This window comes from Hibiscus syriacus, unplaced genomic scaffold (assembly GCF_006381635.1).
Source record: "Hibiscus syriacus cultivar Baekdansim isolate YM2019G1 unplaced genomic scaffold, ASM638163v2 tig00110403_pilon, whole genome shotgun sequence".
In the NCBI taxonomy this organism is placed as follows: domain Eukaryota; kingdom Viridiplantae; phylum Streptophyta; class Magnoliopsida; order Malvales; family Malvaceae; genus Hibiscus; species Hibiscus syriacus.
In genome coordinates this window covers 236,951-294,353 of record NW_024062723.1, presented here as the reverse complement: position 1 = coordinate 294,353, position 57,403 = coordinate 236,951, and the positions used below count along the sequence as shown (strand labels likewise).

Genomic DNA, 57,403 nt, shown 5'->3' with positions numbered 1-57,403 from the left:
TTGTTTATCCCTGTTTTGGAAAGTAAACATTGGCTTCTCGTCGAGCTTCAGCTCCCATCCCTTAAGGCAATAGTATATGGCAGCATGATAAATTACATATCATTGGCTGATTTAAGAGATATTATTAAGGGATAGAGCTCTCATATGGATAAATTCTTGGATGCGATAAATTATTGGACTCGTTCTGAAAACAAGAAGCCAAAGAAGCTCAATATTACAGTTAGCAGAGACGAGACCGCACCACAAAAAACGAAGGAAGCCAGAGGGGATTGTGGTCCTCTCGTATGCATGTGCTTGGAGCGTTTGACGACAGGAAGTACACATTTTCTACCTCCCACCAATAGAGATAGAGGTGCAGTAGGCTTGTGGTTTCGGCATTTTATGGCTAGAGCGATATATGCGAGACGTTACCTACATGCATCCGCGTTATGAAAGTGTCCATAAACAATTGGTAAGTTTATAGGCTTTTGGTTTGAAAATGTTTGGTTAAGTACCTAGAATTCAATAATTTGCTGTTTGTAGGTTTTATATGTGTAGAAAGTGTTGTTTGAGCAAATGTTTGGCTTCTACAGGTTAATCTCAGAAGTGAGCTGCGTGAAAATGATATATGGCTGCAAAAGTTGATTCAATAATAGATGAGGAAATAAGAATTATTGCTTATTTTTTTATTGTTTAATTGATTTGTAAAAGATGATTTGTAAAAGTTGATTTGTTTAATTGATGTGAACATAATTCTTATTTGTTCTTGTTTAATTGATTGAAATGTAATGGTTGATTTTGTTGATTTCAATCTGCATTATGTTGAAGGAAAAAATGACTATCGCAATGCGAAATGAAAATCGCAACGAGAGAATCGCAATTCGAAATTAAAATCGCAATGACAAAATCGCAACGTGAAACTAAAATCGCAACGCGAAACAAAATTCGCGTTGCGATTTTTATTTCGCATTGTGATTCCCTCGTTGCGATTTTCATTTCGCATTGCGATTCTCTCGTTGCGATTTTCATTTCGCATTGCAATAGTCATTTCCACGTTGCGATTTTCACGTTGCGATTTTCATTTCGCATTACGATTCTCTCATTGTGATAGTAATTTCCGCGTTGCGATAGACATTAAGATGATTGCGAACGTCATTTTCGTGTTGCGATAGTCAAATAAATGCCTAATAAGTGATAACAACTGAACAGATCATAGCAATTTTCAAACTCAAGTTACTAATACATGCCTAACTGAAAATGTTAAAAGTTCACACATAAAATCCATATAATACAACGTTTGCATTTAAAAATCACCTAAGTTAACAGTCCCAAAAGGTAAAGCCGGTTGTGATTGGGATTTTAAAGATGATTGCGATTTTGATTGCCTTTTGCTTGACACCATATGAGCTTTGGATTTTGATGAGGATCCATATTTTGGTAGAGGAAAAGATGATTGTGATGACACTGGTGATCCACATGTCAACCTTGTATGACCACTTTCCTTGCACCGACTACATGTCGATCTCTTCTTCTCTTCACCCTTAGACGGTATACGATCGTGACTTTTTGGTTGGCCAGGTAGCCTTCTGTCCATGGCTACTGGCAAAACTGTTTGTAAGTCATCTAGTATGTCCCACTCAGAAGGATGTGGAATAGGGTAGATAATCTCGCCATAAGTCTGTCGATATACTTCTGTAGTGTAGCAATCCATAGCGTATGCGCTTGAATCATCTTGGTTTAGATAAAGAGAAACTTTTATAACATGGCCACACGGATAACCAGATGTTTGCCATTTCATACAACTACACGTCCTTGCATTTAGATCGACAAGCCCATTTAAGTTATTATCCAGTACTTCAAACAAAGTGTTTGAACATGGTTCAACTCTCTATGACGTTGACTTCACAACACGTTTCGTTATCTTTTTTTCTGTCCATGGTGTAACACGATGTTCCAATGTTCCTGTAAATTTAAATAAATAATACTTAGTAAAATATATGATAAGTTACGAATTTAAAGAAATAATACTTGCATGGTTTCTTTTTTTGTAGTACCACTGTTGAATAGAGGCTCGAAAAAACTCCATTAACATAGTAATGGGTAATTTTCGGGAATGACGACTTAGAGTGTTGATTGATTCTGCACTATTAGACGTCATGAAACCATATCTTGCTCCAAGTTGATGTACTCTTGACCATCTTTCAAATCCGACATCTTCTAGTGTTTGAGCACACTGAGGCAAAACACGTCTTAAACAGTTTATATGCTTATTAAAATCCACTTCCCGATAAACTTTTACAGCTTTCCAGTATGTCCATTTGTGATTTTTTATACCAGCAGACCTTGATTTTAGATTTCTATACAAATGAACACCACAAAGTCCATGAAAAGCATATGGAAAACACCTTCTAACAGTGTTGTCAATTGAGTTTGCCCTATCGGATATGATTGTCAGATTGCTAATAGGACCTATGCAACCCCTAAGAAGCCACATAAACCATGTCCATGAATCAGAGGTTTCAGATTTGCCAACCCCGTAAGCTATTGGCAGTATCCCATTGTTAGCATCCATGGCTACTGCTAATAAGTTTACTCCAAGGTATCGACCTTTTAAATGTGCTCCGTCAACTATAATAACTGGGCGCAGGCAATTAATAAACGAACGAATCTACAAAATCATATACACAAGAAATATAATCATTTAAATGTGAAATGCATGTAACAAACAAAAATGAGTCAACAAAATTATATTGATTTACTAACCACAGCACCAATGGCGATAAACAACAACTCAAAGCTTCCATCTCTATCTGTTTTGATATGAGTTACCGACCTAGGATTTTTCAGCTTTAAATTGTGACAATAAGCCGGCAGTTGGCCAAACGATGCTTCTGGCGACCCCCTCAACAATTTCAAGGCATAACATTTGGCTCTCCAAGCTTGAGAATATGAGATACTAATCTTGAACAGAGCATTCATGTCAGTCATAATTTCATGTCCCCGATATACCCTACCATTCAAAAACATTAACTCAGCCAGAAAACCACCCAACACTTTTTTGTTTGCCTGTCTATGGTGAGGAAAAACTTGGGTAACATGTATGTTTATCAATAAAAGTCCTAACTTGAAACCTTTCGCAATCTTTTATCCTCTTTGCAATCATACACCACATACAGTTTTTGTCAATCATACACCTTGTTTCGAAACGATCTTTGCTTGATTTGTTAACTTTTAGTTGATAGCCATCTTCCACACATTTCGTATACAAAGCTATCTTCAAGTTTTCCTTTGTATCAAAACAATCATCTTTCTTGATACGAATAATTTTTGTGTAACAATCAACTGCTATCTTTACCAACTCTTCTTCCGGTATCTGAAGTAATTCTGGCATATTCCAGTTATACTCACGCGGCATTTTCTTCGGGGACTTTTCTTTGGGGATTTCTTCTTCTTCTTTTTCTTCTTCAGTGTTATATGAATTACAGAATGGATGTTCAACATGTTCATTTATAGTCGTAACTTCCTCCTCATTATCATCAACAACATCTTCCTCGGCAACGGCTGTTTCATCATCAAAATTCGGGTATTGACCAATATCAAAATCATTACACGCAGGGTCTGTTTCTTCTTCTGAAAAATCATCAAAATCCGAGTATTGACCAAGATCAAAGTCCGGGTATTGACCAAGATCAAATTTTGAATACTGACTGGAACTCATAATTTTTTCTGTTGGCTCATCATCGTCTAACTGGTCAATACGAAAACCAGAATTTGGTGCTGAAAGTTGATTGGGATTTGGATTAGGGAAAGGTTGTGGGTTTTGAGATTGTGTTTGGTATTGGAAATGTGGTGAAACAATATTTGCTTGGTGATGAAATTGTGGTGGAACCATTAAATTTTGAGCACCATAAACCGGGGTTGAAAAACTTAGGTTATTACTACCCGCTACTGACCCAACTTCACTACTTCTAGGTTCAACAACATACAATGTAACATCATCACTTGAAACACTAATGTAAGCAATGAATCGTTCAACATCTTCATTGTCGGTTAACAAATAAACTTTACCATTTCTCTGATAAGATAGCCTAAATCCACTTAAGGGCTCTAAATTCAATTTATTTGCAACACGTAACATTAGAGTTTCATAAGTTAACTTTTTTAATGACAGTTTTAGTTGAAGATTCATGGGTAAAGGCATATATTGTAAAACACCATGAACATTCTCTCATGACCCTCCAAAACACAAATCTATCCAAACATGATCAACATTAGATGATTTCATTATTGTAAATTAATTTACTAAACAAACGAGCTGCGAAACTAAAACCTGTTGCCGGATGGGGAAGGATGTCGTTGGATATAGGAACGGATGTCGCCGGAGAGAGTGATAGATGGAGATGGAATAAGTTGCGATTTAGGGATTTAGGTTATGAGTTGCTGCTGCTGCGTAGTTATATACTCAAAACATTTGTGTTGCGAAATTAAAACCTGTTGCGAATTCAGAAATCGAGTTGCGAATTTGAAATTCAGTATTGCGATAGTCAGAATCTCGTTGCGATTTACAGATTCGCATTGCGATTTACGTATTCGCATTGCGATTTACGTATTCGCATTGCGATTTACGGATATGCATTGCGATTTACGTATTCTCGTTGCAATTTCTGCGTTGCGATTTACGTATTCTCGTTGCGATTTACGGATACGCGTTGCGATTTTACGTATTGTCGTTGCGATTTACGGATACGCGTTGCGATTTTACGGATACTCGTTGCGATAGTCAGAATCACGTTGCGATTTATATGTTCGCGTTGCGATTTTCATATTCGCGTTGCGATTCTGGAAAATCGCAATGCGAATTTGTACTATCGCATTGCGATTCTTCATAATCGCGTTGCGATTCTGGGAACTGATTTGCGATTCTGGGAACTGATTTGCGATTCTGGAGATCGCGTTGCGATTTTTATTTCGTGTTGCGAATTTGTTGGTCATTTTGGCAAATCCAAAAAAGTTGGTTAAAAGCGTATATTATAAGGTATTTTTGGTCACTGAGGTTATTTTCTCTAGTTTTAATCCTGTTCATTTATTGTTATTATTGGAAGTTGATAGAGATGATTCATAATGTGAACCATTTGCCTTAAAGTTCAAACCTTTGAGCACCTTGGTTCCATTAACTATTCACCCAATCACTCGTATTTTCACAATGGTCAACCATCATATGAGCTTAGAAGATAACTATGTTAATGTTTTGACTTAAAAAGTTCTCTTTATCGTTGAGATTGATGGTACGATAATTATATTCATAAAAAAACTTATCTCTTCTGTGACGACTGTCAATTTAAAACTTTCAAGATTTATAGGAAAAATGCATTAAGATGCCGTATCAGTTTCTAATAGTAATTAGCGAAAATGATCGTAATGAAACTAGATTAAAAATTCAGTGATTATAGTTTTTAAATGATATAGGGTGATTACACGGTAGTAGATATTTAGAAATTTATTTATTAATTGATAACTTATATACACATTGTTATATTATCGGAACGATTATCGGTAAATAAATAAATACGATTGAAAAAGAAAAAATAAAAAACACTAAGATTTTACGTAAAAACCCAAAAGGGAAAAACCACACATAGATGAGAAGATAGAAGGGGAAATACGAGAGAATTTTGGTAAAAAAAAAAACTTGATTGCTAACCCTTTCCCTTATTATCTATTTATAAAGTTCTCTACTTTTAATCAAATTAAGATTCTTACTTTCTCAAATTTAGATATTAAATAATTTGTACCACTTTAAATTAGAGTAAAACTCTAACACACTTTATGATTATAATATAATTTTTAAAAACTTGATGATCAAAGTGAAAATATCCAAGTTCTTGTAGGATATGATTAAAAAATATTATCTTTATAAATATAAAAATATTAAATTTAATTATAAATTATAAAGAAAACGTTTTTAACAATGAGTCCGTTTCTCCAGAAAAGAGCAAAATTGGGAAAAATGATGTTTAAGGAATGGGGGATGACGGCACACAAAATCCTGCTTCGATTTCCCAAGCAGACACCACCAAACAAAACAAAAGATAAACATTATAAAACAGCACTTGAAGAATTTGTTTAAATTACAAAATGTTTATTATTCAGCTTTGATCTCATCATTTCCCAATCTCTCTCTCTCTCTTTTTGTATTTTAAAAGAAACCCATCCTTCCCCACATAGCGTAATTGACAATGCTGAAGTTGGGATTCTTAAGATGGTCAGCTTGTCGATTTTCTCCTTTTATTATCGACCATTCTTCTTCGTCTTCAGGTTTCTGTTTCTCTCAAGAGCAGACCATCAGTTTTGCTCTACGATCACAAATGGGGTCTTTTAGAACGTTGTCTCAGTCGTCTTCAAGGCTTTTGTTTCGTCAGCTGTTCGAGAAAGAATCCTATACTTACACTTACCTCCTTGCTGATTCCTTTCACCCTGATAAACCGGCACTTGTAAGTGTTTTCCCATGAAAAGCAAAATCTGGGTTTTCTTAGTATTTGATATGATGATATGGGTGTGCAGTTGATTGACCCTGTGGACAAGACGGTTGATAGAGATTTAAGTTTGATTAGAGAATTGGGGTTGAAGCTTTTATATGCCATGAACACTCATGTACATGCTGATCATATCACTGGAACTGGCCTCATCAAGGTTTTTCCCTTTTCTCACTTTGAGAGAAATAAATACTATAATCAATGATTCCACTATTGTTGCTTTGATTGTTTCCTATCATTAAAAATATATATTTTTTTCCTGAACTTCAAACTTGAGACTGTTTTGAATTGAATATTTCAGGTTCTGAGTAATTCAGGGGATGTATTTGGCTCTTTGATTGATGTATTTGAATGTGATTGTTTCTTTTAGGGCAAGGTGCCTGATGTCAAATCTGTTATTTCGAAAGCGAGTGGTGCCAAGGCTGATGTTTTTATTGAACCTGGTGACAAAATCACTTTTGGTGATCTCTTTCTTGATGTATGCCTCTGAATGCAAACATGCTTGTTCCGTCTTTTGAATAATTACGGATAATATAGCTTTGATGTTTGTGTGGTTTACATATTGCGGGCTAGTTATGAATTCTTAAAAAAAGTAGAGTTAAAGTGTTAGCGTACTGGGTAGATACCATTAGCAGCTTCCTAATGGCTTCCTTATTTGATTGCTAATTCGGTTTTGTTGTTTTGGTTAGACCCTAAAATTCTAATGCCGTGTAATGGGCACTACCGAATAATGGCCAGCAGGTCTACTGCAGTTCTATTTTCTGTTTAAGTTCTTGGTCATTGCATCGATAGCTGTTAGAGAAATTTCTCGTCCTTACTTCATTTCATGTGTTTTGCAACTATTCTGTTTCTACGGCATTTGATCTACTTTTCTTAGTATAGTTTGAGAACTAGGAATCTTGATGTATCTTATGTTAACCAATCAAATTCAGGATTATTTTGAAAGTATCATGCAGAGCAAAACCTTTCTCGAGATTGAAGTCCGCTCTTTATGTTTTTTCCTTAGACAAGTAATCTAACCTTTCTTGAGAAACTTATGATCCAACTAAATTAGATAATCCATTAACAAGAAAATCATGATTCTTTATGAACTTGAGTACATTGTACTCAGCTTAGCTGGTTGGCTGACTTAATAACTTGAAATGCCTAAAACAACTTTAAGTGTAACTTTAATTTTCTCTCATAGTTACTGAATCTTTAGCGAATGGCCAGTTTGCAACTGGCTTTTAATAGTTTACATGCTCGAAAACTGAATTTTGAAACAAGATTGGAGAAAGTGCTTTCTTGTGATGAAATTTGATTTATTTCAGGTTCATGTTTTTTAGGTAAATATCAAATGCAACTTGGCATACATTTCTCGTTAATATTCTTGATGAAGATTCTTCAGGATTTTGAGACAAAAACTTGCTTTCCTGCAGTTTCTGATTTTCGGGTGTTCACAGTACTTGTTTTAAGAACAACGAGTGGTTATTGTAGAAAGTATTAATGTCACAATGCATGAAGTTGTGCCCCACTGATTTAACATTAATACACTGTAAATTATCTTCTATTATATGTATTATTGCAGGTTCGTGCCACTCCCGGTCATACCGCGGGTTGTGTTACCTATGTCACGGGAGATGGACCTGATCAACCTCAGCCAAGGATGGCTTTCACAGGAGATGCCCTGTTGATAAGGGGATGTGGGAGGACAGATTTTCAGGTATAACGTCTTTAAAATGTTATCACACCTATATGCTAAAAAAAAGGAATGAGTTGAGCTTAATGTTGTTAATATCCAACAAACAGTTATTAAAGTTACTAGAAGCAGTATAAATTAGATTATTTAGCATGAAAACCAATCTTGACTTTCTTATGCATTTTAAGAACTTTTTTTATGTTCCTATGTATTGTTTGGACTACTAATGTACATTTTTATCCACTGATATCCATCTCACATAGGGATTCTTGAACCAATAATTGACTGATACTTGTCTAGTCTTCTGCATATCTATGCTTGCCTTGTTAGTAGTGTGGCTGGACATGGTAGTAGTCCTTTTTCATTCACAAGCTTCATGGTAAACGAATCAGTGATTCAGTTATTGTTGATATGACATTCTGACTAATCGGTTACTTTGGTAACTATAATATAGAACTGTATCAGGGGCATCCTTTTTGCTATTGATTTTCAGTCTGAGTACCGTAATGTACTGATTTTACATGCAACAGCAAGTCAGCAATAGGGCAATCTATTTTTCATTTGTTCGACATTGTCGTCCATATTTGGTTGTCTTCCAGGATATTTGATATGCTTATGTTTTTAAAATAACTTTCTTTAACGCTCCCAAGGTTCTATAGCAATTGACTACTGCCAATTAACTCTTTTTCGTAGAGTGGAAATTCAGGGCAACTCTACAAGTCGGTGCATTCGCAGGTTAGGACGGGATTTTTTTACGGGCCCTTTCTTTGAGTTCTCAAAAATTTCTTGTAATTGTGAGAATTTGAATAAAAAATATGGACATATTTGCTTCGTGGTTCCAGATTTTTACATTGCCGAAGGAGACATTGCTATATCCGGGCCACGACTACAAAGGATTCACAGTAAGATTATAACTTGATCCCTCTGATTTCGTTTGTATTACATAAAACGATTCTTGATTATATAAAGCTCATTGATGATAGGTAACCACGGTGGGAGACGAGATGCTATATAATCCGCGCTTATCGAAAGATGAGGTATCCTTTCTGGAACAATCCATCATAATGTGATCATATAAGATTAGTTTCAATTTCTCCTATGAGCGTGTTCGAATGACATTATTTGTTGAATACCCTTTTTGCAGGAAACCTTCATAAGCATCATGCAAAGTAAGTTACCTAACTTGGCATCTACGGGTGGTTCCGGATCGCCTTTTCTAATTTCTCATCCGTTTTTGTGGGTGCAACAGATCTTAACTTGGCATACCCTAAGATGATTGATGTTGCATTGCCAGCAAATTTGGTTTGTGGGTTGCAAGATTTGGAATCTAAAGCCAACTAGGACTTTGCACGACCATCCATAGGTGCACAGATTTTATTTCTAGCATGATTATGGATCACGATATCAGTGGATATACATATATTGTTGTGAGCATGCAACAGCGTCATCTTTCTCACTGCATTTAAACTTTTGTTCTTTATGCATACCCTATAAGTTTACTGAACTATATAATTGAATGAACAAAACCGGAACCGAACAGACCGGGACGAACAAACCAAACCTGGTTTCATGTTAAAAGAACCAGAAAGCAACAGCAAGGTCAGGCAAAAATTTGGTTTTCATGGACCTCGTGTTTGTTTTTTTGACAAAATATGCTGTCAAGTTCTGATGGTTCAAACTTTAAATCACAGACAAGGTTGCAAGTCTGATAGGGATGTTCATCCATGTCCTTCACCATGGACCTATCATATTTTGCAGTATTGATTTGATTCATAGATAAATTTTGAATTATTAAAATTTATTCGATGCAGTGGCGGAACTATATGCTTTTCAGGGCGGGAAAATGACGACTAGTAATCAATCAGCCAACTCACAAACTCCTCCAAATTCACTTTTCACCCAATATCGAAAAAAAAATCATTACCTATTCCTAGATTTCAACGAGATTAATCTAAAAAAACTCCAATAACATGGTAAATTAATTAATAGAGCAAATTTAAAGGAAATATTAAATCTTTATTGAAATTTTCTGATGACGGCAAATATCTCCGACCGTAAATCCGTACATTGAGCAACTTCACGACTATAAGTGGATAAAGATTCTTTAAGACCACATGGATCAAACGGCGGTGAGCAATTTCCCAAAAATCAAAATATTATATTTAAATTTATTAATATATACCAAACATAAATTTATAAATATCAAACATAATATCAAAATAATGTATATATATATAATAAATCAAAGAAAATTTTTTATGCATATTAAATCAAAGAATTAAAATTTACAAATACTAAATCAACATATAATCAAATTACTAAATCAAATCTATATTTCATAACATTAAACAGTAAATATATTTCAAAAATTAAAATAATACATTTAAATCAATCAAGGGATTAAAACCTATAATACTTTTGAATAATTAATTAAAATATTTATATTACATATTACAACATATTTTTTTTAGTAAAACATGACATTCTTGGCGCAACCATATTTTTATATATATTCATAACATTTTCAACTTTTAACTTATTTTCTTATCGTGAGAATGTCTAAAAACTCTATCAGCTTAAACTATGGAAATCTTTTAGGCAAATCCTAAAATGTTAATAGTATCTATAACATTTACCGATTATAATTCATTTTCTTACGCTGTATAACATTTTAGTACAATATCTTATGTTACTCCGATTGATAACTTTTTCGATTTTGATTTATAATATTTTGTGCTATACTTTTAACTTATTACATTTTTTACCGGTCATACCGTTTATTAACCTTATTTTAGGCGCGTTATAGTAGAATTTTCCGTTATAGGCAACTTGTTTTGTACGAGGCATCTCCAGTTAGTTCTGAATAATTACATGGCCGATATTGTTGCCTCATCGGACTGGGGAAACAAGAGAAGAAACTCAAGCTAAGATAGAGGGATTGCACAATGACATACTATAAGTCATATCGGATATCTAATGAATACAAAAATAAAAACTTTATCGCCGTGCGGTTGCAGACAACGATATAGAAGAATTAATAGTATCAAATTAAAAGTAATTTGTACAAATTAAAAATGATTTATACAAATTAAAAGTGATTTGTACAAATTAATTAATTATTTATTTATTTATTTTAAATAAAAAAATTTCTCTTTTAATCATTAAAAAATGTCAACGTTGGAAAGTCATTATATAAATATATAATTATTATTTACGAGATATATCTAGAGAATACTTTAAAATAATATTAAAATAATATATATTTAAAAATATTCATAAAATAATCTAGATATTTATAATATTTGATATTACATTTAAAACTATCTATAAAATATTTTCATCACTTATCAAATTAATAGCTAAAATGTTGACATGTATCATCAATATAATAAACACTAAAATTTATAAATATGAGATGAGATTTATAATTATTATTAGAGTAGTGAAGAGTGTATTGATACTGAACTTTTAATTGTAGATACTCTTTGTCAAAATTTTATGTCATTAATATATATGTGTATCTACTCTAAAAAAATATTTTTAGATTCGTTGTTGATTCGACACCACTTGTTTATCAATAATGAGAATAAAACGTATTTTATGTTGGGTTTTAAACTTGATTATTATCTCTCAATTATTTAATCCGAACTTCAAAATAAACTAATCGAATTTATATTACGTTCTAATCGAACAGATTAGCAGTGGGAATAAAAGATTACCAGTAAATAGGATTACTAGAAATGTTACATTACTGTGTTTGGTTGGTTTGGCAGGAATGTAAGATTACCGTGTTTGGTTGAAGGAATAAAATATTACTGGAATGTACTTTTGGATGGATTACTGCAACTAATTCAATTTAGAATTTGCATTACCCAGTGATGTGATCAACAAATAACATTAAAGCATAACAACATCAAAAGAAGGATCTAATTTAGTTTCCCTTCAAATCTTCCCATGATGTATATGCATAAAAGATTTAAGTAATCCAATCAAATGTTGATCAGCGAATTTCCAACACAAATCATGCAATCTCATTTGCCAGACTGCCGCCCCCTTACACCCATATCACCCTACCATTGCTGAATCAACAAGGGGCTGCGAGGTAAAGTTTATAGCTGAATATAATGACTGCTACCGTTTTTTCCTTGAATGATTCTTTAAAGATGATTTAATACCCTAATTCGGTTCATCACACCATGTGGTAACTCACCATAAATAACTACTGAGCTACCTTTGCTTCAATACCTAAAAATACAGAACTAAAATCCATTTCCACCATGACACAGTAAAAGGCTAGAAGCATCAATAACATGCAATGCAATTCTTGTAAAGAAATTTGACAAACCAAAATATTGATACGTATGACGGACAATGATATATAATTATGTGCTCAACAAAGCCACAAATTCAGTATCTTTGGCTCCACAACATGTTTTCAACTGGACATATGCAAATCATGATCAACAGACGGCAGCGGCTAACCTAAAGTTCTTGTTCATAGTGTTTAAGTTTTTCCTTGCACTCCTTTAGTTTCTATAAACCTCTTTGGGACAATGTATCATGTCAAATAAAATTAAACAACAGGTAATATCATTAAGATACCTTAGATTTTTTCCGTAATTCCAAAACAACCTGTTGTCTCTCTTCTGACCTTACTTCCATCAGCGAAATCTGATGAGTCACGAAAATATCACTCACCTTTTCCTACCACTACACAATTGTGGAAATGAAAAACCAAAGCATACACACACATAAACATGCACGTCTTTCTTTGAGTCTTGGAGGAAAGGAGGATAAAATTGCCCCTAACGAAAGAATGCTGGTTGGATTCTGTTAAAACACCTTGGATAATGATATTCTCGCTCTAGTGATTACCATGGTAATGCAAGCACAAGAATGCATATGCACACATAACAAATGCATTAGCCTACTCCTAAATGCTATCATATCCATCTTCCTACACCAGATTTCTAGAAAAATCAATTCAAAATTCCAACAATGTAGCAGACCTCTGTTTTAAGTTTTTCTTGGCCTTGAATCGATCTTTCCATTTCTTTTTTCATATGAAAACAAAACATAACTAGTAAAAAGAAAAGGAGACTACACACAAACTTGCATTGAAACAAAGTTGAGGTTGCCTGATTGTAATCATCAACAGAATCAGATGAAAGTCCTCTACCATGATCATTGCTCGTGTAGCTGCAAAATTGAAAATTAGTTTAAAAGACTTCTCATATTAACACACACACATGAAAAAATATCTAGAAACATTACTAAAACTGAAGTGATTGATCCAAGGAAAAATATTGAAGCTTAGCGCTCAGCTCATAAAGAAGAATTAATAGAGTCAACATATTATGAACTACAGGAAGACCTTAGACTGGAAACCATTGACATAAGAAAGCATATAGCAACAGCTCATGCAAAGGAAGCACAATAGAATCAGTATCAACATGTGAAGAACTCTATTACAGAAAAATTAGTGAAGAAAAACAGAAAACATTAAGTAACCAATTGGGGAGTGTTACCCATTATGTCTCTTTAGTCATTGCTCCTTGTCCTCGTCAACATTTCTATAACCGTTGATTCCAGTAGGCTCCCTATCTTGTTCCAAATTCAGCTTATGATCCTTATCTCAATCCTAAACATGCGCCCTTGAACATGATCCTCCACTTCTCTGTTGTGATCGCTATCCAATGAGTATTCTCCAGCTTTATCATGTTCATGATCCTCATATCCTCTTTCTCTTCAAGAATCATTGTCCCGAGACCGATCACGCTCTCTGGACCTATCACTATATTGATCACAATACTGTTCTCTACCATGATCTCTTTCTTTTTCCTGTCCTATAGGCCTATCCCACTCACTCCTTCTAGGGCGGTCCTGACTAAAATTTGATCTGCCCCCTCTGGTGGTCACTTCATTAACTCTCACAACTCTACCGCCAATAGTCTAGTTACAATTTCAAGTTTCAACAATGTCAAATCTCTACAAGTATCAAAACAAGAACAGAATCATTTCATGTTCCATGGAACCAACAAACAATACATTCCTTACCCCAATTGTAGTTGTAATCGCGGCACAGTTCCCAACATTTTCTGTCCAGGATCTTTATGATCTTTGGGAGCATCTTCAATACAACCTCATTTCTGTCATCATTTTCTGGACGATTCTTGTTTTCTTGTCTACCCTCTACTTTCTGACTCGCCCTCGCCCTGTTTACCTTGTCAACTTCGCTTGTTACAAACCGGAGGAATCTCCTAAATGCTCGAAAATGATGTCCATGGATCAATCACAAATGACTGGTACATTCACCGATGATAATCTTCAATTTCAGCGTAGGATCCTTGAAAGGTCAGGGCTTGGGGATTCAACATATCTTCCAGAGGCGGTACTCAACATTCCCCCTAACCCGTCAATGCATCAATCAAGAAAAAAAGCCAAGGTTGTCATGTTTGGTGCTATTGATGAGCTTTTGGCTAAGACCTCCGTAAAACCCAAAGACATTGGAATTTTGATTGTTAACTGCAGTTTGTTTAATCCGACACCATCGTTGTCTGCCATGGTTATCAACCATTACAAGCTTTGAGGGAATATTCAAAGCTACAATTTGGAAGGAATCGGTTGTTGTGCAGGGTTGATCTCAATAGATCTTGAGAAACATCTTCTTCAAGTCCATCCCAACTCCTATGCACTGGTTATCAGCATGGAGAACATACCCTTAACTGGTACTTTGGAAACGATCGCTCGAAACTTGTATCAAACTGCTTATTCAGGATGGGAGGGGCTGCAATACTGCTCTCTAACAAATGGTCTGATAAAAGAAGATCCAAATACTGCACTCATAGGGGTACAGCACGGGGAGAAGAAGATTACCAGTCAGAGGCAAGCTCACGGGAAAAGAAGGGTATTTTAGCCCTTAGCACGGGAAAGGAAAAATACCTGACACAAATATGGGACATTCCCAGGAATAAAACACTAAAATTTAGTGTTGGTATTAAAATATTACCTTCACGGGCTCTTAAAGTCTTACTAACAAAGGTAATTGCGTTTATATCCTTAATCACCGAGTATTAAAAAGTTTATTAGGCAGCTTCCTGAACCCGATCCCACTGCTCAAAACAAAAGCCAACTTTTTTAAGCAACTTTTTCAAATCGACTGTTCTTCGAAACAAGGTCGCATTTTTTTAATCTAAACTATCACAAAAAAAGAAGAAAAAAAGAGGAGAAACGAATGATGAAGGGAGAAACAGAGGTTCAGCTGTAGATCAGCAGCAGCAGAATCAATATGGAACATTCCAAGGAATGGCTAACTACCCTCCACGCCCTCCACGGCCGAACCAGCACCATCAGCAGCACCGTGGGCAAATGGGGTTTCCTCAGCTTTCTCCACCTACCTCTACCCCTCCTCAGTATTACCCCCGAGGCTATCAGACCGTGCCGGGTATAACATTAAAAAGCTTTCTTCTTTTTATTTATTTAATCGAAATGGAGGATTTTGAGACTTGGGTTTTTGTTGGATGGAATGATAATACTGTTTTTTTTAAAGATAATGATAATGTGTTTAAATATTAGGAGTTTTGTAGAAGAGGAGAAATAAATGAATAGATACATTTGCAATATTATTTGGATTTGGTTGTCCGGTGAAGGAGGGTAGGGAGATTCAAAGCATTTGCTATAGATTCTTGAGAAAGAAAAGAGACAAATATATATATATATATATAATGGCAGGGGTTAATCATGGTATTTTGACAATCCGGTCAAAATTTTCCTATAAGGATCAACCAACAACCTTGAACATGAAGGAAACTGGTGAAATTCTGTACATTTGACCAAAATGATCTTTTGATGCAAGAACAAACTTCATTTCTTGGGTTTGCTAAAATTGTGTAAAGAGTTAGAATGGTTTGCTTAATGGATATGTATAACTAGAATCAGTGTAAGATTGGTCCATTGTGAGTTCAAGTTTGGTTTCTTTTATATAATTGTGTTGACTGTTGACAACAAGTTTACATGATCTAAAATGATTGTTCACATTCAACAAAGCCAACATTTACCCATGATATCTTTGCTGTCAGGATACGTTGTCGATGGAGGAGGACCCGAAAATAGCCTACCACGCTGTGGCCTTGGTGTTGGATGGTTCCTGTAAGTTTATGGGATTTTCTTTGTTATAAGGGTTCTTTAGAAATAAAGCAAAGCATGTGCTTTAGATTTAACAACTGCGTTCGTTGATGGTATGAGGCCTCATACTATATTGGAATGAAATTTTTTATTAGGAAGAAACATATTAGTAGGATAAGTATACCATGATTAGATTGTTGAGCCGGATGTTTGCCAATTCAAAAGTAAAAACGAACATTACGGCTTAAGAATTCAACGCTGAATGAGTATCTATTTAGGCTTACGACTTAGATGGTTTTGTATTTGCTGTATGTTAAACTATACCACATTCACATTTGTACTCGAAATGGCTGGAATTTAGTGCCAATCTACTTAGCAGCCTCATGTAATACACAGGCGGAATGTTTTATCTCTTCATGTCACTGTATGTTCCAATTTCCATGACAGGGTTGTTTAGTAAAGATTGCCAGTCGCCAGATATCCCAAAATATGTAAATTGTTTAAAATGAATTCTATCGACACTTGGATGTGTACTTCTTTACTCTGCATGATATGATCTTCCACAAGTTTGCATGATCTTTATTATCATCATTTTTCTGTATTCCTAACTCCCTTGTTTAATAAGAGAATTATGCTGTTTTGAAGGTTTATCATTGGTTTCTTCCTTGGGGCCATTCCCTGGTACATTGGAGTCGTTATTTTAGCTTGTTCACCGATAGACTACCGAGAGAAACCCCAGATATGTTGCTTGCTCAATTGGCATATCTTTTTTTTTCCAGTATTTTTATTTTATTTTTCCAGTTTTATGAAAGTCATCTTGCATTGAACTGATTCTCAACTTAGCCACTTTTATATGCTTCTCATGTATTGGTACCATGCTTTACCTTCAACGCCAATATATTATCTTGTACCGACTGTTTTCTCATATAGGCTATAATTTATCACTATAGGTCACATATAAGTTAATCCACAGAGATTGAATTGTTATAAGCTTAAAATGTTATAATATTAAAAAAATGGATTTTTAAGATGCGTATTCGAGTGTCTTGGGGGTGAAGCAAAGTTCCTTCCTACTGTCGTTGTCTCTGTCCATAGGTTGACTGTTTACAAATTGTGGTCCAATTGGGTTACGGTACTTGGGGGTGAAGCAAAGTTCCAGCTATCAAAGTGTCCATTTATAATTTCATTATCAAGATTGCAAGTTCTTTGTTAACAAGTGGAATCACTTCACACTCTGTGAATGAGTGGTCCACTGGTCTGGAGGTTAGCCTTACTTGGCTCTATTCACAAAGTCTAGATGGAAAATCCTTTGTTTGTCTGTCCTTTCTATGAACTTTCCTTTCCGTCTATTTTCATTCATTATCGAAGATCTGTCCTCTTCATTTTTCTCGAAGGACTCATGCCCTATACATATGTAGGCATAGGTGTGAGATACGGTTCTATGAGGACCCTTAAAACACGTAATAGAATCTAACTTACCCGTATCAGACATAGACACGCATTCAATTAACCTAGAGCATGCATAACGGTCTCCGGTCCATTCTTTTAGTGTAGGGTTGGCCTAGTAGCTCGAACTTCAGGTTCTGATCCAACCTTATAAGACTTCTTTCTTTTTAGATTGTGTCAGGGGCAGTTTTAGACGAAATCAGTCTGTTTTGGGACATAATATAAACTATTGAGTGAGTCGGGTTTCAAATATTGCTTCTTTTCGATCTCGATCCCTACTTGTCCAAGGGATCCATTGAAACCCATGTTTAACGACTGTGGTGCTTTTTGCTGGCCGTAATTGCGACAATTGCACTTCTTGTTGGTCTAGTAACGAAATAATGGTAGAGCAAAGTTCGTTCTTGTGACTGAGAGATGTATAGGTTTCAAAATAATGTATATGCTATGCCCCTTTTTTCAGTAAGTTAACTTTTTTTTGTTGTTGATAATTTGGTACAAACAATTCGTATCGAGTTATGGATAATAATAATTGATGAGGTTAAAACTCCTTCAACTCTTTGGATGCAAGTGATTTTGGGTTCGGATTTTATCGAATAATTTATATTTTTAGATCATTGAATTTAAATTCATCGACTATTAAAAGTTACAAAATAATATTCTGATTATAGAGTGTTGTTTTGTTGAGTTATTCGACTATTAAAAGTTATGAAATGGTCACTCAATTAATTATGTTTCAAATTTGTCATTTTTCGTGAAAAATTGATGATATTCTAAGTTAAATGTTAATATGTTGAATGTAATACAATAAAATATGATCAAGAATTTCAAATGAATACATATCTTAGTTATCATGTTAACGCTAAATTTAGACAATTGTTATTTTTTTAACAAAAAAAAATGAATTTGAAATATAATGAATAGTTAGATGATTATTTTATAATTTTTAATAGTTGAGAGATTTAATAAAATAATATTCTATAATTATGGACCATTTGTGTACTTTTTCCAAAAATAAAACTTTTTTATTAAACAAATAACTGTTGTCTTAGGAGAAGTTGTGGTCACCACGCCTCGTGCTTTTAACACCGCTAGTCTTTCTTATCACGTGTAACAATCACCGAGGCTGATTTTGATTTTTCACAATTTTAGTCTACATTTTTGTGCGTAAAATATACCTACTTCATTCTATTATTATTTCAATTATAAATGAATGGCTTTTAAAAAATATATATAATTTAATTATTTAATTAAAATACTATTATATTAATTACATATTTTAGATAAGATAACTATATAATATGATATAATAACATATTTAATTTCAAAATTTATACATTATATTAATTTGAGTTTAATTCTAAATAATTTAATAAATTTATCCAATCATACTAATAGATATATTTATTCTCTTAAAGTTCTTCTTACTCTTCTAAAATATGTTATAATACCATTTTAATATATAATAATTCGTTGTTGTTTTTTATAATCACAGGTTTTCGGTTTATTAATCGACTAATCCAGATTAGGTATTACAGAGACGAGAATGACCCTCATAACCTAGTTTGCTCCATTTGTAACTACAATGATTCGAACTTTTAACATTTGCTTAAAGATCTAGTATCTCATCCCATTAGATCAACTTGTTGTTAGTATAATTCGTTGTTGTTTTTATTATAGAATGTATTTGTCTAACTACTTCTTTGGATAGATAAACTCATTTGGATTTATAATATCATAAAATTAAACTAAATTGATAAAATTTTGAAATATGAATTGTTAAAATTATTAAATTATTTCAAATTAGGATCAAATCGATAGAATGTATAAATTTAAAAGGTTAAATATTTGATCATCCAAATTAGGCGTTTATTTTAATGTTAATGACAATTAAATTTTTAAATAATATTATAATTAAGTAATTAAGTTGTAATTTTTTAAATAGGTAATATATTTGTAATTGAACTAGTAATTGAGTGACCTAGTGTGTATTTTACCCTTTTTGCATGAAGCTCTAATCTTTGTCTATTCTTTGTAATCATCTTTAAAAAAAAAACATCAAGTGGCAAATTTTGATCATTATCATATCTATCTCTTAAAAATGCTTATAAAAGAGAGGCCTTAGCTTCATAAACACCTCAAATTTGCACACACCATTTCTTATACTGAAACAGGGGAAAAACATGGAAGCGCACCTTGTAATAACAAGAGATTTGCTTTGTTTTCTCGTTGTTGGGTTGTTGATGATATGGGGATGGAGGGTTTTGAAGTGGGCATGGCTGACCCCAAAGAGGTTCGAACGGTGCTTGAGACAACAGGGTCTCAGAGGAACCACTTACGGTTCTTTGTCTGGGGACATCAAACAGATGTTTGCTATGAGCAGACAAACCAGAGCCAAACCTATGACTCTTGGTGATGATATTGAGCCTTATGTTACTCCTTTTCTTCATCAATTTCTCCAGAAATATGGTGCGTTTTAGATTAATCTGCAATTTCATGGTATCAGAAACTTGTTTATATATTAAAAGTCTGGATTTGTTGCGAGAAAATGCAGGAAAGGATTCGTTTTTGTGGGTTGGTCCATGGCCGAGGGTGACAATTATGGACCCTGAGAAAATAAAGGAAATATTCACCAAATTCACCGACTTCCAGAAGGTGCATACCAATCCGCTGGCGAATCTGATTGCGAGTGGCCTTGCAAGCCTCGAGGGAGACCATTGGAGTAAGCATAGAAAGATAATAAACCCTGCCTTTCATCAAGATAAGTTGAAGGTATGTTTAGAGAAAAGAGAGAATCTAGATAAGGTCATGATGTTTAGTTCGAGACACGTTTTTTTGTCTGATTTTTGAAGATAATTGCAGAACATGTCGCCAGCGTTTTATCGAAGTTGTAGTGAGATGATAAGCAAATGGGAGAAGATTGTGTCTACAGAAGGTTGCAGTGAGGTAGATGCATGGCCTTATCTTGTGACCATGACAAGAGACGCCATTTCCCGATCTGCATTCGGAAGCAGCTTCGAAGAAGGCAGACGAATTTTCGAACTATTGGATGACCAAATCATTGTCTTTCTCAAAATCATACAGTCTGTTTACATCCCAGGATGGAGGTAAAAGTTTTCGAGTTTTAAGAAAAGGGTTATAGATCTTAGGATTCGAATCTCTGACTAAATTTTGTGCTTCTTTGCAAAGGTTTTTGCCGACGAAGACGAACAGGGAGCTTAAGTTGAAATACAATGATATAAAGGAGTCGCTTAGGGAAATGATAAAGAGAAGGGAGAAGGCAATTAGAGCAGGTGAAAAGAGTAATGACGACTTGTTGGACATACTTGTGGAATCCAACATCAGAGAAATCGAAGCAAATGCAGATAGGAAGAACATGGGGATGAACATCGATGATGTGATCGAGGAATGCAAGCTGTTTTACTTCGCCGGCCAAGAGACCACCTCGACTTTACTGGTTTGGACTATGATTTTGTTGGCTAGGTATCCCGATTGGCAGACTAAAGCAAGGGAGGAGGTTTTGCACGTGTTTGGTGAGAATAAACCAGATGCTGATGGCCTTAATCGTCTCAAAGTTGTAAGTCCCTTGTCCTGAATTCTCTCATTGTTATTGGTTCATGTATATAAACAGGGTTGATTACACTAAACGTCCTAAATTATGGTGCAGGTAACAATGATATTGTACGAGGTTCTAAGGCTATATCCGGCAGTGGTTGAGCTAGGACGCTCCGTCCCGAAAGAATTAAAACTGGGAAAACTGTTGTTGCCTGCTGGAACCGAAGTCTCGGTTCCGATACTGCAGATCCACCACAACAAAGAGCTGTGGGGCGACGACGCTCATGAATTCAAACCCGAGAGATTCGCGGAAGGAGTCTCGAAAGCAACGAAGGGTCGAGTGATGTTTCTCCCATTCGGATGGGGTCCTAGGATCTGCATTGGCCAAAACTTTGCCATGATGGAAGCGAAGATGGCGATGGCAATGATTCTCAAACGCTTCTGGTTCGAGATTTCCCCATCTTATGCTCACTCTCCTTATAGCTTTGTAACTCTTCGTCCACAGCATGGTGCACAAATAATTTTACATCGACTCCAGTCCGATTGAATTGTTCTGTGAACAAATCTTACTGCTCATACCATGTGTTCCCCAATCCCTAATGCATTTCAAGTTTTAAATAAATATGGATTTACTTATCACTTACTTTTATATATATATATATATATATATATATATATATTGTTCAAAAGAATTTGAACTGTCTTGTAATCATTTTAAATTTTTGGAAAGAAATAATCGAATTATCGATAAATTATAAATTAATTTTTTTTCACGCCTATCTTGATAACTCAAGTTTAAAAAATTCTATTTACTCATTAAATTTTTAATTTATTCTTACTTTGATTACTCGGGTGTTAAATTATAAATAAAAGAATGACACCATAATCACGTGTATTGATGTGAATTAATTTTTATTCTCATGAAATCTATTTTTCATTTTCATCATTTTTTTTTTATTTTTCTATTTTTTTATTATATCTTCTTTTTCCACATATGAAAGTTTTACAATTTAATTATTTTGTCATGTAGACACTTATTTACTATTCTATGAATTTTCTCTAACCATTCATTATATCAACCAACTGGTCTCATTTTAACACCACACTTCGATCAATCGAAATATCGCCGCCTCAGTTATCGATTTCCACGCTTCACACTGTTTCTCCATAAACATCTAAATTCCAACTTTCCTAATAAACAGAAAGCCATAATATCATAATTTTCAGAATCGGATCGATTAGCGAACTGATCATACTATTGATTTATTGATTCAACAGGTTGAACCGGTTTGATAAGTCGAAAAAATCGGACGACGTTATAATTATTTAAAAAATTAAATAAAAATACCAAAAATATTTAATAAAAAATAATTTTTTATATCACAAGTCATATTCAAAGCAAGTCATAACATATATAAGTTAAAAAATCATAAAATCAAATGAAACAAAATGATTCAAATTAACTACAACATAATATTTAAGGTAAAACATATTAAATAATAAATATAATTATATAACTATAATTAAAAAAAAATTGGGGTTAAAAAAATCATAACAAAATGATATGTTTGGTTTAATTTTTTTTTAAAAACAATCCCACATAGCTAAGAAACATAGAAGAGCATCTAAAAAGTCTAAAGAGTAAAAATATGAAAACAAAACAATCTCACATTGCTAAGAAACATATAAGCGCATCACAACTAACTTCTATAAATAATAGAGGTAATTTGACATTCAAAATCATTGAACCTTTTGGTGAGCATTGAGTGAACTATTCTTTCACTTCAATCAAGCTCGAATTTTAGGGTTCAATTGAGTTTCTAATTTTTTTTTGAGTTCAAGCCTTTTTGAGTTCAAGTTTCAATATTATATTTCGAGTTTCAGTTGAACTTGATAATTTTTAGCTTGTGAGTTTGAGTTGAGTTAGCTTACTTTTAAAGTTTTCAAGTTCGAGTCGAGCTCAGCAATACTCGAGTTCGACTTGGCTCGTTTAACAAACGACGTTGTTTGGTTTAATTTTTTTTTTTAAAAAAAAACAAAAATCCCGGTTTTTTCTGGTTTTCAGCCGGTCCGGTTCGAACGGTTCAACGGTTCTGACCAGTTCACTAATAACGGTTCAACCAGTTTAAATTGAACCAGACTAAACAACAATTTCCAGTTGAACCGACCGATCCGGTCCGATTTTCAAAACAGAGCATAATATTCAATCATCATCTTGCCAAAATCTCTCCCCTAAAAAGAAGCTTATAAAAGAGATATAAGGTGAGTAAACCAGACCTGAGCTTCTAGCTTTCCATAAACACCTCAAATTTGCAGATACCATTTCTCATACTCAAAACAGAAAAAGAAAACATGGAAGCTCACCCTGTAATAACAAGAGATTTGGTTTGTTTTGTTGTTGTTGGGCTATTGATGATTCGGGGATGGAGAGTTTTGAACTGGGCATGGCTGACCCCAGAGAGGCTCGAACGGTGCTTGAGACAGCAGGGTCTCAGAGGAACCCCTTACAGTTCTCTATCTGGAGACTTCAAGCAGATGATTTCTATGAGAAAACAAACAAGAACCAAACCTATGCCTCTTGGTGATGATATTGAGCCTTATGGGTTACTCCTTTTCTTCATCAATTTCTCAACAAATATGGTAATTTTACATTGATCTGCAATTTCATGGCACCAGAAACTTGTTTATTAAAAGTCTGGATTTGTTGTGAGGAAATACAGGAAAGGATTCGTTTATGTGGATTGGTTCATGGCCAAGGGTGACAATTATGGACCCTGAAAAGATAAAGGAAATATTCACCAAATTCACACGATAATGCACTTTGCGGCCCAAACTCATGTCGATAACTCGTTCGGGAACAGCTTTGAGTTCACCAAGAACAATATCTATGGTACTCAGGTCTTGCTTGAAGCTTGCAAAGTCACTGTCCAGATCAGGAGGTTCATTCATGTGAGCACCGACGAGGTTTACGGGGAAACAGATGAGGATGCTTTTGTGGGAAACCATGAGGCTTCCCAACTTCTCCCCTCAAACCCGTACTCCACGACGAAAGCCGGTGCTGAAATGCTTGTTATGGCATACGGTAGATCGTATGGATTGCCTGTGATTACGACTCGGGGAAACAACGTTTATGGCCCGAACCAGTTCTCCGAGAAACTAATTCCGAAGTTTATCCTATTAGCAATGAGGGGGAAGGCTCTTCCAATTCACGGTGACGGTTTGCATGTGAGGAGTTATTTATACTGTGAGGATGTAGCCGAGGCATTCGAAGTCATTCTCCATAAGGGTGAAGTTGGCCATGTTTTTAACATTGGGACAAAGAAGGAAAGGAGAGTGATCGATGTAGCCAAAGATATATGCAAGCTTTTCTCGATGTATCCATAGACGAGCATCGAATTCGTCGAGAACCGACCGTTCAATGACCAAAGGTATTTTCTCATGATCAGAAATTGAAAACTTGGGATGGTCCGAACGTGTTGTATGGGAAGATGGGTTGAAGAAGACCATGGATTGGTACACCAAACATCCCGATTGGTGGGGCGATGTGTCCGGTGCATTGCTCCCTCACCCGAGAATGCTGGCGATGGCCGGCGGACGAAACATCGATTCCGAAGAGCCAAATGGTACAAAAACCCTTGTAAAGGGTCCTAAGTTGCCTAATGGCAGTTGCAACCTCTAAATGCAATGACTCTCCCCTAACTATTCACACGTTCAATTAAAAAGAACGGCGTTACCATACATGCCAATTAATTAAATCCAAGGAAATTAAACTGGTTTAACATTTTAACAGTTACTCTAATAATCAAAACAAAAACAAATTGGTTTAACATTTTTAACTACGTTACTCAACTGAATAAAAAAACTTATATTATTTAAGAAACATTTTTTAATATAATTAGAAATTAATTAATTCACAATCGATAAAATTAAAGGGTAAATTACGCTTTTAATACACAAACTATCAATTTTAGTCTGTTTTAGTACCTAACTTTAAAAAAATAAAACTATACTTAAAGTTTAGTTTTTGTTTCATTTTAGTATTTCGTTTTTGTTTCATTTTAGTACATGCTCAAAATTTAACATTAAGTTTAGAAAAGATCGAAAGTTTAGGTATTCAAATGGATCAAAATTGATAGTTTATGTATTAAATGCGTTAAGTTTTTAAGGGTCGAATGCTAAAATGAAATGAAAACTAAATGTTAGGTATAACTTAAAAGAAATGAAATTTTAAATACTAAAATAGATCAAAATTAATAGTTTAGATATTAAATGTGTAGTTTACCCAAGTGTCAAACTCAATTGGAATTGAAATGTGACATCGAATTTTGCCTGCTATGTCTTAAACACTTATTTATTATTTGTATATTTAAGTAATTAGGGCCACATGAAATTCCAACGAAGTTTCTGGATTTTCATCATAATCCTCTAAAGTAAATTGTTTGTTAATAAAAATATTATGAAATTAAGTTCCAGTTAAATAGTGCAAAGTCTTAAAGTTATAAATTGGTTTAATTATGACTTCAATCCCTATATTCTTCAAACTTTTGATACTTAATACCTCTATTTTTAAGGTTAGGAATTTAGTCACTGCCTGATTTAAAAATTAAAGCCAATTTGATAACATCACTAAAATCAATATTGTTAAGAAAAAAAAGCAAAAGGCATTAGAGGTCTATGTACTTAAAAAAAATTAATGTGGTCCTCGTATTATTTTTCTCTCAATGTGACCCTCTAACTCATAAAACAAACTTAATTTGGCTCTTTGACCAATGTTTTTCTTCATTGACCATTACAGTGCTGATGTGATAGCTTACGGTGCTAATGTGGCGATCAACAGTGTTGATTTGACAGTCTATCTGTCATGTTTGAGTTACCAATTTAGTTTATATGTCATGTTATTCGCCACTTTATCAACCATCGTGGACTTTCATGTCAGCACAACGACAAAAAACGTTGGTAAAAAAGCCACATTGAAAGAAAAAATAATATGGAGTCACATTGATTTTTTTCAAAAATACAAGGACCTTTGATGCTTTTTGCTAAAAAAAACAATGCTGCATAAAGTCCAATAGTAGAGCTAAACTTATTACACGGTGGTGTCAATGTTACCATCTTAAGTTTTTATATAATTTGTTTTAAAATAAATTAATCCTATTTAGTCAAACCAAATTGAAAGACTTGTCCAAATCAGTCAATAATTTCAATTAATTAAACCTTGAAAAAGAATTGCAATTAAAAAATATTCTTTACAAGCAAGAAGTTTACCAAACAATATAAACAACAATTAAAGAAAGGAATCTTCGTAAAAAAATGGAAACAAAATTTCTTTGAATACGTTTGGCTAAAACACACCATACGATCATTCAACTATATTTGAATCGTTGTTTTGATTATTAACTTTTAAAACTTATAAAATAATCATTATATTTATTAAAATATTATAAAATATTCATTGCAACATTACAATAAATGTCAAGGTTTAATAAATTTAATGAATATTTCGTAAAAAAATCAATAAAATATAATTAGAATAGTTTGACAAAACTATAACAATTTGATAATTTTTAAAAATCTATGGATCAAAATGTCCAGTTAAATATAATTTATTAACCTTTCACTTATTTTGTCCAATATTTTATAGGGTAAAGTACGCAAATGATCCCCGATTATAAGATACTATTTTTTTAAGTCTTTTTACTGTTAAAAATTATAAAATGATCATCCGATTATAGAGTGTTGCTTTATTGAGTCCCTCAACTGTTAAAAGTTACAAAATGGTCATACGACTATTCATTATATTCCAAACACGTCCTTTTCTATTAAGAAATTGGCGGTCGTTTGAGCTGGACACTATCATAATAACTGGGATATGATAGTCGCTTGAGATTCTGAGATCATATTTCATCATATCACAGTTAGCAGGTTAACGTTCAACTCATAATACCATCAATTTTTTAACAAAAAATGACGGATTTAGAACATAATAAATAGTCATGTGATCATTTTATAACTTTTAATAGTCGAATGACTCAACAAATCAACACTCTTTAGTTGAAAGATTATTTTATAACTTTTAATAATCGATGAATTTAATAAAATAATACCTTATAATCGAGGGTTTATCCTATTTTCTAAAGGAATTTCTAATTAAATCAACAATTAACCCCACATCATTATCATCAACGTCATATCGGCCAGCTCTTAAATTAAAATCTCAACTTTTCTTCATTCCACAACTAACCCTTATACTTTATAGTCCACACAAGAAGCATGACAGTAGTTAATATACTAATTCATAAGGGTACTTTTGGCAAGTACAGTATATTTTCATGGCTCGCATTTAACTGTTATTTAGAGCTATATAAATAGGCTAGACGTATTCATGGAGTCTCTGCAATTTCCCTCTCCTTCGAGGCTGTTTCTCTTCTCCTCTGAAATCTCGTTATATATTTCTGCGTTCTTTTTGCCTTTCTCCGCCTGGAGTTTGATTGATTTCTCTTCATACTGTAAGTCAAAGTCTTCTCATTTTCCTTCTTTTTATAGTGTGATTTGGTGGAAGATCAAATGTTATCAGGATCTACGTATCTCTTAATTCCGTTAGATCTGTTCTAAGATGTGAGAAAATTTCATGTCTTGTTTTTTCTCTTTTAGCTGTTTCTTTGGCTGCATTTATTTGCTTATTTATCGGATCCGGATCTCTTTCTGCTAATATACGAATGAAATGGGATCTAAAAGATCTGGATTTTTTTTAAAAGATCTGGATTTTTTTACATTGGTAATTGAGGTGGATCTGGTTGCTGAAGTACTGAACTTATGGATCATTTCAGTCGTTTCTTGTTTAGCTACGATTGCAAAAGTGAAATGGCAGTTTTAGATAGTTTTCAGTTCATGTTTGATTTCATGGACCGAAGCTAAAAAAGAGAAGAGATATAACGTGATTTGATTGCGTTGGATGGCCTGATCCACCTATTTTGCTGTCATATCTATTTTTAAGGTTGCTTGTTTCTTCTTCCTTGTATTGTTTATATAGAATGTGATCTGGTGGAATATTCTGTAAAGATGGAATTTTGTTGACTCTGCTTGTGGTGATCTACCGTTTGTTTTTGTTTTTGTTTGCACTTTTATATTTTTATATGATTACATTAGGTTTGGTAATTGAATTCTATGCTTAGATTTTTATTTATTTGTTTATGCAAGTTGATGCTGATTTTTATTAGGTTTCTCCATACTTCTGAAGTTAGCTTGTTGTTTCTTGTTTTTGCAGAATATAAACCACTATGGCTAATTATACCCCTAAGAACATCCTCATAACTGGGGCTGCTGGGTTTATTGCTTCGCATGTTGCTAATCGGCTCATACGAAACTACCCAGACTACAAGATTGTTTTGCTTGACAAGCTTGATTACTGCTCGAACCTGAAAAACCTCCTTCCCTCCAAGTCATCTCCAAACTTTAAGTTTGTGAAGGGTGATATCGGCAGTGCTGACCTTGTCAACTACCTCCTCATCACCGAGTCTATTGACACAATCATGCACTTTGCAGCACAAACTCATGTTGATAATTCATTTGGCAACAGCTTTGAGTTTACCAAGAACAATATCTACGGAACTCATGTTCTGCTTGAAGCTTGCAAAGTCACTGGCCAAATCAGGAGGTTCATCCATGTAAGCACAGATGAGGTTTATGGGGAGACAGAAGAGGATGCTGTTGTAGGAAACCATGAGGCTTCCCAACTTCTGCCAACAAATCCATACTCTGCTACAAAAGCTGGTGCTGAAATGCTTGTAATGGCATATGGTAGGTCGTATGGATTACCTGTGATTACGACCCGTGGAAACAATGTTTACGGTCCCAACCAGTTCCCTGAAAAATTAATCCCAAAGTTTATTCTCTTAGCAATGAGAGGGAAGACTCTTCCAATTCATGGGGATGGGTCTAATGTGAGGAGTTATTTGTATTGTGAGGATGTGGCTGAGGCATTTGAAGTCGTTCTTCAGAAGGGTGAAGTTGGCCATGTTTATAATATTGGAACAAAGAAGGAGAGGAGAGTGATTGATGTGGCCAAAGATATATGTAAACTATTTTCTATGGATCCCGAGACTAGCATCCAGTTTGTCGAAAACAGACCATTCAATGACCAGAGGTATTTTCTTGATGATCAGAAACTGAAGAACTTGGGATGGTCTGAGCGAACAGTATGGGAAGAGGGGTTGAAGAAGACCATAGAATGGTTCACTCAGAATCCTGATTGGTGGGGTGATGTGTCCGGTGCACTGCTTCCACATCCAAGAATGCTGATGATGCCTGGTGGTAAACACTTCGATTCTGAAGAAGGAAAAGATTCATCATATGAAACTGGTTCTAATCAGACTCGAATGGTGGTTCCAACCTCCAAAACTAGTAGTTCTCCCCCAAAATCAGGCTTGAAGTTCTTGATCTATGGCAGGACCGGCTGGATTGGAGGTCTACTTGGTCAGTTATGTGAGAAACAAGGTATTCCCTTTGAATATGGAAGAGGGCGCTTGGAAGATCGCTCATCACTGATGGCAGATATTCAGAATATAAAGCCAACCCTTGTTTTTAATGCTGCTGGTGTGACCGGTAGGCCCAATGTTGATTGGTGTGAATCTCACAAAACCGAAACAATCCGCACCAATGTGGCTGGGACCTTGACCTTGGCAGATGTTTGCAGAGAACATGGGCTTTTGATGATGAATTTTGCTACCGGGTGTATATTCGAGTATGATGCAGGACATCCCGAGGGCTCTGGCATTGGGTATAAAGAGGAAGATAAACCCAATTTCATTGGATCCTTCTATTCAAAGACCAAAGCTATGGTATGTTCTATATCTTTAATCTGATTCATTTTGTCTGTTAGTTTATGTCTTAAGATCTCATAAATATCCTCCATTCTAGGTTGAAGAGCTGTTGAAAGAATACGACAATGTTTGCACTCTAAGAGTTCGGATGCCGATTTCATCTGACCTAAACAACCCTCGCAACTTCATCACCAAGATTTCACGCTACAACAAGGTAGTCAACATTCCCAACAGCATGACAGTCTTGGATGAACTCCTGCCGATTTCAATCGAGATGGCGAAAAGGAACCTGAAGGGTATCTGGAACTTCACAAACCCTGGTGTTGTGAGCCACAACGAGATCCTGGAGATGTACAAGGCATACATTGACCCCAAGTTTCAGTGGGTGAACTTCACATTGGAGGAACAAGCCAAGGTGATCGTCGCCCCTCGAAGCAATAACGAAATGGACGCATCCAAGCTGAGGAAAGAGTTCCCTGATCTGCTATCGATCAAGGAATCACTGGTTAAGTATGTCTTCGAACCCAACAAGCGAACCTGAGCCTATTAAAAGCAGGTTCCGGGACTAGAACCGAGTATTGTCCTCTGCTTGCTGCTGCATTTAGTTATTTCCAGGAATATCACTTCAGTTTCATTCATTTGTTAATGTTGTCTTCTACCACATTAATTTTACTAAAATAAAACCTTAAGGTATTACTATTAGATACGTCAATCATTCATCCTTACTAGCTGTACTTCAGCTGTATCCTAGTTTTACTTGGAAGAAGTTTCAAGAAGCCTTTCTATAGGTACTTTACAACTTGTCATCTGGGGGGGCTTACAGGTGTATTATTTTGGCATTACATTAGTTGAATATTATTACAAAATGCAAATCCGTGTTTCACATTATATGCTTATTCTATAAGATCTGCAAAAGATCCAATCATTCATTAACCACAGTTAAATCCCATGCAAATCATTCATTACCTATGTTTTCAAACAGTTCTCAGCACGCGTAAGTACGTCTGTTAGAACGTCAGCAGTTAATTTTTGGCAATTTGCCCAAAAATTCACCCTATTAAAAAAATATTACCTATCAAACACTCTTTCCTAATTATTTCTCGATCTAACATCTTTTTCTCAGGAGAGAGAAGGAGGCGCACGGCAAGAGACGCGCCTTAGTCGGGGGAGGGAAGGCACGTCGTATGAAACACACTTTCCATGAGATTTATGAATGGTGCATCGTACAGAACGTGCCTCACATGCCTGGTTTAGGGTTTTATGTTAAAGTGGTTTTAGGGTTTTGTAATTAGTTTTAGGGACTTTTTAGTGGTTTAGGGTTTTTAAAGAAGTTTAGGATTATAATTGATTGTATGTTAGATTGTAAGAAATAAACGTTAAACATTTAATTGAAAAATTATATAGATAGACAAAAGGTGCATCTTGTAAACTAAACAAGTTGAAATCATATTAATTGAAACTAAAAGAAAATCAAATAATATAAGTTGAAACATTAGAAAATATGATTACATGAATGGTGGTCAACGGTTATGTGATGATGAAAGAGATGTGTAGTTTCTCCTATTGTGGTTGAGATTTCTGCAATGGCCACATCTTAAGTTTTGTCTTGACGCCTCTTGAATATCCATATCGCAATGAATTCGAGTGGATTTTGGATAACCTAGCTCCTTTAATAAGTATGAATATGGTATAATTGGAAGTCAAGTCTGAACCTCATTTAGGTCTTTGTCATTACCTAGGGGGGAAACTCATATTCATATACATTGAATACTTGTGAAAGTTGGTATACAGGATCCACATAATACTTATAGTCTTGACGAGAAAATGAGCAAGCTACTATGACATGGGAGCATGAATGCTTCAAGGCTTTAAAAAAGCCCACAGTCACAGCATCTATCTCGTAGATTAACTATGAAAGAGTTAGATTCAATCCCTTGCAGAGGTCGTGGCATTTCTGTGACCCGACATAATTCTTGGGTGTGAGAAAAGCTTATTACATACATGTTGTTTGATCCTGCAACCTTTTGATTCAAATCTGCTACTAATCGTGGGTGATAAACATGATCGTTTTGTATCCAAGTAAGAGCTTGTCCCCCAAGCTTGGCAAAAAGTTGACCCAAACAAAAAATGCATCATTTTAGCCAAAGCAATTACTGGTAAATGACGGCCCCCTTTAAGGTTGAATTGATTGCCTCAACCAAGTTGATTGTCATATGTCCATATCGATATCTACTATCGTATGTGTTTGTTCACTTTTCTTTTTTGATTTCACTAATGTAATTGTATCCATGTTCATTTCTTCCTCGCAATTCTTGAAGCATAACCTCAAACGTTTGAGGTGAGAGTTCGTAACTTAAGCAAAATTAAGTATTTAGTATAAAAAATGAAAATAAGTGAGAAATAAAATTGAGAAAAATGTAACATACCCATGCGTATAATTAATTGTCGTTCATCATTCTTCTTATATATGTCATGATAGTTTGCAGTAATATGTCGGATACAAAGACGATGATGGACATGTGGAGGTTTCCATATTGAACCCAAAGAGTCTATTGTTGCTTTGATGGGGTTTCCATATTGGACCAAAAGAGTCCATTATTGTTTTGATCCCAGCTCCTCAGTCTGAAATGATACAAATACATTCCCTCGTAATAACATGTAATTGTAGATATCTTAGGAAAAAAACTCAAGACTCTGTATATTCTCTTTCAACAAGTGCAAAAGCAACGGGAAGAATGTTACGATTACCATCTTGGACAATTGTCGATAATAAAACTTGTTTGTATTTTCCATATAATAATGTATCATCAATTTGGACAACGAGTTTACAATATTTCACTACATTAATGCATTGTGGGTAAGTCCAAAAAAATACGGTGGAATTGTCATCGATCTCGAATAATTCAATCATTATGGTAGATATGGCGAGCTTCAAACTCAACTATTGTCATATGATTCAGTCGTTGAACCAGGTTAAACGAACTGGGTAGTTCGTTGTAAGATGAATCTCATTCACCGTGTAATTTTATAATGGCATGCTGTTTTACCTTCCATGTTTTTTGTAGGAGACGGTGTACCTATATTGAGATTGTATTGCATAAATCAACACTACAATAGGAGACGGTGTACCCATATTGATATTGTATTGCAGAAATCTTCATAATGGCTTGGCAAATCATGTTGGAGTCCAAATTTGGATGGTCCTGGTTGATCCCCTGTGCAGAACATGTATGGGGATCGTTGTATTTTGTTAGTTTCCATCTACCGGTCTCCTTCCTCTTTGAAACACGAACTATCCAATTGTAGCCGTTATCACGTTGGATACAATAACAAACATACTTTTCAATGGTAGATCGGTTGACTCTGGACTAAATTGAATTACAAATATTATAATTCTTAATTGTCATCATTGCTTATTCTTTAGATATGAACTCCATTCCACGATATAAATCACCATCATTAACTGATGAATGCCTCTAATAGTCTCCAAGATGAGGCATATCGGGAAATTTTGGCTTGCACATCGCATCATAGTCATCTTCATACATGTGTGTTAGAGGTTTGTATTGTTATAGATGTGAACTATAAAAACAACAAACCATAAACACTACATTAAAAAACAAACTATTAAACATGACATGAAGCATACCAAACCAACGAACCAGAAATATCACACATATTTCACAGACCTTAAACAATAAATAAAAGTATACACATACATCTAAAATAGTAAATAAAAGCTTACACATACACCTAAAACAAACTTTTCTTAATGATATTACGATGCCCAATTGCATTTGAACCATGATTTCGGGTATTTATCATCTATCTATATGTTCCCAAACTCATTCTGCTTAATTTTTGGGTAGTCAAACTCGAAGCATCATCATCAACATCCTCAAAATCTACAAACAAATCCACATGAGATACATAATGAGAGTATTATGTTACATACTACAAAGGTCAACATCATCGCTTAGAAGAAACCTCTTAAATGATAATGACAATATATAATATAATAAAGAGATTTTTTTTCCTCCTGAGTTTAACCTTTCTTTCTATTTTAAGCTTCAACTTCTCAAGTGATTTTTTTTGTTGAAAGACATGCTTAAATATTTGAAATAAAAAAATATTTGCTTGAATAATAGCCATCCTAGCTAAATAGCTAAATTTTTTGTATGAATATATTAAAATGAGCTTTCACCTCACACACATATATAGACATTAAGAAGTTGTCATATAAAATGAGCGTACCCAAATTATTGTGTCTTGTTTGTCCTTGTTCGTAAAAAGACATTAAACATCATACAAAAACTTACTTTATATAAATACAAAATAATGAAACAAAATAAGAGGCAAAAACCAATTAAGAGGAAAAATCTTACTTCATATAAATACATAATAAAAAACAAAATAAGAGGAAAATACATCATAGTAAACATACGATAAATAAAAAGATTGTTCTGAAAGACTCATATACATCGATGTCTCATGGAATGTGTTCCACAGGGTGGTTGTCGTCTACTTCTAGGAAGATTTCTTCTTATATGTTGCTCTTCTTCGTCTCCATTGTTGTCATCCTTATCTTCCCCCTCCTCGTCATCATCACTTTCAACAACATTGTCTCGATAAGGGTTGAATGTTGATATATGACCTCTGTATAATAAGGACCCCGGAGGTGTATGACTGATGATCCTACCACTAGCTGAAAATTGTGAAAATTATGAAAAACCAGACATCGATGTCTGTGACATATACTGTGGTTGAGGTGTTTATGGTTGATGACCACCCACAACATAATTTGTGTAGGAACTAAATGATGGATCCATAAGCATAATCGAAAAATATCTACCAGTGAATGTCATAAAACCATGCGGGCTATGTGTGTAACCAAACAATGGTGGCATCTGAACCGATGGATATGGCATTTAGACTTGCGGATGTGGCATCTGAACCGGTTGTGGTGGTGCCTGAAACGGTGGTGTCCCTATGTGAATTGGAGGGCTAGGGATGTAAATCGACTTCCTTGGTTGCTGGTGTGAAGGTTTGTGGCATAGCTGAGGATGACCTGGAAGCACTTGCTCTTCGTCCAGTAGTGGGAGGACGATGATGTTGTGATGTCGGACGTTTTTGTCGACGACGATTAATTTCCCCCCTCGTGCTTCCGCTGAAAGTAAGAATGACTTCCCATTTGCGTTGAACTATTCAATATAGTCATCTAAAACCATCAAACCGGTTTCTATTATATATTGTCGATAGGACAAGCGTTGATGTCAGTTCTTCTACATCGTCAACCAATCTCTATGTTTCACCAACCAATTTACCTCTTTCTTGCCCCGTCTATTGATGTTATGCATATTGTTGAGGATCATTGGTGCTTATGGAATAAATTGTGTAAACTCAAACTGACGAAACAAACGATCAATCAGATATCACTCAACAATAACATAACAAATAAGGGGCACAACCGCCACCCATATATTCAATATCCCACTATGGTTAGGTGGGATACAAACCCTCAATTGTTCGTCCAAATATGGAAAGCATTTGAACTAAAACAAAAATATAGATTTCTTATCAAAATTAAAATGAAATTCAAATTATAAAAATTAAAATTAAAAAATGTACATCTACACCAGCTTTCTGGTCAATTAATAATCATATATCTTGTAATTCTTGTGGGATATCATGATGATTTTTCCTATTACTTGACCACATATTTAATATAATATATATATATATATATCATTCTATAATAATTGAAAATATTATTTAAAAATAAATTTACTATTGATACCTTGAAAGTAATGGAAATACATATGGCTCATTCATGATCGGGCATAAAAAAAATATGTGGTACCATGCCCATGATTGGAGTAGCATGAGACAACCGCCAATAACAGTCTTCTTATAATTCCTAGCCTGACACATTTCTCTAAACAAAAATGTCAACACTACAGACCCCCAACTCAATGTGTCGGCTACTTTAAAATCGATCAGGTGCCTCAACCACATACAATGGACATGGTTTCAAGATTTTTCAGGCATCAATATACCTCCAATGAGTTGTAGTATATATGCCTGGGCAAATGCTTTTACCTCATCTTCCGAACAATTTTCGTGTAACTCTTTAAATTCACTTTTCAGCCACCCTCATGTTATTCGGTCACCGTTGAAACTGGGCGGACAACTTCCAAGATACTCCATGCATAAACCCCACAATCATCATATATCACACCACAAATGGCAGTTCCATTAACCGGGAGCCCCAGTTGCATTGAAACATCCTTTAGCGTAATGGTACACTCCCCACATGGTAAACGGAACGTGTGTCTCTGGCCCCATCTCTCAATTAGTGCAGAAATAAAGGCAAAATCAAGTTTACAACCTCCTTTAATTTTTGCTAAGTAATCGAATCCAGCCATAGTCAAATATGGCTAGATATGCCTCGGTGTTTCCATCTTCTTGTTGCGAATAAAAATTTCTAATATACGATTATTTTCCTAACAAATAAATTCTAACAAATTATAATTTGAACTACTATTTCAAAATTATTTAAAAATCAAATGAATAAATTCTAATAATTTAAATAATATATAATCAATTTCATAATATTCATAAATTTAAAAAGAATATAGTTTTGTATTCGTACTGTATCGGCAAAATGATTCCGAATATGATCAACATCCAATCGCAACAACGCGCCTTCTATTTTTTAACTATAATTAATAAATATTAACTAAATAAGTTTACAATTAAATAATCAAATAAAAAATATATACTAGAATAAAATAATAATAAAATAATTAATTACTTAAATAATAAACATTTTAATGAATAAAATAATAAATTATAAAAATAATTATGTATTACTAGATTGAAAATAGATAGAAATAAGAGATATTTAAGTGTTATTTATGTTAGTTGGGAGAGGGGATTTATATAGGCAACCAGTTGGGGAAATAGGCGGGAGGGGGAAGGCTGGAAATCGGGGTGGGAGGGGAAGGTGTGCCCCACGGGATGCGCCTTCCAGGGTGTCAGAAAACCCCAGTAAGGCACGCCCATGGGGATGCTCTTTCCAGGGGTATCAGTGGTTTTATTAGGTGCCATCAGTTTTCGGCTAATGCGCTTCCTACCAACCACGCCTTATTACCTAAAGCGTGTTTTGCCGAACGCGCCTCCTTCTCTCAGGTGTTAGATCGAGCAATATTTATGAAATAGTGACTGACAATTAATATTTTATTTATATGATGATTTTTGGTCAAATTAACTTAATTTTTAGGCATCTATACTTTTAAAAAAAAATTGATGTGACACTCATATTATTATTATTTTTTAATATGATATTCCAACTCAAAATATAAACTTAGAGTAATCCTTTGACCAATGTCTTTCGTCGTTGACTGTTACAGTGCTAACGTGACAGTTCACAGTAAATTGATATTCCAGTTCATGATGTTAACATGATAGTCTACAACGGTTGATAACGTGACGGATAACATGACAAATAGACTAAATTGATAACTCAAACACGACAAATGGAATGTCATGGTACCGGGAACTGTCTCATAAGCATTTGTGAACTGTCACATCAGTATCAAACGATGAAAAACGTTGACTACAAGGCCATATTGAATTTATTTTCTAAATTAAAAGACCACATTAAAAGAAAAATAATACGAAGACCACATTATTTTTTCAAAAAATAATTCCATAACCACATTAATTTTTTTTAAATACAACCTCTGCCTATTTTTATTATATTGGTTTGATTTAGTTACAATAAAAAATAATTCAAAGAAAATATTTCTTGCATAATTCTTTACATCCTCGTATATTTTATATAAATGATCGGAATTTATAATTCTTTTGACGTATCATATTCTTATATTAAGAAAATAAAATAATTTCTTAGTAAAAATTAGAAGAGAAACTGAAACCACATTTCTTAACATTCAAACAGGTAAAACCAATTGTAGCCGTTGTGAAAAATGGGTGCAACGATGAAGCGAAAATTTTGTCGCCATATATTGTTTTCCTTCATAATATATATAAATAGAGAGAGAGAGAGAGACCAGTATTAACTGTTCGGCGGTTTATTCATGCGCCTGAAAAGTTGAGTTTGCTCTCAGAAGGATGGGAGAATTGAAGAAGTGCCAATAAACGGCGGCGTATCTGTCTCGAACGTCAAAGAACGCTTTTTCTTTGCTGTGTTCCGTCGGTTTTCGAGCCCTTGCCATGCTGGAGAGATGGACTATTCCCCATGATCAAGATATCCATTTGCTAGTCTGTTCAGAAAAGTGACCACCTCATCCGATGAACCAACCGTATATCGAGCACTTGTACGTGTCCGTCCAACGGTGCAGGAGAAGTAGTTATCTCCCTTGAGATCAAGCACGCTCCAGGCCATCTTTTCCTTTTCGGGTGATGCACGCCGTATGTTCCCATCGTTATGGTTATTATTGCTGGTTCTTCTGTCAGGGGCAGGGGATGGACGGGCTGTCTTCGTCTGTGATGATTTTGCCCCATTTTTGTTCGCTGGAAGCTTCGAAGGAGCCTTTCTCTCTGTAGGTAACCTTGATCCATCACTCGGTGGCTTGCTTCTAGGCGCACTCGTTGCATCAGAAGGCAGCTCCGGCTCGAAAAACGTATAAACATCTTCGTCCTGGTGGAGCCATGAAAATTATCGCATCGATAAAGGACATCAAACGAGTTTTAATACCACGCATGTTTTGTTCAACAATATACTCTAATATGAAACCTCTCAAAGTAGTTCAAATGGTTTAAAATAAGGATGTCTTTAATGCAAGGTTGATGAGAATATTACCTTCTGTAGGAAATGTCCGACACAAAGGACGTAATCAATTGGCGTTGTCATCGATTTATTGTGAACTATCTCTCCTAAAATACGATCGATGGCTGCCCCCTGGATTTAAATGAAATTATGCCTCTAAACTAAAAAGTATTCAAATAGATTATACAAAATCCACGTATGGTGAACAGGCAGTTACCTTTGTAACACCAACTGGTCGCACCTCAACTGATCGACTTCCTTGAACAACATCAAGAGATGCATTAGAAATTGGGCCGGTCCAGAGATGCTGCAGCATATCTCTCGCCTGAAGTCGTCCAAACTCGACATCTATAGACAAATAACACAAAAGGAAATACATGAAAGGTTCAGACAAGCAGGGGTGGTATCGATCAAGAGAAAACCCAGAATTCGGAGATGAGACAAAGTACCTGCATACTTGTAATTCCATACAAGCGATGTCTCACGGAAATCGAAATGTGATCTTGGTGTTCTGTCTCTGAAATACTCAAAAACATGCTGCCATCGTGCCATCAGCATAATTAGACAAAGCAGGAAAGATAAATTGGATGTAGAGTACATTAAGTACAATTTAGTTACCTTCACACTATCAACCCATTCCATATTCAGGTGTTCGGGCATGGTTGTCATCCAATCTCCCTTTGTATGACGTAGAAACATCCCATTTTCCGCAGCCAACCACATGTCATACTCCCCAAAGTCCTGCGAGAGCAATCAGTTGGTTTTGATAGAGCACAAACCAAGGATAGAAAAGCAAAAAAAACTCCCAGGCGTACCTCATCCAAGACATCTCTCTTGCTCCCACTAAGGACAACTATCGTTGTCTTTGGATCATTACATAGAGCTGTTAAGGGCTCTTTTAATTCAGGGTGCAATTTAAGGTCCATTTCTTTGAATTGATCACCTCTACTCCCAGGAGTATCCACTGGTTCGGTTAATGTTGCATTAAGGCCCTGAGTTTTGGGCCATCGCCAAGATGAGGTCAACAACATAGGAAGCATATGGAACATTAATAGTACAATTTAGTTAAAAGAAAGAGGGGGGGGGGGCAGATGGAAACCATAGATCTAACAATCTCATTATCATAGACAGTAATGGTTAGATTACGTAAAAATGTTTCAAGAAATACTTGCTTTTAGTTGACACAAGAACAATCATACAGGCTATGAGCTTGATGTGTATCTTATACTTTCAGGCCTTGGATAAAACCTTTACTGGTTGAGGGGAATTTTAAAATAACAGAGATCATTGGTCAACAATCCATACCAGTATCAGCAATCGATTGCTAGACTGCAAGTAGCGGTCCACTGCATCATTTTGTGGAAGCTCAGGAGGCTTTTTGATTGTCCTTAGTTTTGCTTCAACAACTGTATCGTTCAGTTCACTGCAAAGTATTTATAGGAAACTCAAATCTCTGTGAATCCTGGTAATTTTTCCATGATATGGTTAGCACAACAGGGACACATTAGTTTTAATGAGGGAAAAAAAAGATTTCTACGTCATTTATTTTTATTATTGGGAAATAAAATGTACTGATATCGGGAGTGAACACAAATAATTGGTACTGATGATAATCTCTAGCATTTACATACTTGTTAAGGTACCTAAGCTAAAAGCAAATGGCAGAGGTCCAATGCCCCAACTTGCCAACGCCCAGTTAGCCTAGCCTATATGATCAACATGTTCCAGAGGGTTTCGAAACTCTAAAGCAAGAAAGAACAAGCCACGAGATATATTTCAAAATTGGACACAAATCAAATGCATACCTTACAAATGTTTCAGCCCATTCTTGAGCAGTGTGTGATGTCACGTGATGGAAATTGTGTTGATGTCGCTTCTCCCTTTCTTCAGCTGACATGTTCAGAGCCTGGCTAATAGAAGCAGCCACTTCAGTGATATTCCAAGGATTTACTAGAATTGCTCCAGCACCAAGAGATTGTGCAGCACCGGCAAACTGTAAGATACATCAAGGGTATTAAGGTTGGAAAGAACTATTTTCACAAAAATCTGATTATGGAACTGTAATCAATTCGTTGAAGGCAAGAATGTTGATTAACCTAAGTCTTCAGTTTAGAATGAAAATCAAGTAAAAAAATAAACATATTTTTCAACCAAAAAACATGCAATGAATACTTTTAGTAAATAATTACTTCACTGAGAATGAGAACCCCTTTCTTTGCATCCTGGCAAGCAACAAACTCATAACTGACAAGGTTCATGCCATCCCTTAAGGACGTGACAAGCGCAACATCTGAAGAAAGGAGGAAATTTCGTCCATTATGATAGACATCAATCCACAACTAAATAACAGTGTAATGAAAACTTTAGTACTATGAACCATATACCGAAACAATCATGACCGAAATGTTATCATTATATGAGCTTTGCATGGTGCAAAAGAACAATATTCTAAAACAGATAAATATTTAGAAGTCTCTAAATGTGGTTTACAATTGGTAAGTTAATCCCATTTTTTGCACAAAATTATTGGATTTTTCGAGATATGATCTTTAGAGAACAACTGACTGCCTTTTTACTCAGAACCCTCCAAAGGAGTCTCAACTTTGTGAAAAGTTGAAATCCTTTAAAGTGTCAAAAGACAATAAAAACAACTTTATTGAATTTCACAGAAATATACATTAACTAATCATGCTTTTCATAGAATATTACTCGCAAGAAGTGAAATCAGGGTCTTTGTTTGTTTCTTAAGTACTATCTGTTATTGCAACTACAGACGATCAAATCAATGGACATCTGAAAACATAGAGCACAACTTGAAAAGAAAAAGTGAAAGAGGACTAATTTCAAAAAGTTAAGTGGTAAAACGAGTAAGAATCAAACAAATCAATTGAAGAATGAAAAGAAAAAACAATTGAACAAGTACCAGTAACAGCGTATAATGCACATAGTGCAGGAAAGTCGAGTGAACGATCCTGTACAGATGAAAAAAGTCATTGAAAGATTCCCCGGTGATTAAAAATCCATGACGACAAACAAAAACTTAAAATATGATTTATCTTGCTTGTAGAAACACATGATCAAAAACAGGTTAATTATAACAAAATTACAGAACATTCAGGAAAAGAAAAATAACAGACAGCCTGAAATTTGACCCATTATGACTATTATAATTCATTCTATAGTCCAGACAATATATCACACTCCTGTACATTACTATTTCTTTTTCTAGTCTAGCGAGTTCATAAAAGAAAAAGTTCTGTATATCTCACAGTATCCACAGAAGGCAAGTACTTCCCCTGCATTTAAAACTTTAGTCAATTTAGTGGACCTATCTTCCTAATGCACCAAACAGCATAATCAAACTATGAGGATAGAGAAAGTACCTACAAAAACTAATGTAATGGGAAACTTTTACCTTTTTTTTTTGGGGGGGGGGCCAAAAGGAAAATAGAGTGAAAGATATCCATGTTTTTGAGTTCTTCAGTAGAGGATGCAGATTGCAGAGGCAAAATTGCCATAATGCCACCCAAAATTCTATTTTAGTAATGGTTTGAATCTGGGGCATACTGTTAATTCTGGGAAAACCCCATTATAATAAATTCTCAACTCTAATTTCAAAACAATAATGGGGATCTGTTTCTTCTACTCAATTCTATTGCTCTTCCATTCAAAGTCCAATAGAAATGGCTAATCTTTAACATTTATTTTTCTACAAGATGTTTCATATTTCACTCCTACTTGAATAATAGCAGCTGAGCTGTTTTCAATAATCACTAATACATGCACATTATGTTTGAAATAGGATGATAAAAAAGATAAATACTAGTATGTCAAAATGATGGGCAACAGAAATTCTGCGGGAAACATGGTTCAACTAAAAATATTCATGAAGCTAGCAGATAATACATGCAAAGCATATCAAGCATGAAATTCAAAAACAGACCAGGTGATGTATTGGTACTGCAGTCAATGATCCAAACCGACCATTAATACGCCCAACAATTTCATGAACTTGGCTTGTAAGTTTCTGGTCTGTGGACAATAGTAAGAAAAACTAAGAGTTACATAATTTCATTGTTTATAAAATGATCACATTAAGTATAAAAAATGATATGATCAAATTGACCAGGCACGATGAACCCAAGAAATATGTAAGACAGTTGGCAACATTATCGTCCTGCGGTTTGCATATACTTCTAGAGTTCTATAGTAAATAATATCAAATTCTTATTCACTGGACAAAAGCAACTGAAGGTTTCTGAAGAGTCAGGATCACTGTAAATAGAAGAATGTTAATTATCTTCAATTTTGCTCAGGAAGCAAAACGTACTTCAAGTAAGCAATTGATATGTCAAAACTTGACCAGCGTAAGAACATAGAAGGGCAGTAAGGTTTGAAGCCATCTTACACCATATCCTAGTTCAGACTTCACAAGTAAGGTCCTGGAAAACTAAATCCTTTATCATTTAATTGACATTTTTTTAACATATTTAGGCATGCAATTGATGATATCATATTTTAAGTACAGAAGGAGTGGAATTTCAGGCTCATATTGTAGCTGCACTTTTCACTTTAAAGCTTCTAACTGCTAACTGATATTCCTGGTCTAACATGGTCCTTTGGAAACATCTGGCGCCTCTATATGCTCAATGGCTAGTAATACACAATTGAAAGAAGGTTGAGAACACCTACCCAACTGCTGCCCAAGATCCGACTTAAGAATACTAAAATATAACAAAAACAGCAAATCATATTGGATGGGTAAGCTTTCTTGTAAAGGAAAACTAACTCCAGAAATATACTATACCTGGCAAACACATAAAAAGTATTGGAGCACATATCTAGAAACAAGAAAAAGGAAGAAGCGTACATTCGGGAACATCAGTTCTTGTTGGCACTGCAATTTGCAGTAAAACAACTTTATCACGCCAGTAAGGATTTTCCTCAAGGAACTTTTCAAATGCCAATATCTTTTGGGGAATTCCTTTAATCATATCAAGACGATCAACACCAAGCATTACCTGCCAAGTTTGGACAGTTAACAATAAGCACACAGGCAACAAACAAATAATACAAACACAACAAAATAAGGGCACATGAGACTTATACTAAAACCAAAAAGGTATATAAGAGAGAATTCCGTCTTTCTACATGGATTTACAAGCATGTATAATAAATTGGAAAACATTTCTTATCCTGCATTCATTAAATATAGGGTTCCCTGCGGTCTTTTCAAGTTGTGCCTCTCCACTTAATGCCAATTATTTTTAGGTTAGATGCTTAACAGGTACAGGTATTCACTCTGGTATTACGTTAAACTATTATAATTTATAAACTATAAGCACATATCTCATTTCTATATATAGAATAAAAAATCAGTGCTTGTGTGTGTATATTCAATAGTAACTCAAGCATGGCCTGACCAATGATCAGGGTAGAACTTTATATTTAACAAACACTGAGTTTTAGTCAAAACAATCACACAAAATGTTGATAGAATACTTGTGAAGCCAGAAATCACAGTTTTCATATTTTGAAACAAGCAAGCAGATGAAGAAATTGAAGAATATAATAATACCAAAAGGTAAATAAACCATCTACCTTTCGGCCAGAAAACCTTTCTTTCAAGTCTTTGATGTGTCCCTGGACCAGAGGAAGCTCAAGTGCGCGAATGAAACGCTCCGAGTCTATCCCAATAGGAAACTGATGTCTCAAGCAAGTAAAGAACCATAAAAACAAGTCTAAGAATTCATTGCAATATTTCTGAAGGAAAAAAATGTTTAAAACTAATATTCCTATAATCCTAGTACAACACAGGAAGCAACAAGGAAGAAGAAATTGAAGGCATAAGAACAATCAAGTGAAAAAAAAGGAATCAAACATACCGCAGCAACACGAGTCAGCCTCTCTTGATCCTCAACTCCTTCAGGTGTACCCTCAAACCCAAGAATTCGAGTACACGCACTAACAAAATGTCTGGCATAGTCATAGGTATGAAAACTGGAACATGTAAAAAAAAATTGTTAACCGGACATTAAGCAAACAGGTACACAAGTCTGAAATACACATTCTCAGAGGTGAAAGACTCAAAGGGAATTAACAACTTCAAAGTAATAAAACCTTTAGACCTGTCAGAATCAAATGCAATCCATCTTAAATCCAAACATCTACACTAAGGATTTTTTTTTTCATTTTGCCAATTTTTCTTCAATAATGAATCACCTTTCCCTGAAGAGTTCCAGAAAGTTCGATTGCAAAAGATCATGCAAAGCTGAAACCGCATAATCCTGTTTTGTTGGTTTAAACAATAGCACATGGTAGTTACATTAAGCGAAATTAACAAATTCCCACAATTACACCAAGATAGTCCGCAGAACAAAATCATTAAATTACAAGGCTGTGAAAATGTCAGTGCAACAGAACTGCCAATAGAAACATTTACCATTACAACAAATTTTGAAACAATGAACCTGGTATAAGTAGAAAAAAATACCAACCGCAAAAAATTGAGGAGTAAATAGGCTGAGTGTAAAAAATATGTAGCTATACTATGCATATCCAGATTTCATCCATTGAGATAGATTGTGATAACTTAAGCCTGAAAAGTAAAATGTATCAATCATGCCAAATCGGCAGAAACCTACCCAACCAAGTCAGCAGCAAGAACTGAACGCAAAAGCTCAGATCTTGATGGCAGTGTCCTATGAATTTCAGAAGAGGGGAATGGTGTATGTAGAAACCAACCAACTTTCATATTGGTGTTGTGTTTCTTCAGGCATTCTGGAAGATACATGAGGTGGTAATCATGGCACCAGACGACATCCCCCTCTTCATAGTGCATATTTACAACATCAGCAAACATTTGATTTGCTTTCTTGTATGCAGCAAACTGGGACTGGAAACTTCTTGTGGTAGCAAGGCGATCTTCTTGTGGAAGTCCAAGGTAGTGAAAAAGAGGCCACAAAATATTGTTGCAATAACCATTGTAGTACTGATGAACAATCTCTTCATCGAGGAATACAGGGATACACCTCTGCAATGATAAGTGCCTTCAAAATAATCGGATTGCATTCCAAATAGAATGCTTCAAATGCATATGCAACTAAATACCTTTTCAGCTAAAGCCTTAGTAAGTGCCTTCTGGCCAATCTCATCTGGTACGTTTACCCCAGCCCATCCAATCCACCTTGCTTCAAATTCCTTGACACCTGGAAAGTTCATCAAAGTTATTATACTCCTGTAATGGAAAATGAATGAGTGTTGAAACATGAACAAAGTAAACCAGGGAGTCAATATCTTACCCAAGAGAGCAGTTACAAGACCTCCTGCACTTATTTCCAGTGACCACGAGTCTTCACCTCTCCTCACAGCAGAAACCGGAAGCCTATTGGCCACTACCAACAGTCGTTGCCTGAAAGGCTTTCCATCCTGTCTTTCACATCCCTCTATCAATGCCCTTGCAGCTGCCGCATCTTCCAAGTATTTTTCGACCAAAGCAACCCTAGAGATGTCACCTTCTCTAAAGCGTGGGCCATTCTCAGATATTTCAGCTGCCTTATGAATATCATTCACATCATTTGAATGGGAAGCTTTACTGCTTTTCCTTTGCTCCCTTAGCTCTCTCTCCCGCAAGAGGCGTTCCACACGAGTTGGTATATGGGTCGAACTACCATTGTACTTGTTTCCAGGCATACGCTCAATCTAGAAACCAACAACAAATACCAATTTTATAAGCTCTCAGAATAATTTTATGTGCTGCATTTTTGTTTTAGTAATCAGAATAATTCACAGAAAGCTCAGTGTCTTCCTAAATTAGGTGGTACAAGACTCTGCTGCCAATAATTTTGTACAAACAGATATTAAGAATTCCGTAGCCATTATAAACTTCTGATTGCTTGAATTTCGCAAAAAAGAAGTATCAAACAAAAGAACAGAAAGAAAAGGAAAAGATAACAAATAAAATGGGTCCACAGAATTTGATGCATAAATGGGGTCCAACCGTGAATTGTTAATAATTGAAGCCCAAGATTACTCTTAGATAAAAAAGGAGCAGGAATGGCACATTAGTTGAGCAGAAACAAAGACAACATCCACACGGCTATCTAGTTTCGTTCATTTTTCAAAGATTCCACAAGAACCCATCACCCAGTTTAAAACATTAGTTCGTTAAACTAGAAGAATTTACCTTAAACATAGGCTTAACACGTTTAAAATGGCAAAGAGAGAGAGAGAGAGAGAGCAGCGAAAAATAAATCAATTCCCACCTTCAAGACCAAATCCTAAAAACAAAAAAAAAAAACCAATATTTCCAATACAAAAAAAATTAACCTGCATATGCTTTGCTACAACACGTGAACTTATGTATTAGGTAAAGTTGAAGCAGAAAAGGATTAGATGAGAAAGGTAAAGAAATGAAACAGGAAATTTCCAGCAGAGTCTAGTTGTGGGTGGTAGAAATTTATGATAGCAAGAAAAAAAAATAAGGATGGAACACAATTCTTGTGAAATATTTATACGAGCACTTAAAGCCAGCCATGCAACTGCAGGTGACGCAAGAAAGAATATAAAATATCGAGTTGAACGGGGAAGAAAAGGTTTTACCAACAAAAGAAAAGAAAAGAAAATTAGTATAGTAAAATACTAATCCAAAACCTCGGAAGATGTAAGAAAATGGGACCATGTCAATCAAGTAATTTAATACGGTGTTTAAATGATTATTACTAAAAATATTCGATGACGAAAGCACTTAGGGAAGATCTTCAGCTTTGTTGTTTTACACGTTCGTCGGTGGGTCCTCATCGGGTAAGACCACAAGAATATTATTCCAGCTCTTATCGGGAACTAAAGAAACCTTAACTTCTTCAATTTTTATTTATTTTAATTTTGTTAGAGATAGAACAAATAAAAAATTGTTGAAAAGTCGTCTCATTATTCCACATTAAAAGGAAAAAAATAAAACAGTCAAATCTCTTCACTTATTATAATAATTAAAGATTGTCCTATTTTCTAAAAACAACAAGAACAGAAATTTTAAACCATTTTTTCCTTTCACTGAAAGGAAAGAAAAGTTCATATTTTAGCATTAGCCAATGTCGTCAGCTGGTTTTGTCAAAAGGCTCGAGATATCAATGTACTACCCTTGAAAACCATGGCATACTATAGAACTCAAAATAGGAGAAAACAAGAGCCGTCACAATTAAAAAAATTAATGCGACAAGTACATAATGGTTTGGCAAAATCAACGAGATAATGCGTTGAATTTTTTTTTTCACGAGATAGTGCCCTCACCAGATTAATTGCTTAGATGGGGTGATCTCTACAGTCCCCATATAGGTCACCAGGTGCTCCGGGCGATGTCCCTGTTAGATGGGGTAGGTCGCCATGCACGCCCAGCGACCTACCAAGTCGCCATGCACGCCAAGCGACCTATCAAGTCGCCATGCACGCCCAACGACCTAGGTAGGTCGCCATGCAATCCATGCAGCCCCCAAAAGTCGTCATACAGTCCATGCTCGGCAAATGCCTGAACAATGTTGGTGATTTAGACATGGCCCTTTCCTTCTACCCTGAGTGTGCAAATGATCCCAAAAACCCAAAGTGGTGGGACCATTTACACTGCGCCATGTCTCATTACATGGCGACCTACCTATTTTACAGCAAAATGAGTGTTGGATTGTATGGCGACCATTGGGGACTGCATGGACTGCATGGCGACCTACTCCATCTCACAGGGACGTTGCTCGGAACACCTGGCGACCTATATGGGGACTGTAGATATCACCCCATCTGAGCAATTAATCTAGCGAGGACATTATATCGTGAAAAAAAAATTCAGCGCATTATCTCGTTGATTTGGCCTAATGGTTTGGAGATGCTGTAAAATGGAAGAAAACGACTGAACAATAGGCCAAAATTGGCCCATGGGTTTTTTATTTAGCCTGGTAATTTAAAATTTATTTTGAGATATATTATATTTTCTATAATGACATGAAACTTGTTATGTTGAAATGACGAGTTCTAATAAAAAATATTTTTTTATTCTAACTTTTTATTTCAATGTGATAGATTTTAATTAAAAATTTATATTTTATTGAAACTTGTCACATCGACGTGACGAGTTCTAATAATACTGTAGAAAATGTCGTAGATCTTAAAATATAAACTAAGATCCCCTAATGGGCTAAATAAAAAATATGTTATCCTTATTGGGGCAAAAAAACCGAACAATAGTCTAAAAGCTAAAATAGTAGTAAAAACGTGGACACTTTCTCTGAAGTTGCATGCATAACAATACATAAAATTGATAAAGAAGTCCACGCATATTGCTATCATTAGTTGACTTGTTGATTACATTGTAATTGACCAAAGAAGAAAAGTACTAAACAGTATGAAAAATGCTGTGCAATACAACAATTAATCAAATCTTTAGAAGCAATTCAAATATGATTTTTTTCCTTACATCTATAGGATAATATCTAAGAAGAGGCGTGGGAACTGCTAAGGTCCAACTTTTGGTCTAAGAGAAGATACTAGTAAATCGAAATCGATTTGGTCAAATTAGGTATACTCTTGCTAAACATAAGTATAAAATGTGATATATAGTGTAAATATATGTGTGACATATAAAAAGATTCCAATATATCAGTAGTTCAAAAGAAAAGAAGATTACCAACAATGAATCAAAAATAAAGTTTTGGGATTCTATATCTTAATTTTGAGTTTCACTATGTCTGGGCTCTGAGTCTAAATTTTATTCTATTTGATTCTATTTAAATCTCACTACATGTGATCTTTCCAATCCTTAGTCTAATTATATTTGTGATAGTTAATTATTGTGATAGTTATTCGGGTGTGGAAACGTCATACTTTGAGGAATTCTATTCTATATTTTTTAATACCTTATTTAAATTTAAAATTTTAAAATAAATAATTAAAATAAGATTTAACTTAGGTTGCCGTCTAAGTTAAGAAGAAAATGTCTAAAAGGAAGGGCAATAGAACGTACGGCATAAGCCGCATTCTAGGCATGAAAAAGAACAATGTGACATTCATGAATTGTTTCAACTTTGACAAAACTTTTATCGTCCTCAGTACATTCAACGCATCTAACCCCTCTTCACCTTTAAAAAGAATACATATAACTTCTATCGTCCTCATTATCAAATGTGTTTTTCATTTGGAAATAATTATAAAAATTTACTATCTATACCAATCTTGTAAGAACTGGATCAGTGGCCAATGAACAATGTTCATTGCGATGACATGTTAACCCCTACCCTGATGAGGGAGGAGCTACTAGTACTCTTTTGCTAGAGGAAATTTCAGAACAAAAAGCAACTTTTCGGCCTGTGGAGAACAACCAAATGGGCAACAGTTTCTCCATTTTACTGGAGGAAATTTTTAAGTAACAGACATTTTCCCACCTTGGGAAATTGACGCAACTGAGAACAGACGTTTTTTAAGTAAAGCACCGAAAAGACAAACCAGAATGCTTGGTCTAGACGTATTCCTAATTTGATTCCTTGAAAGAAAACCTGAATGATAACTGATTTAACCAAATTAAACAGAAGAGTACATATTAGGAATCTCCTTGGTACCTAACCTGATGTTCGAAAATGATTTGCCACCAACTTGTACTGTACGATTAGAGGAGTCGGGCACCTAACCTTGTAACACGCTCTGCACATTGCAAGCAAAATTTCCAAGTCAAAAAACAAATTTGATTCCAAAGCATAAAGCTTGTAGACTAAATAGATAACAGTTGACCAAAAATCAATTCAAGTCAAGCAATAGCAACCGAAGAAACAAGAAAGAAAGATAGCAGAGACAGAAAAGAAGAGTGTTCGGCGAAAATTTATAAAGTAAAATGCCGCTACTTACGGTCTAAGAGGAAATGCGGATTGGGGAAGACCTGCATGAACTTCTTGTAGGCGAATGGGGGGGACCCTTCGAAAGTGTGATGATAATAAGCAAACAGAAATATCTTGTTTAAATGTCTTTTCGAATGATGACTATTATCGAAAGACAGATACCGGAAAAGAACCATAAATCATGTGACTAAATCGATTAAAGGGAAGAAAAGGAAATGAGCGAAGACCCAAAAATTGACAGAAAGGACTTAGCATGCTGCTTTGTTCTTTCTCTGTGCTAAACGAAGGCAAGTAGGGTGGGGTTGGTATCATTACTTGTGGTCAGAGATAGAAAAGAAGATACTGGGGATCCTAGAGCGTGAGTGCCCGTGAAAAGATATACATTGCTCGCCACTCGCCAGGGAATTTTCAGTGAAGGCGTATAAATCTGTCACTCATTCACGAAAGGGTTGATACCCACAATTTGTGGGTCCCGAAAAAATTTATGTCACAGACTCCTTGCCTGGGCTGGTGTTGGGACCTTGGCCAGGTCAAATCACCTTATGAGATGATATTAATCATCCAGTCTGGCAAACACTATCGTGGAAGCAAAAATGACCTCACAGCAATGTGAAAACACTGTAAAAAAATCTCTGTTATGTTGAGGCCTAGGAAAGTATTTTTTTTATGTGGCCTCATGGAAATGTCACATCGTAAAACGTCGAAAACATGAGCCTTGGAGCCTCAAGGCTCAAAGTAATGGCTGGCTAGTGGCTAGTCTAGCATAAAAAAAAATCCTCATTGTTTTCATCTAATGAGACTAACGGAGAAAGTACTACACTCTGGTTCTGAAACTTCTCATGGTTTTCCTTGAAACTCAAATTACAATATCATACAGAGAAATACAACTTACCTCGATCACGATCTGGAAAGAGCAAGAATGTACTCTGTTTCCAATCTACAGATGTGTCTGGTTTTCAAATTCTAGGTGTGATCAGTAAGTGGGGGATATATACTACTCTTATCTAACCGGTCAGGGAATCTCTACATACCAAATGAAGACACAGAAATTCCGAGTTCCAATGGAGTTCTCGCTCCCTCTTTCGCAATCAGAGCAACTAAAATTAGTCATCCTATCCACTGTAAGAAATCAGAATAGCAAGATGGGCAGCAATTTGACCAGTTTGCTAAAAGAAATTGTCATTTTCTTCACTAATGATTTTGGCCCTCTTTCCTTCTAGTGTATAATCCTTAAACAACAATTATTGAACTTATTTCCAAAAGTTAAACACACTGCTGGAAAAGATACAAGGGTAGTTAAGACTTAACATCACAATCTCCTGGGTCTCACAGAGAAACATCCTCCGGTAAATTATGATATTTGAAAGTTCCAGATGCAATTGGCTGTAAAGCTTGCTATATGATTTAACTGCTCGAAAATGCAGCCTCCTCCAAGGCCATATTAATGACAAATCTGAGAACAACGTTTGCAGATACCAAAATGTGTGTAACCTCAATTTTAATGGAATACTTGTAGCACAAGTTCTACGGTGCCCCCATTAAAGGAACCTGTTTCGTGCTTTTTCGAAGTCTTAAGAACCAAAGAAAGTCTAGGCAGCTCTGTCAGCCACTAAACTCGGATTCCACTAGAAGTAGCATCCTACCAGTTGGCTACATACAACACACTTTTAAAAAAAAAAAAACTTCAATGACAAATATCGTATTTTAAAAATTAAAAGGAATCACAATATTTAAAAAAATAAGAAGTAGCTTTTTATTGAATAATTATTTCTAAAAAACTAATGACTTCGGTATTTTAATTTACTTTGTCAATACAATTTTAAAATAATAAAATATTATACTTCTCTCATAATACCAATTTAGTGAAATCTTTCTAATTAATATATAATCTTATTGGAAAATGAAGCAATATAATAAGGGACTTTTCTTTCCTAAAAACTAAAATAGTAAAATGTCTACATATTGTAATTTTCAGTATCACTATATGAATCTAACAACTTTCCTATAACCAAATAAGGTTTCCTGTAAATTTCATCTAAGGGATCAAATAAGTAAACGATATCGGTTAGTATTCCAACTCGTAGCTGAAATTTACTTTAAGAGGATAAGATTAGCCTTTTATATAAACAAAAAAAACAGTATTATTCTGCGTTTAAAATACAACAAAAAATCCAGATATGGACAGAATCATTTAGAAAAAATAATAATAAAGTAATTATCGTTATTGGAAAACAACGAAAATCTCTGTATTGCAAACAGAGAAACAAAACCTTTCTTTCAATATACTCCAAAATTTCTTCTCTCGTTTAACAGCAACCAAACAGAGCAGCCTCGAAAGTATGAACTTCATTTCTCAAGAAAATTCTTAAACGGAATCACGAAAAACGATGATGAGAATCAACCGTACCTCCAGTTATAAGAATTCCAAACAAAAATAAATACTGATGATGATCAATATTTTAAGACTCTAACTCAAACAGAACAAATAAGAAAAACAGAAAAGAAGCCGAAAAGAAGCCGAAAGGAGAAAAACTAACCTTGAGAAAATGTAGTAGTAGATCTGGCAGTTGAAGAAACCGCTCAACAAATGATAAGGAATTTCAGAACAAGTCTCAAATTATTGGAGATCAAATTCGAATTCAATAAAAATGAAACTAAAAACAGAGTAGGAGAAAGTAAAGAAGAAAAAAGATGAGGGAATTTATAGGAGAGAATCAAAAGGGCTTCTCTTTTTGGCGGGGGAGAGAGAGGGAGAGGAGAGACGGAGAGAGTAATGGCGTTTTGGCTTGGCTTCGGTTGTGCCCAATCATTTGGAGGGAATTTGTTCTTAATCGATTTTCAAATTTTCCTTTTTCATATGGGTAAATTAATTTTTTTATTAATCTAAATAAATACAAGATAATATTTGTTTAAAAATAACTCTCAACTATTTAACATTTAACGCTTATACTCTAAGGGTGCGTTTGGTTCACAGAATGTAAGATTATCAGTGGAAATAAAAGATTACCAGGGAATAGGATTACTGAGAATGTTGTATTTTGTGTTTGGTTGGTTTAGCAGGAATGTAAGATTACCGTGTTTGGTTAAAGGAATAAAAGATTATTGGAATGTATATTTGACCAAATTGTCCTTATTATATATTTGTATAATATTACAAATTGTAAAATATTTATATATTTTCTTTAAAAAATTAAATTCATAATATTTATATAATTTTTTTACAAAATTAAAAATATAAAATATGTTTAATGAAAGGGTAAAAAAATTTTAACCCTTGAACTTCATATAAAATTTTAATTATAGATTTTTTTTGTAAATCTAAAATAATTTAAGGATAAATTTGTAATTTAACTTTCGTAGATTTTTTATTATTCAATGACAGAAGAATGATATTTTTTAAAAAAATAAAAATTTAAGGACATTTTAGTCCAAAACGCCAGTAATGTTACAATACCTAAGAGAATGGAGGTAATGACATTCCCAGTAATATACCCAAAAAAATATATTATTGCTAATAAAACATTACCGGGAATGAGATTCCCGGCCAACCAAACATGGGAATGTGGGATTCCCAACCCATGAGAATCCCACAATCCTTGAACCAAACACCCCCTAAGGGTGTATTTGGTTCACGGAATGTAAGATTACCAGTGGGAATAAAAGATTATCAGGGAATATGATTACTGTGAATGTTGTATTTTGTGTTTGGTTGGTTTAGCAGGAATGTAAGATTACCGTGTTTGGTTAAAGGAATAAAAGATTATTGGAATGTATATTTTACCAAATTGTCATTATTATATATTTGTTTTTTAACAAGTTTGAAAATATTTATATATTTTCTTTAAAAAAATTAAATTTATAAAATTTATATAAATTTTTTACAAAATTGAAAATATAAAAAGGTTTAATGAAAGAGTAAAAATTTATTTTAACCCATGAACTTCATATAAAATTTTAATTATAGATTTTTTTGTAAATCTAAAATAGTTTAAAGACAAATTTGTATTTTAACATTCGTAGAATTTTTATTATTCAATGGGAGAATAAGGATATTTTTGGTAGAAAAATTAAGGGCATTTTAGTCTAAAACGCCGGTAATCCAACAATACCTAAGGAAAAGGAGGTAATGACATTCTCGGTAATATACCCCAAAAAATTCACTATTGGCAATGTAAGATTACCGGGAATAACATTCCCGACCAACCAAACGGGAGAATGTGGATTTCATTCCTATGGGAATATCACATTCCCCCAACCAAACACATCCTAATATTTATATTAGTCGAATTTAAAATCTTCAAGAATAATAGTAATTTCTTTACTATCAATATCGTTTGAATTGTACAGATAAATTACTTTAAATCTCATTTACATTTTGCTTTTTATTATATAATTCTAAAATTCTATTAAAAAAAAGTAAAAAGGAAACTAAAATAAATAATGAATTTGATTGGCCACAATATTTTCCACTAACATAATCCAAAAGTATAATCAATCACATTACATGTACCTAAATTATGATCATCTTTCTAAATTAGTTTTTAAATTTTTAAATATTTTAATAACATTCTTAAATTATGACTCTTATTCTAAATTACTCCTTAAACTTTTGAATATTTCAATTTCATCCTTAAACTATAACTCTCATTCTAAATTAGTCCCCAAACTTTTGAATCTTCCAATTTTTATTCCCAGGTTCATCCAAATATGTAATTAGTTTACACCATAATTTAACCTAAATTTTATTTTTTAAAAAAGAAGTATAATAATATAACTTGGCATAATTGTTTTATTATCAAGGTATGTGATTAGCATATACCAATAGTTTGGGATGAAATTGAAATGTTCAAAAGTTTGGGGATTAATTTGAAATGAGGGTTCTAGTTTGGGATGAAATTGAAAAGTCCAAAAGTTTAAAGATTAATTTATAATGAGAATCATAATTTATGAATGAAATTGGAATATTCAAAAATTTAAAACCCAATTTATAATGATAATCATATTTTGAGGATGTGTGGCGCAATTAACTCCTAAAATATGACATACCTTATTAGATAAACTACACTATGACCACCTAATTATGAGAGATTTTAATATGACCATTGATCTTTCAATTTTATTAATGAGATAACTTAACTATTTAAATAATATCAATAAAATTACAAGACGTTAACATTTAATGAAGATTGTGATATGATAGTTAAGAAATTTGGTATAATTACATATTTAGTCTTTTCTACTTACATATTATATCAATATGGTCATTGTTTTTATTTTAATTCAATAAATTCAATAATCTAATTTGATGGTGACACATATCACTAGTGGCAAGTAGAGGTGTATTCGGTTCGATTCAATTTTTCACTAAAATCTAAATCAAACCACGCACTGTGGGTTTTGAAAAAATTGAAACCGAAATCGAATGATATAAAAATCACGATTTTTGGTTCGGTTCGGTTTAGCGGCTTTTGATTGTTTACTCTTTTTTAACTTGACCTCCAAAAAAACAAATTTAAAGATTGAATTGAGTGCAAATTTATAAATTTAAATCTATAAAAAAAATATTACTAGTTTTAAGATTTTATTTATTTAAATTTGTCTAGTAAAATATTCAAAATTAATTTATTTTGGATTTTTTTCTTTTATTTTTTAATTCGTTTCAGTTCGATTTAAGTGACTTTTCATATTAAAAAACTAAAACCGAACCAAATTACATATTTATTCTTTTAACCCAAACCGAAATCGAACCGTAAAAAAGTTGAATAGAACCGAACTGAATATTCTGATTCGAATCGATTTTTTTTGATTTTTTTCAGCTTCGTTACTCAGTCCTAGTGGCAAATATCATCACATGATTAGATGTTTTTTTTTTCATTTTAACTGTTTTAATTCAATAAACTTTTCATTTAAGTGAATGAAGACGTGTCACTAGTTGGTTGAATGAAAAGTAAATTAATGAAAAATGATATTGAGGAGAATCAAATCTGAAAGCTTAAAAGTTAAGTTGGGAATGTCGTAGCCATTGTGTCAACTCCCTCATTTGGCATTTGCATTATAACGTTTTGTACATATTTCATAATTATTGAATAATCGAGTAAAGAATATGAAAGAATACAAAAATTTTAACGAGATTCAACAATGTGTTTACGTCATTCGGTGTCTAGGCGGCGCTAGAAGTTTTATTCAATGTCTCATAGGTTTAAGTTACATCTCTATTTATAATAAATAAACCTTGATACATATTTACAAAAAATAACCATGTACCGTACCGTGGGGGTACGCCCTTGCACCCCCAACCCACATAATCGTCCATCGTATGTCCTTTTTACCAGTATATTTATGAGTCATATCTTACAATAATATAATTAATAGTAGAAAATCCATTGAGGATTTGAATTTGGGATAAATTGAGGAGTATAAGAGCATCCAGTACTTAGCATCTCATCTCGTTACATCAATTAATAATTAATAAAAAAAAATCCCTTTTCGTTTCTGACATATTCTTTTTATCTCGTTAAAATTATCCTTTCTAATTTGTCTATGATCATTTAAAAAATTTGGTGTTTGCGAATGAAACAAATTGGGTTGAGAGGGTCGTCCTCGTCTCC

At 34.4% G+C, this 57,403-nt stretch overlaps 5 protein-coding genes and 1 long non-coding RNA gene across 11 annotated transcripts; 4 read left to right on the top strand and 2 right to left on the bottom strand.

Annotated features, from left to right (window-relative positions):
- The first annotated feature begins 6,164 nt into the window (after positions 1–6,164).
- On the top strand, positions 6,165–9,657 carry LOC120123836 (persulfide dioxygenase ETHE1 homolog, mitochondrial-like). Its single transcript, XM_039142653.1, has 9 exons — positions 6,165–6,470; positions 6,541–6,669; positions 6,883–6,990; positions 8,080–8,214; positions 8,884–8,925; positions 9,033–9,092; positions 9,174–9,227; positions 9,335–9,359; positions 9,440–9,657. The coding sequence occupies exons 1-9, from the start codon at positions 6,216–6,218 to the stop codon at positions 9,529–9,531; spliced, it is 900 nt and encodes a 299-aa protein (XP_038998584.1). The 5' UTR covers positions 6,165–6,215; the 3' UTR covers positions 9,532–9,657.
- A 5,742-nt stretch (positions 9,658–15,399) lies between these two features.
- Positions 15,400–17,278, top strand: LOC120123850 (60S ribosomal protein L18a-like protein; the record flags this gene model as incomplete). Its single annotated transcript, XM_039142662.1, has 3 exons — positions 15,400–15,634; positions 16,269–16,338; positions 16,960–17,278. Coding segments are annotated over 3 exons (486 nt in total), but the record flags the coding sequence as incomplete, so codon positions are not given.
- Positions 17,279–19,878: 2,600 nt separating this feature from the next.
- On the top strand, positions 19,879–21,883 carry LOC120123742 (cytochrome P450 72A15-like). Its single transcript, XM_039142565.1, has 5 exons — positions 19,879–20,226; positions 20,312–20,529; positions 20,620–20,864; positions 20,947–21,334; positions 21,425–21,883. The coding sequence occupies exons 1-5, from the start codon at positions 19,941–19,943 to the stop codon at positions 21,857–21,859; spliced, it is 1,572 nt and encodes a 523-aa protein (XP_038998496.1). The 5' UTR covers positions 19,879–19,940; the 3' UTR covers positions 21,860–21,883.
- A 5,801-nt stretch (positions 21,884–27,684) lies between these two features.
- Positions 27,685–30,830, top strand: LOC120123741 (trifunctional UDP-glucose 4,6-dehydratase/UDP-4-keto-6-deoxy-D-glucose 3,5-epimerase/UDP-4-keto-L-rhamnose-reductase RHM1-like). The gene is made up of 4 exons (XM_039142564.1): positions 27,685–27,818; positions 28,459–28,465; positions 28,584–30,149; positions 30,229–30,830. The coding sequence occupies exons 3-4, from the start codon at positions 28,590–28,592 to the stop codon at positions 30,670–30,672; spliced, it is 2,004 nt and encodes a 667-aa protein (XP_038998495.1). The 5' UTR covers positions 27,685–27,818; positions 28,459–28,465; positions 28,584–28,589; the 3' UTR covers positions 30,673–30,830.
- Positions 30,652–30,873, bottom strand: LOC120123743. The gene is made up of 2 exons (XR_005516215.1): positions 30,791–30,873; positions 30,652–30,754 (listed from the first exon to the last, which is right to left on the bottom strand). It is a non-coding gene; the product is annotated as an uncharacterized LOC120123743 (long non-coding RNA).
- A 7,187-nt stretch (positions 30,874–38,060) lies between these two features.
- On the bottom strand, positions 38,061–53,478 carry LOC120123740 (alpha,alpha-trehalose-phosphate synthase [UDP-forming] 1-like). 6 transcript variants are annotated; one of them, XM_039142561.1, is made up of 19 exons: positions 53,333–53,478; positions 50,523–50,604; positions 46,227–46,626; positions 46,036–46,133; positions 45,570–45,958; positions 44,811–44,925; positions 44,527–44,628; positions 43,796–43,946; positions 42,869–42,957; positions 41,849–41,897; positions 41,115–41,215; positions 40,731–40,918; positions 40,231–40,348; positions 39,741–39,917; positions 39,544–39,666; positions 39,375–39,462; positions 39,143–39,273; positions 38,959–39,057; positions 38,061–38,796 (listed from the first exon to the last, which is right to left on the bottom strand). In XM_039142561.1, the coding sequence occupies exons 3-19, from the start codon at positions 46,615–46,617 to the stop codon at positions 38,386–38,388; spliced, it is 2,820 nt and encodes a 939-aa protein (XP_038998492.1). In that variant the 5' UTR covers positions 46,618–46,626; positions 50,523–50,604; positions 53,333–53,478; the 3' UTR covers positions 38,061–38,385. The 6 variants fall into 6 exon arrangements, with proteins under 6 accessions (XP_038998492.1, XP_038998490.1, XP_038998491.1 ...); XM_039142559.1 differs by having other exon boundaries at positions 50,528–50,604; XM_039142560.1 differs by lacking the exon at positions 53,333–53,478 and adding an exon at positions 50,806–50,879 and having other exon boundaries at positions 50,528–50,604.
- Positions 53,479–57,403: the final 3,925 nt, after the last annotated feature.

What these genes read in the sequence shown, in the direction of transcription:
- LOC120123836 (XM_039142653.1), top strand. Translation starts at nt 6,216, where the DNA reads ATGCTGAAGTTGGGATTCTTAAGATGGTCAGCTTGTCGATTTTCTCCT. An exon ending in TTGGTGATCTCTTTCTTGAT is followed by an intron (nt 6,991 to 8,079) that starts GTATGCCTCTGA and finishes GTATTATTGCAG; the next exon opens with GTTCGTGCCACTCCCGGTCA. An exon ending in GTGGGAGGACAGATTTTCAG is followed by an intron (nt 8,215 to 8,883) that starts GTATAACGTCTT and finishes TCTTTTTCGTAG; the next exon opens with AGTGGAAATTCAGGGCAACT.
- LOC120123741 (XM_039142564.1), top strand. Translation starts at nt 28,590, where the DNA reads ATGGCTAATTATACCCCTAAGAACATCCTCATAACTGGGGCTGCTGGG. An exon ending in ATTCAAAGACCAAAGCTATG is followed by an intron (nt 30,150 to 30,228) that starts GTATGTTCTATA and finishes CCTCCATTCTAG; the next exon opens with GTTGAAGAGCTGTTGAAAGA.
- LOC120123742 (XM_039142565.1), top strand. Translation starts at nt 19,941, where the DNA reads ATGGAAGCGCACCTTGTAATAACAAGAGATTTGCTTTGTTTTCTCGTT. An exon ending in TTCATCAAGATAAGTTGAAG is followed by an intron (nt 20,530 to 20,619) that starts GTATGTTTAGAG and finishes AGATAATTGCAG; the next exon opens with AACATGTCGCCAGCGTTTTA. An exon ending in GCCTTAATCGTCTCAAAGTT is followed by an intron (nt 21,335 to 21,424) that starts GTAAGTCCCTTG and finishes ATTATGGTGCAG; the next exon opens with GTAACAATGATATTGTACGA.
- LOC120123740 (XM_039142558.1), bottom strand. An exon ending in TGGGCTGAAACATTTGTAAG is followed by an intron (nt 40,349 to 40,730) that starts GTATGCATTTGA and finishes AATACTTTGCAG; the next exon opens with TGAACTGAACGATACAGTTG. An exon ending in AGAGAGATGTCTTGGATGAG is followed by an intron (nt 39,667 to 39,740) that starts GTACGCCTGGGA and finishes TTGCTCTCGCAG; the next exon opens with GACTTTGGGGAGTATGACAT.